The sequence below is a fragment of the Telopea speciosissima genome, chromosome 10 (genome assembly GCF_018873765.1).
Source record: "Telopea speciosissima isolate NSW1024214 ecotype Mountain lineage chromosome 10, Tspe_v1, whole genome shotgun sequence".
In the NCBI taxonomy this organism is placed as follows: domain Eukaryota; kingdom Viridiplantae; phylum Streptophyta; class Magnoliopsida; order Proteales; family Proteaceae; genus Telopea; species Telopea speciosissima.
The window spans coordinates 26,279,781-26,351,869 of NC_057925.1; the positions used below are offsets into that span (position 1 = coordinate 26,279,781).

The 72,089-nt window shown below is 43.2% G+C and overlaps 1 protein-coding gene across 2 annotated transcripts; it reads right to left on the reverse strand.

Annotated features, from left to right (window-relative positions):
• Positions 1-16,664: 16,664 nt before the first annotated feature.
• LOC122643120 (4-diphosphocytidyl-2-C-methyl-D-erythritol kinase, chloroplastic/chromoplastic) lies at positions 16,665-60,085 on the reverse strand. 2 transcript variants are annotated; one of them, XM_043836762.1, is made up of 11 exons: positions 59,852-60,084; positions 59,645-59,740; positions 59,479-59,547; positions 59,174-59,278; positions 58,990-59,046; positions 58,671-58,871; positions 31,961-32,053; positions 31,770-31,869; positions 31,562-31,661; positions 18,106-18,191; positions 16,665-16,780 (listed from the first exon to the last, which is right to left on the reverse strand). In XM_043836762.1, exons 1-11 carry the CDS (start codon positions 60,044-60,046, stop codon positions 16,674-16,676), a joined length of 1,209 nt encoding a protein of 402 aa, XP_043692697.1. In that variant the 5' UTR covers positions 60,047-60,084; the 3' UTR covers positions 16,665-16,673. The 2 variants fall into 2 exon arrangements, with proteins under 2 accessions (XP_043692697.1, XP_043692698.1); XM_043836763.1 differs by lacking the exon at positions 59,174-59,278 and having other exon boundaries at positions 59,852-60,085.
• Between the last annotated feature and the right edge of the window lie 12,004 nt (positions 60,086-72,089).

The window sequence follows — 72,089 nt, forward strand, 5'->3', positions numbered from 1 at the left end:
TGTTCAGGTAACCACTCCCAACCCATAACCATCTCTGTCCCTAGCTACATATTGGTTATGATCATAATAAATTTCCATTTCCTATAGTACGCCTATGATCTACCATGTTAGATTAATGTTATACTATGAGTTTTTGGTGTAGAAGACTAGGATCCTTACATGCATTATGGGATTTATCATTCTTGACCTATCATCTACCTCCCTTCTTGTCCTACATTCTGTAACCATTATTTCCAGCTTGTAGATGGTTAATTTCCTTACCCATAGTGAACTCAAGATATGTTTTATGGTGTAAGGCATGCCCATCTTTGTCTCCATGACAGTTCCATAACCATATGTACATAGCAGTACTGTTTTTAAGTCAATCAAACTCCTCTTTAACTGATCTTTGCAGATTCATGTGTTAAAACCCATGCATGTTGGCCATCTGGGCCATGGATCCCAAAACCCCCCATGCATGTTTGATTTTCCCTTTGAAACATGTTGTTTACCATAGTAGTAACCTAACCATGCTTCTTGATCATCCTTCCTAGCCATAGATCAGTAGAGCCAAGCCCAAACAATGAAGGCTTTTAAAATTCTTCGAGCTAAATAGTAACTGGTTGATTGGATGGACCAGTACCAATCGACCACTGCCAGAAACCTTAACCAAATGCAAACCTGGTCAACCCCAGGGCCTGCAATTCCATGTGGGATGTCATTTGTGTGAACCAGGTTGGAACCCATACCATTTTTGCTCTGTTGCCACCCCTTGGTGACAGTTGGGTTCCCGAGAAGTGTTTCGGGCAACCAACCCAAGTTGGGGATGATACCTTGACCCAAACCCTGTAGGAACCACTAACCTATCACCCTAAGACCCTTTAGTGTGAAACCATGTTCCGATCCATGAATCCTTTGCAGTTTTTGCTACTGCGCCACCACTGGTCGATTCACACAGGTCAATTGGATCGACCACTGCTGCTGTCTTTCCAGTTTTGGGTCTGGCCTTGGTTTGGAACCTAAACCAAGGGTACCCCTGGTCTCCTTAAGTAATTTAATACTCATTTATGTATAATTCTGATTTAATTACCTTAGGCTTTGACAACTTGTCCGACGACGCGTATCAAAGTGCCTTTAAGGACCGACAGCTTTTCGAGCAAGTGAATCATAGCCATGGTGAGTGGATACGAATCATTCTTGTAGATGTAATGCTGTTGAACATGATGAAGCTAATAAAATATAATTTCTTTCTTTGAATTTCCATGACATCATGAGATCTATGATATGAATGTGGAATTGGATTGATTATGATTGGAATGCTGCATCATGATGGAATGCATAATATCGAACTGCTAGATTAGATGTCGTAGTCAGCTTGGAAATGAATGGTATGGTGAGCCGTCATATGGGCTACGGGAGCACTGTACACTTCATACTTTGACATCAGGAGCATGGTAGCCCATAGAATGGGATACGGTTGACACCATTCAACTCATACTATCATGCAGATCATGTGGCAAGGATGAACATACCCTCATGCTACAACCCTTACCAACAGGGGTGCATGTGTTGGGTGATTGTTGCATCAGGAAATCATCAGGCTATCCTGCGAGTGTTGTCACCTGCAAGAGGACCAAGAAGTCACCAGAGAGAACCGGTGTGGTTCCAGCCTAGGGCTCTTTGATGCCAAAGTCAGATCTCCTGAGCAAATAGATGAATAGTGATTATTACAGATGGGTTGAGGGTGTGAGATACCTCTTTTTTTATAGCGGTCTGTGGCGGAGTGGAGAGTCCCTAGTTGATGTGAAGTCTTCTCCGTGGGTGGAGGAGTCCTGAGTAGCAGGGCTCCTTCCTGGTTGGTTGTCTTCTCTTGAGACTTAGTATCCCAGTAGGGTTGGCCTTCTTGGTGGATAGATCCTTCTACGTGGTAGATAAGGTCCCTGGTGCTTGAGTCCATCTGGGTTACGTTAGTAGTAGGTGATAGCCCGGAGTCATCGCGGTGGTGTATATCTTGTTGGCGACGTGGTGGTGGTGTCGTCCAGCTTGTACCTGCACCTTGTCGAGGTCTTAACACCTCAGTGGATGAGGCCTGAGAGGGAAAGATGTCCAGGTGGTCCTTGGCCCAAGGTGGGTGGTGCCCAGGGCGGCTGGAGCCCTGGTGAATGGCGCCCCAGGGGATGGCGCCCAAGTGCGGGTGATGGCGCCCAAGGTATAGCTGGTGTCCGGGTGGATCTCCTGCTGTTAGTGTCCTGGTGGATCTCCTGTTGTTGGTGTCCAGGTGGATCTCCTACTGTTGGTGTCTGGGTGGATCTCCTGTTGTTGGTGTCCGAGTGGATCTCCTATTGTTCAGGGACACGTGGCATCTTCTGATAGGTTGGGATGATTTGTGGTTCATCATTTGCCCCCCACTCTCTTGGAACAATGTGCTCAAGAGAGTTCTCTATACACTTGTATGTTACCCAGGGGGTTGGCGGCAAATAATCTCTCTCTGGGGGTGAGTTTGCAAATTGTTGGGCGAGGGAGAGGTTGTGGGTTCAAACCCCTCGTCTCACATCTTTTTACCTTTTTCTTTTCTTTTTTCTTTTTTGTAGAGATATATATTCTTCTTTTTCTCATTCACTTTCCATTTCCTCTCATTTCCTCTCCTTCTCTTGTCTTTTTCCTTCCACTTCTTTGTTTTTTGGCTCTTCTCCCCTACCTTGTTTTTTGTCCCTCTCTTGGTGTGCCCCCCAAGTGTTTGTCACATGTCCTCTCTCATGTCCTACCTTGCCTATTAGCCTTGGGACTTGGTGTCTTGTGGCTTGCCTTGAGCTTGCCTTTGTGGTGTCTTCTCTGCTAGAGGAGTGCCTACGGTCTTATCCCTAGGCTCGTGCTCTGACCACCACCCGTGCTTAGGCCTTGGCTTTGGCCTGCTCCGTCTACTCTTGGCCATGGCCACGCTTGCGCCATCGCACCTGCCTGTCATCATCGCGCCACGTTTGCTTGCCATCGTCGCGCCTGCCTTGGTGCATCATGCCTGCCCAGGTCGTCACGCCCGCCTTGGTGCATCATGCCCGCCTGCCTATCACGCCCGCCTGTTCGTCACTTCGCGCCCGCCTGTTCGTCGTGCCTGACCTATCTCGCCCGACCCATCGTGCCCGCCTATCGTTGTGCTCGTCTTCTCTCAGTCGTCATCACCATCTCGTCGTGCCTGACCACCTTCTCTTGGTCGCACCTGCCTTGGTCGTGTCCCTATCTTGGCGTTTGGTGCCTGTAGTCTGCAGTCCACGTTTGTGTAGTGGTCAGTGCTTGGCCTTGTTTCGATCAGTGCCTTTGGGACGGTTGGGGCCTGGTAAGAGCCTATACATTTTTTTTTTTTTAGATGACTTTCCCTGATCAGTTCACATGTTGGTGGTTGCAGGTTGACATCCCTCTTCGGGCGTTGGAGATTGTCACTCCGAGTAAGTAGCTTGATCCTTCCTTCTTTATTCATGTCATCTCCCGACGACTCCGATCCAGCCATGGCCCCGGCTGAGTATCCTGGGGAGTCTTTGTCTAGGTCATCCTCCCCGGCGGGTACCGCCTCGTCATTGCCCTCTCCCCCTGCTAGTGATGGGGAGGAGGAGGTTCCTAGAGGCTCCGCCTCTGGTGTCAGTAGGGGTCGCAGGGTTCCCTGGGTCTCGATTGGGAATCCTCGCAGTACGTTGGCCCAAACTGCTAGTGTCCTGACCGCCTCGGACTTATTTTCTATCCGTCGCGAGTTTCATATCCCTCCTGAGATCGTTCTTTGTGTCCCCGATCCTACCGACCGTGCCTACTCCCATCGAGTGGACGAGGACTTCCTCTATCGTGTTTTCTTCACCTACGATCTTCATCTTCCCGTCTCCCGCTTTGTGGAGTTGGTATTGGAGCATTGGTGCCTTACCCCTGGGCAGGTAGCGCCCAACTCTTGACGGATTATTTTAGGAGTATATGTGTTTTCTGCCCGGCGGGGCGTGCAGCCACTGTTCCCCTATTTTCGTGCTTCTACGTTCTGAGGAAGGGGGACGGCGGGTGCCACCACTTCACCCATCTTGCTCCCAAGGGGGCTCTTGCTGCATTTGATCCTATTGTGGGGATTACCGACTCGGTGAAGCGCTGGAGAGATCGCTTATTCTTTGCCACAGTCCCCCAATGTGCATTGCGGTCTACCTGGGAGGCCATTGATCTCAAAAGGGTAAACTGCCCTCTTGCGCTGAGTGACTCTGAGCTCGATACCCTCCGGCAGTGTCAGGGACGCAACCCGTTCGACGTTCATCAGTTGGATTCCGAGGCCTTCTTATGCCTCTGGAAGTTGAGTCCTGGTAAGATTTTTCCTTTTTTGCTTGCATCCATGTTTATCTTCTACTTTACTAGCTGCCTAACTTGTCCTGTGGTCTTGATTTGATGTTGTTATGCAGTGAGCATAGGCCGGACCTTAACGTTTACTGGTCCAGTATGCGGAGGAAGGGCCCTTCGATCGCTTCTCCTGCGAGTGGTTTTATTTTTGGAGCTGCTGGTGTCGACGTTCCCCCGGTCCCTGCCCTTCTTCTCTTGCGATCGCTGGGACCAAGCGGAAGTGTGGTCTGGATTCTTCCAGTGTGATGAGGTTCGGCATGCGTGTCATCCTCCCACGCTCTTCTCCCCCCGTCGTTGCTGCTTCAGGGTCTCCTGCTCTGCCTCCCTTTGTTGCCCCTATGGGGCCTTCTACTTTGCCCCCCTCTACGGGGAAGGGGGTGAGTTCTTCTTCGGTCGGCACGGCTGTCGATCCGAACGTCCCTTCGTCGCTGGTGCTTTCCTTGGATCTTGAGGAGGGTGCAACACTGTCTGGGCTCCCTGCTGAGAGTTCAGCTCTGCAGGGGCTTAGTGACGCGTTCTTGGCGTAGACCCTTTATCATGGCATGACCTCTATAAGTCTTACCTCTTCTTTCCCTTGATCTTTCATGCTTGTAGCTTTCCCTATATACTCAATGGCTGTGTTGCTTGCAGGTTCAACACCGTGCTACGGAGGCGGTACTCCGTCTTGAGAGATGCGCTTTTTGGGAGGTTCAGTTGTCCCACCGACTATAGGGTCTGGAGAGGGAGCTTCAGGGCAAAAGGCGGCTCAGGAGGAGGATGCGGCTCGTGAGAGGAGCATGGCTGAGGAGCTCAGGGTGGCATCCGAGGGACTCAGGGTGGTGTCCGAGGAGCTCCGAGTCTCGTCCGCTGTGGCGGCTGAGAGTTCGACCAGAGTCTGCACCTTGGAGGAGGAGGTTCATGCACTGAGGGAGAGTCGTGAGGTTAAGCTGTCAGCGGCTGGGGAGCGAGCTGTGGCTGAGTTTCGGGAGTCTCGGGCGATGTTAGACTTGTTCCATAAAAGTACCCAGGAGGTATATAAGGGGGGTGTCCGAGATTTGGCGGTTCGTGTCTTGGAGGAGACCCCTGGTTATGATTTCTCGAGATTCTCTGAGTTTGCCTCGGTACTATCTGCGTTGGTTCGAGTTCCTACTGGGGATGGTTTTGTGGCGTCCGGGGTGAGTGCGGTCTTGCCTGAGGAGAGCGCGGTCTTGCCCGTGGGGAGCACAGCCTTGCCTATAGAGAGCGAGGCTCTGCCTGAGAGCGGGGTCCTACTTGAGGAGAGTGTGGCTCATCCCCCTGAGGGTGACAAGATGTCTCCTACAGGGTCCGACGTGACTCCTCCCATCGATGCCCCATGATTTTATATGTATTCTAAATAGTGAACCTTGGGAGGCTGAACTTGGTTGTAGTTGTGACCTCAGTCATTTGTAGTTGATGTGTTTTCCTTCTATTTTTCTCCTTGCTACGTAGGACCTTGATGATCTTCGGTCCCTGGCGGTCTGGGGACCTGGGTGGCCTTGTGCCTTATTGGTCATTGGACCTTGGTGGCCTACGGGCTTTGGTGGTCATTAGACCTGGGTGGCCTTGTGCCTTATTGGTCATTGGACCTTGGTGGCCTACGGGCCTTGATGGTCATTAGACCTGGGTGACCTTGTGCCTTATTGGTCATCGGACCTTGGTGGCGTTACGCCTTAGTGGCCTACGGGCCTTAGTGGTAGTCAGACCTGGGTGGCCTTGTGCCTTAGTGGTCATCGGACCTTGGTGGCCTACGGGCCTTGGTGGTCATCGAACCTAGGTAGCCTACGGGCCTTGATGGTCATCGGACCTGGGTGGCCTTGCGCCTTGGTGGTCATCGGACCTTGGTGGCCTATGGGCCTTTGTGGTCATCGGACCTGGGTGGCCTTACGCCTTGGTGGTCATCGGACCTTGGTGGCCTACGGGCCTTGGTGGTCATCAGACCTGGGTGGCCTACGGGCCTTGATGGTCATCGGACCTGGGTGACCTTGGTGGTCATCGAACCTGGGTGGCCTACGAGCCTTGATGGTCATCGGACCCAGGTGGCCTTGCGCCTTGGTGGTCATCGGACCTTGGTGGCCTACGGGCCTTTGTAGTCATCGGACCTGGGTGGCCTTGCGCCTTGGTGGTCATTGAACCTTGGTGGCATTGCGCCTTGGTGGTCATCAGACCTTGGTGGCCTACGGGCCATGGTGGTAATCGAACCTGGGTGGCCTACGGGCCTTGATGGTCATCGGACCTGGGTGGCCTTGCGCCTTAGTGGTCATCGAACCTTGGTGGCCTATGGGCCTTATTGGTCATCGAACCTGGGTGGCCTTGCGCCTTGGTGGTCATCGGACCTTAGTGGTAGTCGGCCAACAGGCAGGAGTAGACAAGCGTATCCCAATTTCCAAATATAAATTTCAAGTTAAAATTTCAAATAACTCTTAAAAATCCAAATCTACTGTGTATCATGGTTGACTGCCGACTCTGCTACTGCTACTTGGCTGACTAGTGACTCTGCTACTCCTACTTGGTTGACTGGCGACTCTGCTACTGCTGCTAGTGTTTCTCTCACTGGTAGTACTTCTTCAGGTGTTCTGAGTTCCAAGTTCGCTCTATCTTCTTGCCCCCCTGAGTCTTCAAGCGGTAGGTCCCTTGACGTATCTGCTTGGAGACTATGTAAGGTCTTTCCCAGTTGGCTGATAGCTTGCTTTCTTTCCTTAGCTGGGAAGCACTGGCCCTTCTCAGGACCAGGTCTCCTTGGTGGAACAGCCTCTCTCTAACCCTGGTGTTGTAGTATTTGGCAGTTCGTTGCTGGTAGGCTACATTCCTTAGGAGTGTTTTCTCTTGGACTTCATCGATGAAGTCCAGGTTCGCCCGCAGTCCATCGACATAGGTGCGCTCGTTGAAGTGTAGGACTCAATGGGACATAGCGAGGACCTCGACTGGTGCCAGTGCCTCCGTGCCATATGCCAGGCAGAATGGGCTCCCCCCTGTGGGTGTCCTGACTATGGTCTGGTACGCCCACAGTACACTTGGTAGTTCCTCAACCCACTTCCCTTAGCTCCCTCTAGCCTCTTCTTTAACCCTTCTAATAATGTTCTGTTGGTCACCTCCACCTGACCATTGGCCTGTGGGTAAGCTACCGAGACAGGCCGATAGTCGATGTTGTAGCTCTGATAGAATGCCCTGAACTTGGGGTTATCGAACTGTTTACCGTTGTTTGAGACTAGGATCTTTGGTACCCCGAACCTATAGATGACGTCGTCGCGGATGAACTTCTCCATTTCTGCCTTTGTGATTTTAGCCAACGGCTTAGCCTCGACCCACTTGGTGAAGTAGTCGATAGCGATGACCAAGTACTTCCTGTTCCCCAATGCTGCAGTGAAGTCGCCCAGGATGTCCATCCCCCACATGGCAAAGGGTATGGGGTTGAGGATCGATGTCAGTTTGGTGGCGGGTAGATGGGGTACTGGGGCGAACAACTGACACTGCTCGCACTTCCTGACATACTGTATGGCCTCCTCTTGCATTCGTGGCCAGTAGAGTCCCTGGCGGAGGACCTTGTAGGCTGGGGCTCGTCCTCCCATATGGCATCCGCATATCCCCTCATGGACTTCAGCTAGGGCGTACTCAGCTCCCTTGGGTCCCAGGCACCGGAGTAGTAGTGTTGTGACCCCCCTCTTGTATAGTACTCCATCCAGGACGGTGTACTTTGCCGCTCTCATCCTGACCTTCCTCGCCTCAACCTTGTCCTCTGGTAAGATGTCATTCTGTATGTAGTCAAGTATAAGGTCCATCCAATTGGGCCCTTCCTCGATGGCATTGACCTGCTTCTCTTGGTATGTTGGTTCATGTAGTATTTCAATGTACACCGCCCCTGCCAAGTTTCGGAATTCAACATTGGCTAGCCTGGATAGAGCATCGACGGTGGTGTTCTCGATCCTGGGAACGCAAACCATCTCGAACTTCATGAACCCCTCGATCAATGACAGGGCACATGCTAGGTATGCCACCATTCGCTCATCCTTTGCCTCATATTCTCCATTCACCTGGTTCACCACAAGCTGGGAGTCACTCCGGATGGATAGGTGTGTGATTTGGCCGACCTTGGCCACCTGGAGTCAGGCTAGTAGTGCCTCGTACTCGGCTTCATTGTTGGATGCTGGAAGGTGAACCGGAGGGCATACTGGATCTGGAATCCCTCGGGGCTGGTGAGTATGAAGCCAACCCCACTTCCTGTTGCATTACTCGAACCATCCACAAACATCGTCCACGATCCACAGTCATGTTCCTCTAGTTCTTCTTCCTCTGGCTCTATCTCAGATAGGGTGCATTCGATGATAAAGTCCGCCAGAGCTTAACCTTTGATGGCAGTCCGGGGTTGGAACCTGATGTCATGCTCACTCAGTTCCACTGCCCAGGCTATGAGTCATCCGGATACGTCTGGCTTGTGGAATACCTTCTTCAGGGGTAGGTCAGTGAGGACTGTGACGGTGTGGGATTGGAAGTATGGTCGTAGCTTCCTAGTTGCGATTACTAGTGCATAGGCGATCTTCTCGATCCTTATGTACCTGGTCTCTGCATCGATCAGAACGTGGCTGACATAGTAGATGGGCCTCTGGACCCTGCCTTCTTCTTTTAGGAGTACTGCACTTACAGCGACCGGGGTGGCCGCCAAGTAGACCTGTAGGTCTTCATTGGGTTCTAGTCGCCTCAGTAGTGGTGGGCTTTCCAGGTACTCCTTCAGTTCTTCGAGCCTTCTGGCACTCCTCTATCTATGTGAAGTCCTTCGGGCTTCTGAGGTTCTTCAATGTTTTGAAGAACGGCAGGCACTTGTCACCCGACCGTGACACGAACCTCGAAAGGGCTGCGACCTTTCCATTCAACCTCTGCACCTCTCTGACCGTCTGGGGGGGTGCCATCTCTTGGATGGCTTTTATCTTGGACGGGTTGGCTTCTATTCCCCATACTGAGACCATGAACCCCAGAAATTTTCCTGACGTTACCCCGAAGGCGTACTTTGCAAGGTTCAGCTTCATCTGGTTCCTTCTTAGTACTGTGAAGGCTTCCTCCAGGTCGGTGAGGTGCTGTTGGGCTTGGATGCTTTTCACTAGCATGTCGTCCACGTACACCTCCATATTATGCCCAATTTATTCTTCGAACATTTTGTTGACCATTCTCTGGTAGGTGGCCCCTGCGTTCTTTAACCTAAACTGCATGACACGGTAGCAGTAGTTCTCCTGGTCTGTCCGGAATGCAGTGTAGGACTCGTCGCCCTCATACATTAGGATCCGGTTGTACCCTGAGTAGGCATCCATGAAGCTCAACATCTCATGGCCTGCTGTGGCATCAATCAACTGGTCGATCCTTGGCAGTGGATACTCATCTTTCGGGCAGGCCTTGTTCAGGTAGGTGTAATCAACACACATCCTCCACTTCCCGTTAGGCTTTGGCACCATGACTACGTTCGCCAGCCAGGTGGGGAATTTCTCCTTCCTAATGAACCCCGACTGGCTCAGTTTCTCGACCTCTTCCTTGATTGTTGCCTGTCGATCGAGGGCAAAGTTGCGCCTCTTCTGTTGGACGGGCTTCCTGGTCAGATCGATGTGCAACCGGTGCTCTGCTATGGAGCGTGGTATGCCTAGCATGTCAGAGGGCGACCATGCGAAGACATCCGTGTTGGCTTAGAGGAGGTGCCTGAGCTCATTCCTCTGGTTGCTGCTCAACAGTGAGCCTATTTGTACAACCTTGGAGGGGTCGTCCATACTAAGTGGCCATGGGACGAGGTCCTCCACCGGTCTACCTCTCCTCTCTGTCAGTTCATCTCTCTAGTTGCTGACCAGGGTCTCTAGGCAGAGTGCCATTCCTTTGGTGTTGCATTATTCTTCTTTATGAAGGTCGCATAGCACTCCCTTGCTTTCTTCTGATCTCCCCGGACCTCACCTACCCCATTATCGGTGGGGAACTTCATCTTCAGGTGGAGTGGCGATACGACTCCTCTAAGGGCTATCAGGGATGGTCGCCCTAGGAGGCCATTGAATGACACCACAGACTTGACAACCATGAAGTTCACCATGATCGTCACTTGTTGAGGGTGTACTCCGAAGGTGACTGGTAACTCTATGGTGCCTCTGATGGAGGCGATCGCGCCCGAGAATCCATGGAGGTAGGTAGGTTCTGGCTTGAGCTGATTGTCCCTGAACCCGAACTGTCGGTAGGCATCCAAGGAGAGCATGTCTACAGACGCTCCTGTGTCTATCAGTACCCTGTGTACAGGTCGGTTGGCTACCTCCACCTGTACCACCAGGGCATCCTCATGGGGGAAGCTTAGTCCTTCCAGGTCTTCATCTAAGAAGGTGATCACCATCTCAGTCTTGGCTATCTTGCTTGGCTTCTCTGTAACTCCCACGAACCGGGCATGGGCTTTGGCCTTCCTGGTGGACTCCTGCCCCAGTCCTCCTAGTATGGTGAGGATGGGGGCTCCCTTGGTGCCACTAGGCTCTGCTGCATCTCTCCGCTCTTCTGGGCGGTCTCTCTCTTGATCCGTCCTCCTCTCTTCTCTTCTTGATTCCTCTCTCTCCTGATCACGACCTCTATCTGCTTGACCTGAATGACCATCACGTCTTCCTTTCACGTATTTTTTCAAGCTCTCGGCCCTTACAAGGTTTTCTATCTCCCTCTTCAGCTAGTAACAGTCCTCTGTATCATGCCCATTCTCCTTGTGGAAGAGACAGTACTTGTTAGGGTTTCATTTCTCGGGTCCTGCCAGCATGGGTCGTGGCCAACGGATTAGGTCACAGTCCTGGATCTGCATAAGGATTTGTGACCTAGTTGTGTTCAACGGCATGAACTCAGGGCTGCTGGCTCTTTCACTTCTCTTAGGACGAAGATCAGTTCTTCCTGATGGGCGGTTGCTCTTCTCCTGTTGGCATTCGGTCCTTGACCGCTTGCCTTCCTTACGGTCGTCTAGCGCTGACCTCTTGTTGAACCTGCTGACATATTCCCTGAGAGATTCCCTAGGGTTCTATACCACGTTCAGTAGATTGACAGTGGTCTTCTTTTGCTTGATGCTGCTCTGGAAGCGGGTAACGAATTGTTCGCACAGCTCCTTGAACAAACCAATCTACCTCGGTCGTAGCCTGGAGAACCATGAAGTAGCTGCACCCTTGAGGGATGCAGGGAATGCTCGACAGGAGACCACGTCCGATCCGCCATACAGGGTCATCAACCCATTGAAAGAGTTGATGTGGTCATTAGGATTCGTGGTACCATTGTAGAGCTCAAAGGTAGGCAACTTGAACCTGGAGGGGAGTGTGGCGGACATGATCTTCGTGGAGAATGGATGCTGACCTAGTATGGAATGTGTCTCGCCCTTGGTCTGCTTCTTCAACCCTTCCAGCTTCTCTTCCAGGTCACGCAGTCTTCGATCTAGCTCCTCATCTCGTGTCTGTCCTTCATGCCTGGCAGGACATTCACTGCGACCTCGTTCCCGTCCTCTCCTTGAAGTTCCCTCCCGCCTTGAGTGCTAGCGGGATGGTGAGTGGTCACGCCGTAACGAACCCTGACGTGAAGGTGAGGGACTCTCCTCCCTGTAGGTCTGGCTATGTGGTGGTATGGGACTTCCTCCCAGTCGACCTTCGAACAGGGACCTCCAGATGGATCTCTCCGGGCTTGGCACCCTTGTCCTAGGTGTTGGTGTCCTCCCATGCTCTGACCTTACAGGGAGGTCTACCGTCCTTCTAGGATGCTGGGAAGGATCCCCATGCTGGTGTACAAGACTTGCTCGCCCTGCAGCTCTCCTCGATCTGTCACCCCTGGGAGAAGACCTCCTAGGGTTTGATTCTTGTCGTGGTACAGGTTCTGCTCTTAGTGATGACGATGTTTTACGGAGGTGGGACGTGGCCCGCTACCTCAGGTAGTCTCGAAAGAGTCGCTGTTCATCGAGGATTTATCTTTGCAGGTCGTTAATCTGACCTATGGTGGTTGGTACATTGGGGTCAGGTACCACCTCCACCACTACGTCGTTTGCAGGGTCGTTGTTGGGCTCGTCGACTGCTACTTGGTCATCATAAGGGATCTCTTCCTCCAGAGGGACATGGTCCTGGCCATTGGCTCTGCGACGAGAGCACTCTGGAAGGGGTGATCCATTCCTTGCAACATTGTTGGTGGAGGTAGTCTTCCTTCGTGGCAGCATTGTATGAATATGGAAGCGAGCTAGTAGGTATGATGGCTAGCGTCATTCCCACAGACGACGCCAATCTGTTGCGTCAGGAAATTGTCGGGCGGTCCTACGAGTGCCGTCACCTGCAAGAGGAGTCACCAGAGAGAACCGGTGTGGTTTCGGCCTAGGGCTCTTTGATGCCAAAGTCAGATCTCCTGAGCAAATAGATGAATAGTGATTATTCTAGATGGGTTGAGGGTGTGAGATACCTCTTTTTTTATAGTGGTCTGTGGCGGAGTGGAGAGTCCCTAGTTGATGTGGAGTCTTCTTCGTGGGTGGAGGAGTCCTGAGTAGCAGGGCTTGTTCCTGGTTGGTTGTCTTCCCGTGAGACTTAGTATCCCAGTAGGGTTGTCCTTCTTGGTGGATAGATCCTTCTACGTGGTAGATAAGGTCCCTGGTGCTTGAGTCCATCTGGGTTACGTAAGTGGTAGGTGATGGCCCGGAGTCCTCACGGTGGTGTATATCTTGTTGGCGACGTGGTGGTGGTGTCGTCCAGCTTATACCTGCACCCTGTCGAGGTCTCAATACCTCAGTGGATGAGGCCTAAGAGGGAAAGATGTTCAGGTGGTCCTTGGCCCAAGGTGGGTGGTGCCCAGGGCGGCTGGCGCCCTGGTGGATGGCGCCCAAGTACGGGTGATGGTGCCTAAGGTGTAGCTAGTGTCCGGGTGGATCTCCTGCTGTTAGTGTCCAGGTGGATCTCTTGCTGTTGGTGTCCGGGTGGATCTCCTGTTGTTCAGGGACACGTGGCATCTTCTGATAGGTTGGGATGATTTGTGGTTCATCAGTGACCCTGGCCTCCTATAAGTCGAGGAATTATAGAATCCGGGATAGGTTATCATAGTTATCTTGGGGTCTGTCAAGAGAGGGAATCGGTGGTCCTAGCCCAGCGTGGGTTTCATTCGCAGTAATTAAGGTTACAACCAAAGTAAGAAAGAGAAGGGACGGAGGTTGCTGCCTGAGTTATTACAAGTAGCATATACCTAGTGACTTGGTTGTGTTGCTAGGTGGACTAGACTAACAAAATTGAATCCAAGGATATAAAACCATGATGATGTGTTGCATCTGCATGCATGATTTATTATTCATTTGTTGGGCTCGGTGGAGCTCATCCCTCGGGAAATATTTTCTTTTAGATGATTTTGCAGGAGGATGTCTCCTTGAATGGGAGAATCATTTCGGATAGGATGGTGTTGGTGATTGTGACTTTTCTGATCCCTCTGATGCCGGTGCACAGAGTTAACTTGGAGAAGTTGATCTGAGGAGCGAGCGGCTGTCCTTATTTTGATGTTTCTTGAAGCATTCTTTTTGTGGATAGCCTGATGGCATTTCTTTTTATAAAGCTTATAGATGCATCTTTTGTTTTAACCTTATAACCTTAATGTAAAGCTTAGAAAATGTCATGAATGTAATATAAAGAATTGTGGGTTGGGACCTACTGGTGAACAATGTACTTTAAGGCTCCTTTATGTATATAATTTAGCTTCTGTTGCACTGTTTTACAATGCTTTATTGTGAATGGTGTGTGTGCTTGTAAGTGGTGTTAGCTTCTAGATCCTAGGGATGTAGCGGATGTGGTTTGACATATGGGTCACCCGCTCAATCCTCCTAGGGGGTGGTTTGGGGTGTGACAGGCTTTCCCATCTGTGGGTCAATGATCTTATGAGTTGGCTTTATGGTCAGCTTGAATAGCTCGCCGACGTAGGAAGCTTCCCAAGCTACGCTACAATACACACAAGTTTAAATTAGTACGGATTGGAGTATGGGTGTAACACTAGGAGAGTCCTTGTGAGGATATCGAGAACTCAAGCCGGAGAAAGACATAGGTCAAAATCCACTGGCACTGTAACACGCAAAAAGAAAGTTAGAAAAAATCAACACAAGAGAAAGAGGGAAAAGCCTATGGAAAGACCCCTGAATGAAGGAGAGATATGAGGATCCTATAAAGGAACCTCGAGCTAGGAAAACACAAATCGTCACAGATGCCAGATAAATTCAAGCACCTGTCACAAAAGAGAGCCCTAAAAGCCAGATCAAAGAACCCTGTAAGGGAACTTACAAATAGGGAAGAAGAGGTTAGAAGAGACGACGAAGAGCACAGTAGATGAACCCTAAAAGCCAAAGCATAAGAAAGAATAAAGAGAAGGAAGACAAATGCTGGGAAAAGAGTGAAAGAAAATAAAAGGCAAGCCAAAATATTAAAGGTAACGCTGTCCCCAACACTATCGGGAGGCTAAACGACTCCCGTCACTAGCCCCGAGAGGAAAACCACGTAATAAAGGGAGAGAGAAAGATAGCCAGGTGGCACGATTGGAGAGAAAAAAATTAATGCAGCGAAGAATAAAGATCTAAGATGACAAACATCATTATGTTGGATTTGCGGGAGAGGTACGTAAGCAAATGTTTTTGAAAGAAGGAAATGTTGGCCCGCGGGTGAATTTTCTTGTTACACTCAGGTAGTGTTTGGTAACGGCCTTCATAAAGAACACCCGTTCTTGACCAGAAACGTTCTTTTCCATTTCTGGCCTGGAACAACATTCTATGTATGATAATGATTGTTTGGCAAATCCGTTCTAGAACTTTCGGAACAATTATAGAACAAAAATGTCGTTTGGTAAAACCTATTCTTCCATGGTTGCTTTTTGGGTTTGTACTAGAGCTCTCTTTCCTTCCATCACATGACATTTCTGATTTCATTCGTATTTTCGAAGAATTCTCAATTGTTCTGCAACTTCATCCTCCAATCCTTCTCTGGGAATTATACAATATTGTTTTCTCTACAACTACTGCATCTGTCTTCCAATCTTACCCCTAGGGAGAAATCACACATAATTCTTCTTTGTTTCTTCTCCTAGATCTCTGGAATGAACACCTTACAAGAACTTTTTTTTTAATCTTTCTTTACCAAAAAAATAAGTTTACTTAAGAATGAAGAGAAACAGAGAATCCGTGAGTAAAATTTACTGGAGAATTGAAAGAAATGCAGCATTCTTGTTTGTAAATACGATTAGTGGGCTCTGGAATTCGAACTCGAGAGAGGTTCGATCTGAGCAGCTCCATTGGCGTCAACATTAACCAGCAAACGGATAGGGTTTAAACTGTAACGACTGCCGATGAGAAGGAGGAAGCAGATAGATTCGATTAGGTGAAGATGGAAAGAATGGATTATTAGGGCCTAAAGAAAGTGACAGTGAAAAGAGTTATGCAACGGAATCTGTTCTTTGCCCTATGCTTACTTCAACTATCTAGTGCCGACAGAAAGAAATGAAGTTTTTTCCTTTTCTAATCTCTATTGGGTATTGTGGATTTCAAAGAAATGAATCTTTTTCCTTATCCGTTAGCGAATCTAGAGTAGATAAAATCCCTACAGTTCAAGAACTTTGGGAGTGATTCAATCTGGCATGAACTGAATCTCTGCCCTTCTTTCATTGACCAAGTAAGCTTCAAATTAGAAGTCGAAGTTCCCCGAGGTCGTCGGAGGAACAACCGAGGAATGTGCCGCCGTATCTTGCTGCTTCCCTTGCGAGTTTTTGAACCTGTTAGGCTATGCAAGAAAACCTTGAAGAAGATGACGAAGGAGAAACAAAGATTGAAGAACGGACTTTTGATGCAAAGAAGATGTGAAGGTCGAGTTCTATCGGGTTCTCCCCCTTTTAAGGTTCCTATTGTGCTGTCTCAAGTTGCTCTTGAGGTCGAAAAAACTCCTCTAAGGTGTTGCTTTTCTCATTCTACAAACCAAAATAATGGCCGATTTGTTCTTAAAGAATGATAGAACAAATTGTTTTGCCAAACAAGAATTACATGTTTTTCCGTTCGCGGAGAACAAAGCGCCCAAGAATGTTCTACAGACCGTTACCAACTGCTGCCTTATCAACCACTAATCCATCATAAAACAACAAAACAAACTATTTTTTTCTCAGAGAAGCTATCAAGCCAAGATAAATTTTTCTTCCATTTTATTCTCGTTCTATATACATACACAAACCGAATCCCGATGTTTTTTAATTCATTTATTATTTTTTTCTTCATCCGGGCTTTTATTATCCTGCAACCAGATGGAATATGCAAGGAAAGATAACTTTTCTAAGCACCTATCAATTAAAAAACAAAAAACTTTTCTAAGCTGTTCACAAGATGGTGATCAATCCTCCTCGGTTGTTGAGAACTCCATGGATGAGTCACAAGACGATGTTGTCGAAGCAGGCTCTGTGTACCATTGGTTCTCTCCACGGGTAAGAAAGCGTGCCTCTGCAGTTGGAATAATGAAAATAAAAAATTATATTGAGGGGATTATGCTGGGAGACAGAAATGCGAAAAAAACATTAACGTATGTCAAGCGTTTTTTCCACCTATGAAAATCGATAGGTTAGAATATGTTTCCCTTTTTTTAGTTTTATTTTAAAGACTGATTTCCCCTGTTGCAAAATGCTCAAACGAGATATGAGAGACGTTAATCTTTGACACAGCTGAGAGCCTGAAACTTGGGTTTAATCCAATCTAGGGACTGCAATATGTTGGTTTCACCTATACCAGAACAAATCGTACAATAAACCTGCACCAAGAATTTGCATGGGGCCAGTTATTTCACAAGGTAATAGAGGCTGGATCCCCAATGGTGAGGTGGGGTAGGGCGGGTACCAGGATTTTTTCAGATTACAATACCATACCAACCCCCCCCCCCCCTTCCTCCCTCCCAAACAAGAAGGGCCATACCATACCGACACTATACAGGGCCGAGAAGAGCACCACTTTAACCAACCTCATTTACCATCCCTATCCCAATTGACTTCTAAGAACCTCTAAATGAAGGTTCCCTCAAAGAAACTTTGAAGGCGTCCATTCCTCTGGAAATGAGATTTACACAGAAAATCATATCCAACAAACACAAGATTAACCTTCTCCTACATCTACTCTTCCATGACTTTAGCATTTTTGCTTTTACATATATACATATTAAAAAAGAAAGAAAGGTTTATATATCTTCTGTTAGCTTCCCTTTCCATGGACGTACACAACTTTGGTTTCCACATATATGTAACTAAATAAAGGGGCATGTGTGGAAGGGTTGCCCCTCTTCCTCGCCTTACAACAAGTTGTGAGGCACCTATGGATGGAGACCTTCAAGCAGAATGATCATCACTACAGAATTTTCTAGGGGCCTTCTCTGTGAGATTAACTTAGGAGATTAAAGTAGAAAGTAATATACAGAATACCTTCTGAAAGAGTACCTGAGGGTGGACCTTGGTGCAACGGTTAGGTTGCTCCATTGTGACCAAGTGGTCACAAGTTCGAGTCTTTGGAAACAGCCTCTCTGCGAAACAGGGGTAAGGCTGCGTACATTATGACCCTCCCCAGACCCAGCAGTGGAGGGAGCCTCATGCACTGGGTAGGCCCTTTTTTTTACCTTCTGAAAGAGTACCTCTCCCAAAACACACCTAAATTTAACTCCATAAATGACTCGAGAAATCCCATGTCAAGAGCTGCCTGATGAAACTGTGAAGAAGCCTTGTAATTCTATAAACATATGACAGAGTTTTTTATTATTTCATAGACACTAAGTAACTTAAGTTTACCTGATAAAAATACATCCTGGTATTCATCATCGTCATATAAAAATTGTGGGAGATCTGGAGATCCAATTCCAACAATGGTGCTTCCGCTGCATGAAAATATTGAGAACCATAAAAAAAAATAGGGATGTTTGCAATGAACGAGGTAATATAGCACTGAAAGGTCAGACAAGATGGAGCAAAAAAATGGACTCAGTGCAGGTGAAGGATTTAGAATTATGAATGAGCTTTCTAATACTTCTTTTGACAAAAGTTGAGATCACCCAGGTGGGTGATCTTTCAAAATAACACCTGACAACCAATGCACCCTACTTCCAGGATGATGCTGGCAATTCCAACAGTTGGATAGACAGGTACTGATCAAGTATCAAATTCAGCCTCTAATCCAATCATTTACCATCCATGTAATGGAATATACCACTCTGTATGTCCATGCATCCCCTTCTTAGTCCTGGATTTTTTTAACGGTTAGTTTTGCCACCTGGGAACTCGGATTGAGCTGAAACTTGACAATGGCAGGGGACCTTGGGGTCAACTTGTCCACAAATTTTCTACAAGTTGAAACTTTTGAGGTATTTTTAGAATCAACATGTTTTACGCTAGGCCAGAGTCAAACAGAATATATATATAGTGCAATTTTAGAATATATAGAAGTTGGTACAAGAATGCAGTTCAAATTGCTGACCAAAAGGACCATTTCATTTTAATTTAATTTTTGATTTATTTGAAGAATGATGGGAGTTTTTAAACCCAGACGGCGTGCGCATCAACCGGTCATGGGGATCAGTTAAAAGGTTAACTGTCTTACATACAGCAAAATAGCAAATATAAGTTGTTATGTGTATATGAAACCATATACATAATTTACACCCAAACACTTCTCCAGGTATACATGACCTATTTCCAGTCCTTTTCACTTTTCTGTGTTCTCCTTTAACCTCTTCTTGTCTAACAAGCAATTACACCCACGACCACCTCTATCTTGTTTCCCGATTTTCCTTTTCTTTTTACTTTTTTACAGATCCCTAAAGAAGAACTATATCTCTACCAATTTTTAATGCAGCTCTGCGCATAGGACATGTGAGTTAATAGATGCAAAACAAAGTGCTTTCAATTTTCTTGAAGGAAATTGACACTGTGTTGATAAAGCAGGGTTCTTAGACCATCAACTCAGAGCTTAGGCACTGTCAGGCAGTTTGTAAGGGGAGAAAAAAGAATCCTCTCACACTTCCCAATCTCACTTGTTCTTTTATCATATTTTCAAATCAGAACATTTATATTCTACCGTTGTCTTTCTACTTTAACATCAATGAACAAATGGAAAACAAGTATTGAGAAAATGCAAACCATGGATAACCAGATATTTTGATCTGAAAGAGAAATAAAATTGCCTACTCTCCCTCCCCCATCTTCCATCATTATACATTTATTTTCAAGAGTCAATCAGGTCAGTACCCCTCTCGGCGGCAGGCCAAAAGTCATCCTGCAGCAAGAACCCTCAGTTTACCCATTTCTAAGCAGTTTTTCAGTGGGACAAGATCAAATTGCTTTGGGCAGCTTCAATGACCAGGCGACTGTATAATGGATCTGCCTATTTTGTCTGAAAGTCTGATAACTTAGGTACAGGTTCTGCTGTAGTATAAGTAGAGAGAAATCTATGGGTCTAATGAGGATCATCCATCTAATAGGCCCCAGCTCGGAAATGCAAAATGAAATGGAACACTGTCATAGGTTTCTAAAACCAACACACACTCACTGAGTTACCAAACCTTTCATATTTCTGCCTATCACTAATAACAAACTTTATTAAGAAGAAAGCAAAAGATATGACAAACAGAGCCCCACCAGATGCTCAAGAAAAGTCACAACAAACCCAATCCCGAGCGAAAATAAAGAGGGAGGGATGGAAGTGGAGAGGAAAACAGAGCCCCTTGCAAACCAATTCCCGGAAGATGACAAACACATCTCCCAAACTTGAAAATGACTAAAAGCTCCACCTAAATGCTCTTACAATTCCATTTTGTCAAAGACTGAACTTGTGAACATCAAAAGTAAATATGCTTATATAACCTAGTCCAACAAAAAAAGCTCTATTCCAAAAGTTGTCAGCAGCCCCAGTCCAACCAAAAAATGCTTTCAGGCCAAGGTGTCTATGGAAATCTAGTACATCTGCCTTTCTCACATGGTCAAGGTCACCATCAATGAGAAAGACATTTACTTTCAGCTTTTACCATGTGGCACAACGTTACGGATGTAATTAGTTCATTCTGAATTATCTAAAATGGTACCGATTCATGATTTTTGGAACATTATATGCTATTTCAAATTTTCTGATCTCATTTAAAGTTCTGAATCTCTTTCCCCACAGTACGCATCCTCCCTTATCCCATCAATTATGACCAGCATATTTTCTTACAAGACTCTCAGACATTCCAAAGAACAACAAAGGATTGCTTGGACAGGATGAAAATCAAAGATTGTAGATGAGATGGCACAAGACTTGAGTCAAAATGAGCCGCAAAAGGAAACTAGAGCCCTAGGGAGAATCTATGTAACTGATTTTTAGTGTATTTTTTATTTAGTTTTTGTTGAAAGTTGTATTCTAACTCCTTAGTGTATTTGCATCCATGTACGAGTCAAAAGCCATCTTAAATCTATTGACTCCCTGTGACATGCATTGGAACTCCAACCAAAATGTTTACCAGGATCCCTAGAGTGCTTCACACCCATAAAACCAGCATTAATAATGTCAGCTGAAAAGCACGGTTCGAGGTCTCGCCGCGATCTAGGCATTTGACTCGGTTTCGACAAAGCCCAAGACGAGATGGGGTATGAAATAGAAAACATACATTGTCTCAGCCGAAATTTCAGTATCTTGGACCGAAATATCGTCTCAGCCAAAACTGGTACAAAGCACCATATAATATTGAAATCTCGACCAGTCTCGATGAGTTTCGACTGTTCTCTCACAAACTCCCTCCCCTCCCCCCAACTGCTCAATTTTTTACCATATACAACCAAATCTTGCTTGCATCCACTAAACTTGTCACTGAACAACATTTGGTGGAGATTTTGCTGCACAAGAACATCATTTGGAGGAGATTTCAACTTGAAGGTCATACACTCTTCCACAGAAGTGTTTTTTGCAAAAAATATGATGTATACTTGCTTGTTGTTGTTCAATATTTTATATGTTGAACAAGCTTGCCGAAAATTAGCTATATGATAAGTCTTAGAGTTTGAAATGTTGTTGAATAGCTAATACAACAACAACAACAACAACAACAACCATAACCTTATCCCAACTAAATGGGGTCGGCTACATGGATCCGATAGAGGCTATGACAGTAAAAGAAATAAGAGAAGTACAAAGAAGTAAGAGAAGTAAAAGGAAGAAGAATAGAGAATAAGTAAGGGAAAAAGTCAAAGCATTAGACAAAGTCGCATCCCAGGAACATTCCCCTACAAGGGGTCGGCTACACGGGTCCTTGTCCTCCAAATAACTCTATCTGCGGTCATACTAGGATCGAGCCCTACCACATGCATACCCTTTCTTACCACTTCTCCAATAGTCATCTTAGGCCTGCCCCTACCTCTTTTAGCTTCGTCAAACTAAATCTGGTCACTCTTCCTTACCAATGCATCTATAGGTCTCCGTTGGACATGACCATACCACCTCAAGCGGTTCTCACGAAGCTTGTCCTGGATTGGTGCAACTCCCAATTCAGTTTTAATACAATCATTCCTTACTCTATCTCTCCTGGTCTTACCACACATCCTCCTCAACATCCTCATCTCCGTTACACTCATCTTATCTATATTACTCTTCTTAACTTTCCAACATTCCGCTCCATAAGTCATATCTGGTCTTATAACTGTCCTGCAGAATTTCCCCTTGAGCTTAACAGGCATGCATTTGTCACATAACACTCCCAATGCACCTCTCCACTTCATCCATCCTACTTTAATTCTATGGAAAACATCATCCTCTATATCACCCTCTTTGTTAATGGTTGACCCCAAGTATCTAAAGCATTCACTTTGTGGTAGCTCTCACTCCTCAAGTTTCACCACTTCATCATCTCTCCTGGTTTGACTGAAGTTACACATCATATACTTTGTCTTTGTTCTGCTAATAATGTATGCTTTTTTATATGTAATAGTGTAAAAAAGTGGAAGATTGCAACACAATGGCTGAGGGTGGACAGAGAGATATAGCATGGAACCATGGAGAGCCTATAGAAAATGACAAGAAAAAGTCAAGGTCTAGGTATTGTCAGATTGTGCTAACTTTTGGATGGGCCACTAGATTGAAGCAACATTTGGCTGGTGAGTACACTTATGTGGCCAAATGTACCCAAGTTCCTTATGAGGTGCAGCCGACCATGTCTAAGAACTCAAGGGGAGGAAAACTAAAGAGGGCAGATGAAGAGTTTGATGAGTCAGTCTTAGACAGACATCGAAGAAGTGGGGTTGACTTTGATGACTCTGGCAGTGATCTTAGATGGGAGGATTTTGAGACATAAGGAGAGTGGAGAGAGTTCCAGTGGGCAAAGGAAAGAGAGCCGACTCTCACATCAGATGGAGAGGGTTAGGGCTGTAGAGATGAGGAAAGGAACAGGTGGATCTAGTTCTAGAGCAGCTGGATCAGATGTGCAAAACCAACAAGGGAGAGGAGGAAGAAGCAGAGGCAAGAGGATTTGCCTTTCAAGAGATCCAGGAGTGTGAGGGCACCGATACCAATACACCCATCCCAGATAATGATCCTGTGGAATTCTGTGAATACTGGCTTGATCAATGTGATCATGCCCAGCCTTTATTTATAATATTGAAATCATATGACAAAACTATAACTAAGCAATGTGAGACTAAGACCCACATACAAGAATACCCCCATGGACAGATTTACCCTTGGACCCATATTACAACACTCCCCCTCAAGTTGGTGCATACATATCAAACATGCCCAACTTACTAATAATAGGAAAAAACAATTTTGTACCGATTCCTTTGGTGAGGATATCAACCAACTGTTCACTAGACTGAATAAATGGAATACAAATAATTCCTTGTTCCAGCTTCTCTTTGATGAAGTGCCGGTCAATCTCAACATGTTTGGTCCAATCATGTTGGACCGGGTTGTGAGCAATACTGATTGCTGACTTTCTGTCCTAGTAGAGTGGTATAGGAAGATCAACACTCATCCCCAAATCTTGAAGAAGCCCTTTGACCCAAAGAAGCTCACAAATACCCCGTGCCATAGCTCAAAATTCAGCTTCAGCACTAGATTGAGCCACAACAGCTTGTTTTTTGCTTCTCCAAGTAGTTAGGTTACCTCCAACAAATGTGCAATATCCAGATGTGGACTTCCTATCATCAGGACTGCCAGCCCAATCTGCATCAGTGTACGCTTCTATCCGGAGATGGCTGTGTGGAGAGAATAATACTCCTTTCCCCGGAGCTGACTTGAGGTAACGGAGAATTCTGTATGCTGCTCCCAAATGAGAAGAGTGAGGATCATGCATGTATTGGCTGACGAGGCTTTACAGCAAATGTGATGTCTGGCCGAGTATGTGAGAGGTAAATCAATCGACCCACTAATCTCTGATAGTTGCCTTTGTCTACTGGCTCACCTTCCTTCTCTTCAAATGTGTGTTGGGCTCTAGAGGGGTATCTGCTGGTTTACACCCAAGCATCGCTGTTTCTTTCAATAAATCTAAGGTATATTTCTTTTGAGAGAGAGATATGCCCTTAGCTGAATAGGCAACCTCAATCCCAAGGGAAGGACCTCAATTTGCCCTAATCATTGACTTTAAACTCCGTGCCCAAATAAGCTTTCAGCATCTGAATCTCATGTGCATCACTGCCTGTAATTACCATGCCATCAACATAGACAATCAAAAGGTTAACTTACTGTCCCACTCTCTTAACAAACAAAGTGTGGTCTGCATTACTCTGCTTATACCCATATACGATCATAGTCTTGTGGAATCGGCCAAACCAAGCCCTTGGGGACTGCTTCAGACTATACAAGGCCTTCTTGACTTGTAACTCCATCCTCTAGTTCAATAGAAACATCTTCAATGGTTGGTATCTCAACATCTAAAGGAGCAATCAGCGGGACCTCTTCATTACTTTGAGTCTCCCCCTGCAGAGGTACCAGCGGTGGAAAATAAGCCTCCGACTCCCGAAAGACAACATCCATAGTGACCAACACCTTTCTGGTACGAGGATGGTAGCATTTATAGCCCTTCTGAGTCCGTGAATAACCAAGAAAAAGGCACCGTAATCCTCTGGGATCAAGCTTACCACGGACGTGGTGATTTCATGCAAACACAACACAACCAAGCACTCTTGGGGGAACCACAAAGGTGGATTTGCCAACCAACATATCCAAGGGATAGTGGTCATCCAAGACACAAGATGGAAGTCGATTGATGAGGTAAGTAGTTATAAGTACGGCATCACCCTAGAAACGAGGAGGGACAGACATGGTGAACATAAGGGATCGAGCAACCTCCAGTAGAAGTCTGTTCTTGTGTTCAACCACTCCATTTTGAGTGAGAGTGTCAACACAAGAAGTCTGGTGTATGATCCCATGGCTGTCCAAATAGGAACAGAAAGCACCATCCATATATTCCTTGCCATTATCTGAGCTAAGAATCTTCACCTTGGCATTAAACTGCGTCTGGACCATCTTGTGGAATAACATAAAACAATTGAACACGTCACTCTTGCTATGCATCAAATAGACCCAAGTTGTCCAGCTAAAACAATCGATAAATGTGAAAAACCATCGAAACCCAGAGGTAGAAACACAACGGGCAAGGCCGCAAACATCAGAATGAATTAAACCAAAAGGACTCAAACTTCTATTATCTGAAATAGGAAAAATACTCCGAGTTTGCTTTGCCAAAGTGCAAGCATCACAAGAAAAATTTTGTTTATTACATTGTTTCACCAGACTAAGAAATAAAGCAGATAAAACCCCAATCGGGGGATGGCCCAAACAACGATGCCAATTATTTAACTCAAGCAATGCAGAATCAAAAGTAGAAGATGTCGGCTGTGATGTCAATGCTGTTCGGGAACTTTCAAGCACGTACAGACCACCAACCACCTTACCACATGCAATCGTACTGTTCGTTTCCAAATCCTGAAATAAACAATGAGTTGGATAAAAGATTACTTTGCAGTTTAAATCCTTAGTTAGACTACTAATGGACAGCAAGTTAGTAGTAAACTTAGGAACATGTAAAACAAAGGAAAGAGTGAGAGAGGAGGTGCACTGAACGGATCCCTTCCCAGAAATAGAAGAAAGAGACCCATCAGCAACCCGAACCTTTGATTGGCCTGAAAGAGGATTATATGTGGTAAAAAACAGAGGAAGAACCTATCATATGGTCGGTTGCCCCTGAGTCAATAACCCAAGAGTCAGGCATGACCGAGGTGCAATTCCCACTAAAAGAAATACCTGTGGAAGAAGGTGCATTGGAAGGAGCAGGTAGAGACAAAGCCGAAGCCGCCATGGAAGGAGATACAGATGCTAAAGAAGATGCGTCCAAACGATTCATCATATCCCGCAGATTTTGCAACTCAACCATCACAAAGGAAAGAGACTATTCAGATGGATCTTCAGTAGAAGCCTGATTAGCACGAGAAGTACTGGGCCGGTTGGAACCCCCCTTTCCACGCCCACGAGTATCCGCAGGACGACCATGAAGCTTCCAACATCGGTCCTTGATGTGCCAATCCTTCCCATAATGATCGCATTTAATAGGCAGGCGATCACTAGTTGGCCGATTAGTAGGAGGATGAGAGTAATTTCCACGGGAAGATTGAGAACCAGAAACAAGGGCTGATCATTCCTGAGTGGCAGGATGAACCATGGCAGTGCGCCTCGTGTCCTTAGCCGAAAGTATGGTGTAGGCTTGCTCCAAGAGGGAAGAGGATCCCGATTCAAAATATTGGACCTGATATTATCAAATTCAATGTTTAAGCCAGCCAAAAAATCAAACAGCTGTAAACCATCCTCCCACTTCCTGAAGGCTGTAGCGTCAACATTCATTGTAGCCGTAAAAGTGCCTAAAAAATCCAATTCCTGCCATAGTGTGCACATGGTATTGTAATATTGGGACAGAGACAACTTCAGCTGCTTGGTAGTATGGAGCTTCTGACGGAGTTCATAACATTGGGCTGCATTCCCAACCTGAGAGTATTTGTCATGAGCCGTCTTCCAAATTTTTGCAGCGATGTCAAGGAGCAGATAACAACCAGCAATGGTCTAGTCCACAGAATTAACCAGATAGGACATCACCAAAAAATTGAAATTCATCCATCGATCCTGAGCCGATCCAGCCTCTGTAGGCCTGACCTTAGTGCCCGTGATATAACCAGAGAGCCCATGGGAACCAATAGCAAATAAACAGGAGCGAGACCACAGAAGATAATTGCTGCCATTTAACTTTATGGGCTTCACCGAAAAGGGAACAAAGTCCCGCTGGTTGGAATCTTCAGAACCAGTCGAAGCAGTCGTGATCTCGGACTCGTCAGGCATGGTAGCTGGAGAAAAATTGGCAAAGAAATCCCCAAAAAAAATCAGAATATGTATAAGCGAAAAAACGAACCCTTGGTAGGAGTCAACTCACCACCAAGGGAGTTAAAATAATTCGAACAAGGTGGAAGCCCCCTCGAGGTGTGTAGAGGTGGCGGAAAAAGGAGGGAGGGACTTGCGAAGGTGGTGGGAGGAAGGGAGAGGGCCTGCGGTGGTCGGCGGTAGCTGGCGTAGGCGGTGGAGGGTTGGTGGTGGCTGGCGGTGGCTGGCTGAAGTGGTGGAGGGGTTGGTGATAGGTAGCGGAAGTGGTGGAGGGGTGGTTGGGGCAAGCGGAAGTGGTGGAGGGGCTGGCGGTGGGTGGTTTTAGGGCAGAATAACGAAAAAGAAAAAGAGAGAAAAAATTGAAAAAATTTTACTTCCAATATCCCCAGAATATTTTTGGCTTTGATACCATGTGGAATTCCATGAATACTGGCTTGATCTATGTGATCCTGCCCAGCCTTTATTTATAATATTGAAATCATATGACAAAACTATAACTAAGCAATGTGGGACTAAAATCCACATACAAGAATACCTCCACGGACAAATTTACCCTTGGACCCATATTACAACAAATCCCATTGAGGTTCTTCAACAGGATCCTACAGTATATAGGCAACAGGATACCAGCTAGAGAACTACAAAGCAAACATGGGGTAATAAGAAAGCAAAAGTTGGTGATGTTGTTCCCAAATTCTTATTCTACCACAGCATACCAACTAATGCTGCTCAAGGAACATACTACCAGGCCATGCTTGACACCACATGGAGGTTTGGCCCAAGGGTAAAGGAGTCCACTCCATGGGAATTGATGAATGTCAATTTGCCCCAACAAAAGGAGCTTGATGAGAATATAGACACATTGAAGCCTCAATGGAGGACATATGGAGTTACTGGTTCGCCAGGGGGTAGGGCAACATAGTCAACCATCTCCAATGACCGATTTTGGTAGGACCTAAAGAAGGTCCTTATATTGGAGCCAGTGGAAAAGGGTACTGAGGATGGTAGACTCAGAGAAGAAGCCAACCTTACCATATTTGTATGTTGCAGTGGAGTTGATGAAGGAGAAGGTGAGAGTTGCGATACCTTGAAATGGAAAGTCACATCTGAAAATCATTGATCGATGGGAGAAGCACTTACAGCATCCACTACATAAAGCTAGTGAGTTATATATGTTTAGTGAAATATACTTAAATAAATTTACACACCATCCACATATTCATAAATAATAAGTACTGACTAGGTATTTATGTAATTGTTAGCATACTATCTTAACCCTAGGTATCAATACAAATGTAATCTTAGGCTTGATAACTTACTGTTAGAAACAGTACAAAGTGTGGTGGCGATGTTGAAGACAAATGCTGATATACAGGCAAATTTGTTGATGTATACATTGATGCTGCCCTTCCCTAACAGTTCGAGCCTTTAGGTGAAACGGTAGCGAAAATGGTATTAGAGCAGGGAGGTCAACTGTTCGACTCTTGGGAAGTGCATCGGAAGAGTTTTCCCGACATTTCTTCTCCCTCGGTGCCTCGAAGGAAATGCCACATGAGCTCCACACGCTAGGACCATGGGATCTTGGCCTACACGTGCGGGGGAGTGTTGATGTATACATTGATGTTGTCCTTCCCTAAGAGTTCGAGCTTTTAGGTGAAACGGTAGAGAAAGAAAATGCAACAATGAGGTGAGACAAAGTAGTCACTAATTTATAAGGAATGTAATTACCTTATACTCTTTTTTTTTTTGGGTGAATAAAAATTTATTACCAAAGAGAGAGAATACAAGAAGCCCCCAGAATTCAGGGAGAGAAAAGAAAAGAAGAGAACATCCTACAATTATAGGGCTAACCGACCCCCTAGGGGGAAGGGGAGAGAAGAGAAGAAGGGAGACCCCAGGAAGCAACAATGAGCCTGTTCCTTGTGGAGTTCACACAAGGGGGAGGGGGGAAGAGGAGAAGGATTTAGAGCTGACGTCTAAAGAGATGGAATCCCAAATCTATCTGAAAGACTTAGAGTTGGTAGTCCATCTCCTAATGTTGCGCTCCATCCATATATGCGAGATGATAGCCCCACAAGCCAACAAGTCAATTCTATCACAGTGCGAGTTACCCCCAAAAGATTGGATGATCCACTTCCACTCTCTCCGAAAAGGCAGAGTCCTTCTTCTAGGCCAACATTTGATGAGGATTCCAGACCAAATGGTGGCCGAAAAAGAGCATTCAAAGAACAGATGATCAATAGTTTCTAAGCCGTTCCAACAGAAGCAGCAAGCTGAAGAGACACTTAGATGCCAGTGAATGAGGAAAGACTGAGTTGGGAGACAGTTTGTAAGAGTATGCCAAACACAAGCTAGGTCTTGGAATATGCCCTTTGAACCAAACAACCTTGAACCAAGCAGTAGAAGGACCTCATGAACTCATGAGATTCCAAGCTGATTTGGAGCTGAAAATACCTGAAGCTGATGGAGTCAAAGAAACCAAGTCTCTAGATCTCATTGCCCTTCTGATCAAAGGAGGGAGAATTCCAAATAAATTCAAGCTGAGGGGAAGGTGGAGGGACCCAAGATCCAGATGAGATGATGTCTGCAACTGAGGAAAGTCTACGAAGACCAGCCCTATAAATATCTCTTGAACTGACTAAGGGAAGGAGGATGCCCAAGGGATGCCAATGATCAAGCCAAAGTCTGGTGGAGGAACCATCAACAATCTTTGTAGTAACAGGCCCAAGGGCTAACTTTCTACATTTGAGAATGTTTTTCCAGACCCAAGAAGCATTTGGAGAGCTGGAAACGGTCCAAATTGAATCTCTTTGAAGGAGCCCCGAATAAATCCAATCGACCCAGATGTTGTTGTGCTTGGCTGCAATTTTCCAAATGAGTTTAAGAATCACAGCCATGTAATTACCCTATTCTATAGTGTACTGACACAAGGCATGTTTGACCTTTGAAATGAGCATAGATAAAGCACTTCAGAGATGCTGAGGGGAGATTCAATTGTGCGGCTGAAGTTCTAGAGATTCGGACCCTGGTAGGTCCACGTGCATTATTCATTTATTTGTCATCTTTTCTCCATTGAATTCATATACCGTTAAGTAATCCTAATATTCTAAATCTGTAATGCAGCTGAATGATGGGATCTCTAAGGGAAAGACTCACCTAACTTGAGAAATATAGCAATCAGGTGCTTTCTCAGACTTGTTCTGCCTCTGGATCCAAGCACAAATGGAGTACATTTTTATTGATCTACTCCAAGAGGTAGAATCGAATGGATCACAAACGACTGGAATAGTTGGTATATGTGCATTATAATATGAGACTCAGAATGCAGCACATACACCAAGCCAGGGAGGGTAATAACGATCCCTAGAATGAGACATGAGTCATTCAAGAGGCCAACGTCGTCGATTCGTACCACCACCTGAGCAGCAGGGTGATATACTGGAGTCCATGGACATCAGTGTCAGAGACTTGATTGATAGTCTCGGAGGCATGAGAATTGAGGGTGGTATGTATGTGGAGCAGTGGGGTACACCATCATATGGTTACTGGCCATATGGCACAGGGAGCACCGGTTCCGACTATAGTCAATTAGTCATTATACTGGGTATGATCAGTTTGGGCAGGTTGGCTCTTCATCATCAGTACCTTTGGTCTCTGAGTATGAGGGTCAATCACGCATCAGGTCAAGTTCTGTGGACAGGACCTTCGGGTACCGGCCCTCGAGCCATACATGTAAATTCCAGTTCCAGTTTCACATGCACCTCAGTTCCAGTAGCAGTGGCTCTCGCTCGAGTTCTACACAGTTCAGAGATATATACCCTAGGTTAGGGTACCTCGAGTACGTTGCCGATTCGAATCTATAGGGCTGTTGTGGATGACTTCGAGCGTTTCATCCGCCACATTATGACATGGCCAACTTTTGTGATTCAGTCGGACGAAAACTTGATTCAGCATCAGCAACATTCTAGTCGTTTTGATCCGGCTCGACACTCATTCCAATACTAGGTGACTCACTACTTGTTGCTTGTATTGTTCACTCTTATAGTCTTATATATGTCACTCTTTGATTCTTTGTAACAAATAATCTATGATGCATGATTTATTTAATCGTTTATAGTTTCATGTCTATTCATTCCTAATGCTTATTTAGGTTTTTTTACTTGAATTATGTGTTCTAGAACTGAAGATTGTATGAGAGGCCATATCACTGTATATATACAACGGAGACTACCAACCATAGGTCCAAAGTCTAACTACCATATTGAGTTAGTTTTATAAAAATTTAAGGGTTCCATTATGTTTATAGGGCCTAATATAGATTATTCTGCAAATTTCATAGCCTACTTAGGTCATATGGCCACGAAAACTAAGGGCCAAAAAAAAAACAACCAACTCGGCTGAGACAACTCGGTTTCGGGCCTGAGCAAAACCAGGTCTAAAACCGAGACCTCGAACCTTTCTGAAAAGAATAACATTACTAACTACCCACTTATTGAAATTGGAACCTTCCAATATTCACCAAAAACCTGTGAAGCTGCTAAGTCTAGCATACTCCTTGATTTGAAATTTCAGCATTTATCTTCAAGGACTTCATCTTTATGTCACCAGAATTTTCATGCATATCTTAAGTGAATAATTGATCCATAAATCAAACATATAACAAATCCCATAAGTTTCACTAGACTTCGACATGTATTTAATTGTTGCAAAGAAACTAAGTGGTCATAGTACCATAATGATGAAGTCATCATAAGAAAGAAGGATAGATTTTAAAATTTTTAATTCTATAAATCAATAGTACATCTTCATTAATATATTAAGGATATCTAAGTCACCAAATACATGCAGTAGTATGTATATCACCTTCCTGACATGAAAACAGCATCATACTGCCCGCGACTAGCTGCAAGGACACGTTGTTTCAACTTTTTAAGGGATGGAAGCACTTCAAACGCAGGCAGCTCTGTAAAGTAGATACCAACATAGGACTGATTAATTTTTGAGTTAATCAACAGAAGAGGAAAATATCAGAAAAAAAAATATGATTACAACTTTCCAGAACTACTCATACCTAGATCATTGACACAAACATCTTGAGATATTCCCTTCTCTGAGATCTTCTCCAGCAAAACCAAAGGGTCAACCTTGCTCGTCTGATCCATCCGAAGGCGCTACACAAATCAAATCTGGACTTGTAAAGAAGGCAGAGAGACAAAATAAAGAAATGTAATAAGTTATTTCCTGAGTTTAAATTTGCAGTGCCTTGTAAACTTCAGCTGTGGAGCATGCTTGTTGTGGCTTTACAAGAACCATTGGCATGTCCAAGGGTATCGGGAGAGGAAAATCTTGAACAACCTGGCAAAACAGATACAAATATCATTATTGTAACTAGTTAGAATCCAAAAACACCATAACCGAGAGTGATGGGAAGAGAGGAGATGAAGAAGAGGAAGGTGGACTGTCTAGATAATGGATCGAACTAGCAGTCCCCTCCCAAAGAGCCTTTATTTATATAAAATCAGAATACAATTGAAGACTCCTAACCCTACTAAGAATCACCAAATTAGAAACATAGACACAATAGCCCTAACCCTAGAGCCCGATACACTCTTAACAATTATATATACAGATATATAAAGAAACAAATGTTTGACAACAACAACAATAAACTCAGTCTTATCCCAACTTAATGGGGTTGGCTACATGGATCCAAAGAGAACAAAGTACAGAAACAGAATTATTTTAAAAAAGAAGAGCAGAGAGTAAGAGGAAGTAGGCACAGCCCAGCACGTAAAGAGAAACTCAGCTAAATGGGGTCTGCAACATGAATCCTTGCTCTCCAATAGGCTCTGTCCGAGGTCATACTTGGTAAAAGACCTAGGCCATTCATGTCCTTCCTCACCACTTCCCCTATGGTCATTTTAGGTCTGCCCCTAGCTCTTTTAACTCCTTCAATCGGAATCATATCCCTTCTCCTTACTGGGGCATCCCTAGGTCTCCCTTGAATATGGCCATACCACCTCAAACGACTCTCGCGGAGCTTGTCGTTGATTGGAGCAACTCCCAAATCCGCTCTTATACGTTCATTCCTAACTTTATCTTTCCTTGTTTTTCCACATCCATCTTAACATCCTCATCTCTGCTACACAAAGCTTAATATGACACTTCTTAACTGCCCAACATTCTGCCCCATACATCATGGCCAGGCTTATAACAGTTCTATAGAACTTACCTTCAAGCTTTAGAGGAATGTGCCGATCACACAGCACTCCGAATGCACCACTCCACTTTATCCAACTCACTTTAATTCTTTATGAAACATCATCCTCAATGTCACCTTCTTTATTTATGATTGACACTGGATATCTAAAATAGTCACTTTGCGGTACCTCTCTTTCCTCAATTCGCACCATATTAGTAGTTTAGTACCCATCATAGTGTGACTAAAATTACACATCATATACTCCGTCTTCATTCTACTAATCTTAAACCCTCTTGTTTCCAAGGTTGACCTCTAAAGCTCTAATTTAGAGTTAATCCCTTCTTTTGTCTCATCCACCAAAACAATATCATCGGCAAAGACCATACACCATGGGACCTCATCCTGAATCCTCTTGTTTAGTTCATCCATTATAAGCGCAAAAAGGTAAGGACTTAAAGTTGAACTCTGATGTAACCCAATTGTAATTGGGAATTCCTGGCCCTGGCCTCTCACAGATCTCAAATTAGTCACCATGCCCTCATACATAACCTTAATGACATCCACATATTTACATGACACCCCTCTCTTCATTAGGACATGTTGGATTAGATCTCTAGGGACTCGGTTATAGGCTTTTTCCAGGTCGATAAAGACCATATGGAGATCCTTCTTGCTATCTCTATATCTTTCAATGAGCCTCCTTAATAAGTAGATAGCTTCAGTCGTGGATCTACCTGGCATATAGCCAAATTGGTTCACCGAGATATGAGTCTCTCTTCTCAAACAGGCTTCAATAGCCCTCTCCCACAGTTTCATGGTGTGGCTCATTAGCTTTATGCTTCTATAGTTATTACAATTTTAAACATTGCCTTTATTTGTAGATCGGGACTACAATGCTTCTTCTCAATTCATTTGGCATCTTCCTTGTGTTCATAATCCAATTAAACAGATTGGGTAAGCAATAAACCCCACAACCTCCAAGGGTTTTCCAAATTTCAATTGGGATCTCATCCGGTCTTGGTGTTTTGTTTGCTTTCATCTTTCTTAAGGCTTCCGTAACTTTCGCCACAGTAACCTTTCGTACATAAGTATGACGTGTGGAATCATGTTGACTAATGTGATCATCCGGGTAATTTATGCTCGACCTATCTCCATTCAGTAGGTCACAAATATGCTCATCCCATCTCTTCACAATGTCCTCATCGTTTACCAGAACTCTTCCGTCCTCACCCTTTATACACCTCACCTGATCAAAATCTCTGCTCCTCTAGTCTCTCATAAACAAAATGTTTGACCAATGAGAAAAATTGCAAGGATTTTTTAATCACATTCAACAACCAAAGGTTTGAAGTAAATGATTTTTAATGATCCTTTCCTGCAGCTATGTTTACGTTTGGTAGTAACAAGTAGCAGAGACGGTTTCAAGATGTATGTGTGCTGCTTATGTTCAACCAAAGGTTTCTTAACGTGTCTGGCAGTGACTTGTTTAAGGGTGTTCCCACTGAGGTATTGTTAAGCAATTGGGGGGGGGGGGGGGGCTTTGATTGCATCTATAGACTTCATCAGTTGCCAGTATTCTATGTTTAGTCCCCTCCCCCTACAAGAATGAGAAGCTGATTTTTTATTGTGGTTGCTCTTTGAGTCTCTTGGCAAACCTATTTCCATCTAGGTTTGAGGCATCATGTCATCAGAGATTGGAGTATAGAGGAGGGCTGTTTATTCTGGTCCTATCTCCCTCCCCCCACTTCATGTTAATAGGGAAATATCAAGTCCCATAAAGATGTTTTGGTCATTTAGCAAGAACTGAGCTTTTCCTTTCTTTTTCTTTGTTGGATTTGGTGTGTCCATCACACCCAATTCACTAATTGTGTAATGAATTTGCATAACGTTATTGGGCGAGTGGTTGTCCTTAGGTTTGCAAATAAAATTGTTCACAAGGGGCAGAACTGTTAAGAATAGTTGTATCAGGGGTATATATGTACATAACCCCTCTTTTGTGTATTCTTTATGTCATTTGTATAAGGCCAAGGGCCTGTGTGTAATTACATATTCTTTTCAATATAAGCATGTTAGTCTCTTGTTTTGAGACATAACACACAAAACCAAAACCGTGGCTGCTCTCTATCTCTTTCTTCTCTTCTCCTTCTTCCACCCTAAATGTTAACATGGTATCAGAGCTGATTCTGCTGTTTGCAAGTGTTTGAAGGAAGTTTGGAGTGTGAAGAAGGTTTTCTTTCACTTGGTTGCTGCTGCTGTTTGAAGGTCTGGTTAGGTTATCTTCTCCAAGTTGTTTCTCTTTGGTTTGGAATCCAAATGGAGTGCTCTAGTTTCGTTTGGGAATCCTCTTTGATCTCCTTGGCTTCTCTCAAGCTTTTTCCAAGCATCCATTCATCCACAAGGAATCTCGTGGTGGCTGTTCTGCTCAGAATTTCCACCAGCTTGAGTCTAGATTGGCACCTTGGTCTTCAATAGGGCTTTGTTTGACCATTATTTATGGTCTATTTGCATCGTTTTTTGGTAAGGAACATTACTCATCCTTACTCCGCTGCTGTTTGAGTAATTTCTAAAGATCTACAAGTGTTTTTAAGCCCTTTTTGGCTATTGTTTGCTCTGTTTTGTGCCTACTGTTTTGGGAGATATCTGTTTGCTTGAAGTATTGCTGTTTCCCTATTCTAAGTGGTCGATTAAAGCTTCAATATGGGTGAGAAAAATGTTGAAACACCCCTGCCCCTTGTGGAAACAACTCCATCTCTCCCTTCTCCCTTTGAGAGCCCCAATATCCAACTTCCTATTGCCAAACTTGAGAACCACAACTATTTGGATTGGTCCCGCTCCATAAAATTGATTCTTCGGTGTAGGGGGAAGATGGGATACATCAATGGTAGCATCAAGGCCCCCCTTCCTACCGAACAAGGGTACTCCAAATGGGACACTGAGAATTCTCTTGTGATGGCCTGGCTTCTTTTCTCCATGAAGCCTGAGATTGGAAGAAGATTTATGGGCAAGGAGACTGCCAAAGACATTTGGGACAGTGTGGCCCGTATTTTTGATCGAGTTGGGGACTCTACAAAGGTGTACCAACTTCTCCAACAGATTGTTAGCCTGCGCCACGGTGATAGAAGCATCTCTGATTACTACAGTCTTGTTGTGGGCCTGTGGGAGGAGTATGATCACTATAGAGATCTTCAGTTGTGTCCTGATGATGAGGTCAAAGTGCACCGGTTGTTTGAGAAAGAGAGGGTCTTATTTCTCCTTGGAGGCCTTAATTCTGACTTTGAGCCTCTTAGGGTACAAATCCTTGGCCGCCCAAGTCTTCCCTCACTGGAGGAGGTGTGTAGATATCTACAGAGTGAGGAGACCCGTAGGGGTGCCATAGGGACTGCTCCCACTGTTGAGCACTCTGCTCTTGTTTCTTCCACCCCTCAGGACTCCACTAAGGGGGCTGCTAAGGGAGCTGCAAATGGTCGATTCTTATGTGACCATTGTAGCAAATCTGGGCATACGAAGGACTTTTGTTGGGATCTCCATAGGAAGCCCTCTGCTGGTTCATCTAGGGGACTGAAAGGGCAGCGGAAGAAGGGGCCCAAGGCTCATGTTGGAGTCATTGAATCTAATCCATCCTCTCTGTCTAAAGAAGACATTGCTGCATTTCGCCGGATTGTGGCCCATCTGGATGGTTCCTCTGCTACTCCTTCCACTGCAGTGTAAGCATCTTCCTCCTCCGGTACCACACCTTGGGTCATTGACTCAGGTGCCACGGATCATATGACTAGTAGGTCTCAGCTGTATAATTCCTATTCTGTTTGTTCTAGGAAAGATAAGGTAAAAATTGCTGATGGTTCCTTCTCCTCTATTTCTGGTAAGGGAGATATCCAAGTTGCACCATTTTTACCTTTGAAGTCTGTTTTTCATGTTCCCAACTTTGCCACTAACCTCCTTTCAGTTAGCCAATTGACTAAATCTTTGAACTGCTTTGTCACCTTCTTTCCTACCCATTGTCTTTTTCAGGATTTGGTGACGAGGAGGGTGATTGGCAGTGGTCGTGAGGCTAACGGCTTATATGTTTTGGAGACTGGTGCTTCCCCTGTTGTGCAAGCTCAGTCCTATGTTTGTGGGCAAGAAGGTGGACATACTCAGGAGGATATTTTGCTCTGGCATCGTCGTTTGGGACACCCTTCCTTTTCTGTTATGAGGAAACTGTTGCCACATTTATTTACTTCTTTTCCTGTCACTCATGTTTTTTATTGTGACCTTGTCTATTTGCCAAAAGTTGTAAAACAGTTTATCCATCTAATGGTAATAGATCTACTTCACCTTTCACCTTATCCATACTGATGTTTAGGGGCCTTCCCCTGTTAACTCTTTGCGTGGCTTCCGCTACTTTGTTTCTTTCATTGATGACTTTTCTCGGGTTACTTGGGTTTACCTTTTGAAACATAAGAGTGATGTCTATGTTGCATTTAAAAATTTTTATGAGTTAGTGTATACCCAATTTCACACTCGGATCCAAATTGTCCGCTCTAACAAAAGTGGGGAGTATATGTATAGTGGTTTGGAAACCTTTTTTTCTGACCATGGCATTATACATCAGGTGGCCTGTGTTGATACCCCCCACAAAATGGGGTGGCTGAAAGAAAAAATCGCCATCTCCTTGAAGTGGCTAGATCCCTTTTGTTTACCATGCATGTTCCAAAAACTTTTTGGTCTGATGCCCTACTCATTGCTGTCTTTCTTATTAATCACATGCCATCTAGTGTCCTAAACTTCAAGGTTCCACTTGATGTCCTACCCTCATGGTCTTCTTCCTTTTCTCTTCCTCCAAGGGTGTTTGGTTGTATTTGCTATGTACATATTAGCAAATCTGCCCGCACTAAATTGGATCCTAAGGCCCTAAAGTGCATCTTTCTTGGGTATTCCTCCACCTCCAAAGGGTATAAATGCTATCATCCTCCTACTCGTCGGTGGCTTCTCTCCAAAGATGTTCATTTCTTTGAAATCATTCTGTATTTTCAGTCACCTCTTCAGGGGGAGTGTTCCTCTCTTGGTGGTGGTGTTGAGGGTGAAGAGGTTCCCGAGTTTGTTTCATTTCCTTTCTCCTCTCTTGTCCATATTTCCCCTTTTCAGATTGACAAGGGAAAGAAAAATTCTGTGGATACTGTTGTTGATGGGGAACCTTCTGTGGATACTGTTGTTGAGGGGGGAGCCTCCTAGTGCACAGGAGAACAGAGAACAGGGGGAGCTACTGGTGTATACGAAGGATAGGAGAAATCCTTCTTCATGGCTTCCTATAAAGAAGACCTGCCAAAATCCTTCTTCGTCTCCTCATCCTAAGCCTCCATCCATCGAGACAGGTATACCTTCCTCTACTTCTACATTCTCAGACTTAGATCTTCCTATTGCTCACCACAAGGGAACTCAGGCATGCACTAATCCCATTGCCAAGTTTGTTTCCTATGATTCTATCTCCCTTATAGGTATAGCCTTCATTGTGGCTATCTCATCCATCTCTATTCCCAAGAATGTAGCAGAAGCCATGGCAGATCCAAAATGGAGAGAAGCAATGAACACAAAGATGTTGGCTCTTGAGAAGAATCACACTTGGGACCTAGTTGAACTCCCTAAAGGGAGAATCCCTGTTGGATGCAGATGGGTATTCACAGTCAAGTTCAAGTCTGATGGTACTGTGGAGAGGTATAAGGCAAGACTTGTCGCCAAAGGTTATACACAGGTGTATGGCATTGACTATCAGGAAACCTTTGCTCCGGTGGCCAAACATAACTCCATTCATGTACTTCTCTCAATGGCTGCAAATCTTGATTGGCCATTGTACCAACTTGATGTGAAGAATGCATTCTTACATGGTGACCTAGAAGAAGAAGTATATATGCACTCTCCTCCTAGGTTCAAGCATCCAGGTGACAATGGGAAAATGTGTCGACTTAGGAAGGCTCTCTATGGACTCAAACAGTCTCCTAAGGCTTGGTTTGAGAGGTTCAGACAAGCCCTCCTACAAAATGGATATACTCAAAGTCAAGCTGATCACACATTGTTTATACAAAGGAAGGGCAGCACTATTACGGCTCTCATTGTTTATGTTGATGACATTGTGGTCACGGGAAACAGTGAAGCTGAAATCTCTATGTTGATGACATTGTGGTCACGGGAAACAGTGAAGCTGAAATCTCAAAGCTTAAGCTTTATTTGGCTCGACAATTTGAGATCAAAGATCTCGGTCTATTGAAGTATTTTCTGGGGATTGAAGTTTCAAGATCCAAGCAAGGGATCAATGTTTGTCAAAGGAAGTTTGTTCTTGATCTACTTACAAAGACAGGCTACTTAGGATGCAAACCAATCTCCTCCCCTATTGAGCAGAACCACAAACTAGGGGAAGATTGTGGTGAACCTCTTGTGGATGCTGAAAAGTATCAGAGATTAGTAGGTAAGCTAATTTATCTCTCCCTCACCTGGCCTGACATCACCTATGCTGTTGGAGTGGTAAGTCAGTTTATGCATGCACCCAAGATGGGACATCTTGATGCAGTTTATAGGATCCTCAGGTATTTGAAGTCATGCCCCGGAAAAGGTCTTCTCTTCTCTAGGAATGGTCACTTGAGAATTGAAGTATATACAGATGCTGATTGGGCCGGGTCTATTTCTGATAGAAGATCCACCTCTGGATACTGTACCTTTGTTGGGGGAAATTTAGTCACCTGAAGAAGTAAGAAGCAACCTGTGGTAGCTAGGTCAAGTGCTGAAGCAGAATTTCGAGTCATGGCTCATGGTGTGTGTAAATCTTGTGGTTGAAGAAACTTGTTCAAGAATTGGGATTTGAGACGACTGAACCTATGAGTCTATATTGCGACAACAAGGCAGCCATCAGCATTGCTCACAACCCAGTTCAACATGACAGGACAAAGCATTTTGAGGTTGACAAACACTTTATCAAGGAGAAGATAGACTCTAAGACTATTTGTACTCCTTTTATGAAGACAAATGAACAAGTAGCAGACATCTTCACCCAAGGACTTAGCTCTCATCACTTTAGTTTTATGTTAGACAAGCTGGGTATGTATGACATATATCACCCAGCTTGAGGGGGAGTGTTAAGAATAGTTTATCAGGGGTATATATGTACATAACCCCTCTTTTGTGTATTCTTTATGTCATTTGTATAAGGCCAAGGGCCTGTGTGTACTTACATATTCTTTTCAATATAAGCATGTTAGTCTCTTGTTTTGAGACATAACACACAAAACCAAAACCGTGGCTGCTCTCTATCTCTTTCTTCTCTTCTCCTTCTTCTACCCTAAATGCTAACAAGAACTAGACATTCTATTCATATCTTTATCACATTGTGTGAGCTCAGGAATGGAGATTCCTAACACAAGTGTGAGTATAAATATGTGTTTATTGAACTGGATCATATGGGAATCTTGAATGGATTATTGTCAGATGTTTAAGAACAAAATTCTCAATAAGTTTGCGATTGGTCCTGAGACTTGCGATTGGTGTAATAACGATTGAAGCCTCCCTGGCAATATTGGATTCATGGTATTTACCGGTGAGTGAAAGAGATGCTTGGCAAGGAATCCACTTCCCATATAGGGAGAATATCAAGAGAGCATCTGTTTCTGCTTGGTCGAAATTCCAGATCAGGTGGCATGTTTTGTAAATTGTTCACAAAAAATTTTCAAACGTTATTATTTAATTAATAAGTATTTTTAAAGAGTTAGAAAGTTGTTAATGTCCAATCAACAGTTCAGATGCACTCATTATGATGTTTCGATCGACAAGGGTGGTGACAATAATGAAGTTTCATGCCCATATATTCATTATGCGATATTGTAAAGTGGAGGGACTTAAATGTAAGAAAACTATTGGGCTTAATTGTTATATCTAATTTTAAGGGTCCTTAAGAAAGAATATCTTTATTTTAGAACTAGAGAACTATTCATACAAGGAATCTTTGGCAAAATCACCCAATGGGATCCCAACTCGAGTTTTTTTTTTTTTCTTTTTTCAACACAGGGTAGTCTTCGATTATTGCATTTGATGTATGTCCATCAAACCCAATTTAATTTGATTAAATTAATTAATACATTTTCATATTCATATGCTTGCGATTATTTTGATAATGTGCAATTGCGTACTTTTACTGTCACTTGTTCACAACTATTGCCACATTGTATATTTCCGTAATAGGGATTAACATGCAAATATAAATGTGGGCACTTAATTGTGTTGAAAATTAATCCATTGGAATTCCTGATTTGGTCTACTGCCATTCTATTCACAAGGAAAATTTCCGGTAGTTACTTTTTCCCATACCTTAGAGGCGCTTACTGTTGCATTTATATTTCATGCAATAGTGGTATGATGTATATACGTGAATGGGGATATTCCTCAATAACCAATTAGGTAATCATGGGATCATCTCCATGGTTACCCATGGAAAACCAATAAGAAGAATTATGTGATTTAGTATAAAAATTTATCAAACCCAGCTCTTTCTTGTCCAATAAAAATTAGGTTAATCAAGAAGAGAAAAGAACATCTCTTTTCCATCCCATGGAAAGAGAAAACCATCTCACACCCGAATGCGCAGCGGAAAGAGATCTATTCGGGTGCTCTTTCACATCCCATGAATATCAAATAAAAGAAAAACTTAATGCACAAATAAAACATTAAGATTTGCTAACCTAGAGAGCCTCAAGTGTTGCTCCTCCTCCAGATTATGGTTCTTCTCCTAACAACCACTTCAAGAAACCCTTTCTTGAACCTTCATGATGCAGCTAAAGATTCCCAAGTCAAATAACCAGCTTCTCCAAGAACCAGAAAGATCCAATCTTCCAAGGAACTAGGGTTTTCAAAAACCTAAAATAGCTCTCCTCTCAAAGAGGACAAGAGCAAGAGAGAAGAGCGAGGAGAGAAAAATCGTGTGGAGGGGGAGGGCCGAAAAATTCAGCCAAGCATCCTTGGCCGAACCTCCCCCCTTAGGTTTAAATAGTTGGGGCTCTAAAGCCCCATGCCAATTCCCAGCAAGAGTCTAACACACTCTCCCCTCAAATTTGACTTGAAACTAATGGGCTTTCTTGATGGGCTTCTAATTGGTAAAGAAGCAGAATCTAAAAGGGAAATAAAATAATTAATAGATTTAATTTTTAAAGGGCTTTTATATATTTGCATCATACCCATTTAAAATTAAATAGATTAATTATTAATTAGCAAATCCAAGAAATACCCCGCAAAATAACAACTTATTACGCTCCAACCCACCACTAATCAACATCATCGTTATGGAATCTAGGGCATGTATCTCAATACTGCCAAACCCCATTCCATAGTACATGTCCATATTAGAATGTCCGTGTACGTGATTGGAAACCACAAAACACGATCAAATCCTTTAATCAAATATATAAATATAACTTGTCATTTTATGTGAAAATAAGTTTTGCAAACCATTTCTAAAACAGTATAGGATCCTAATTCTCATCCGACCATCCACAAACAAACTATCCTTGATGTTCCCTAATCGGGCAGTGGAGGCCATGTTGAGTAAATCTTTCACTCACAAAATGTTCCCACATTCCAAGAACACTAGCTTCAGTTCTCTTGAACTTTAGTCGTTGATGAACCAAAGAATGCGTCCACATTTTGCAATGACAAGGCCCTCTTAGGTACTGGGTCTCGGTGACACATATCTATCCCAAACCAACATCTGGTAGTGATACATGAGGAAATCTATACAAGTAGATTCTTCACCAATATACACTAGTGTGTGTACTCGCATTTGTACCCTGACATCACCATGTCTAGGCATACCTAATGCGATGATCATATGATAAGGGTGTCCAGCCCAAACCCTAGTCGTGACTGCCATTTTAAGTGTAAACTTACGGACATACATTGCTCAAAAAGTTTATATCGTATGTCATAATATTAAACCAAAATGTATGAAAAGTTCAATATAAAGTAAATCGGGTTGAACTGGAACGAACCGGGTTTGATGGACATACATATCGTCCATACATATCCAACAATCTTCCACTTGTACATTAGAGCCAATTACCCATACATTTTAAACCCATGCCCTCCATGTGTTTTTCAAACACTCCAGGAGACAAGCCCTTTGTCATGGCATTAGACACATTTTAGTTGTGTCCACTTTAGAGATACTCACGTCGCCCTGCTGAATAATCTCCCTAATAAGGTGATACTTCCACTACACGTGCCTGTTCCTCTGATGAGCGCTAGGCTCCTTAGCTTATGCAATTGCCCCTCTCTTGTCACATAACAGGGGAATAGGGCATTTGACAAGGTCAGGGACCACCTCCAGATCTGATAGAATTTCCTCAGCCAAACACCTTTTGCGACATCACAAGATGCAAGGTGTTCTGCTTCGGTAGTGGAATCGACTGTAGATTTCTGTTTTGCACTCTTCGAAACAATGATACCACCACCCATTAGATAAACCACCCAGACGTGGATTTTCTGTCGTGTCTATCAGTTTGGAAATCTGAGTCAGTATACCCCAAAATCAACAATTGATCACATCTATAAACTAAGAAATAATCCTTAGTCCTCCTCAAATACTTACGGATGTTTTTCACAACAGTCCAATGCTCTCATCCGGGATTTGACTGGTAACGGTTCACTATACCTATTGCATAGCAAATGTCTGGCCTTGTACATAACATAGCGTACATAAGACTCCCTACCGCAAAGGAATAGGGAATCCTCTTCATCTCTTCAATATCTGTCTGAAGACATTGAGATTTGGAAAGACTGACTCCATGCCCAAAAGGAACACTTCCTCTCTTGGAGTTCTTCATACTGAATCTGGCAAGGACTTCATCTATATAAGTTGTTTCTAATAAGCCTACATGCCTAACATCCGTCTTTGGCGATATCTTACGAGTTTAATCCCTAGGATGAAAAAATAGTGGACAACCACTGCTTAATCGATGAAAGAAACCCCACATCGTTTCCGATAAACAATATGTCATCTACGTACAAAACAAAAAAAATGCTACACTCCCACTAAATTTCTTGTAAACGCATGGTTCATCTATATTTTGATTAAAACCAAATGATTTGATTGATTAATTAAACCTGATGTTCCAACTTCTGGAAGCCTACTTTAGTCCATTGATGGACCTTTGCAACTTGCATACTATACTTTGCCTTCTTCCTCCAAGGAAGAGAACCCCTCTGGCTATTGCATAGATTTCCTCATTGAGGAATCCATTCAGAAATGCGATTTGCACATCCATCTACCAAATTTCATAATCAAAGTACGCTGCGATTACTAACAAAATCCTGATGGATTTCATTGTCGCCACTGGGGAAAAAGTCTCATCATAGTCTACACCCTCTTTCTGGGTATATCCTTTTGCCACCAGCCTTGCCTTGAATCTTTCAACTTTTCCATCAGGACCCTTCTTCTTGAAGATCCACTTACATCCAATGAATTTTACCCCACTGGTGGATCGACTAGAATCCAGACCTTATTGGAATGCATTGAATCCATTTCAGAGTGCATCGCTTCCAACCATTTAACAGCATCAACATCCTTAAGAGACTCAAAGTATGTTGTCGGATCATCATCCGACTCAACTGAAACAATGTGGAACTCTTCCATTGTTTTATCATCTTCTGTGAGTAAAGCAAACCTAGTGGGTGGTCTGGATATCCTCCCACTGCGTTAAGGTTCTTGAGATGTTGGGATTTCAGTAGGTACATTAGTTGGTCTCACTTCTGGAAGTGAAGTTTCTGAGTTATCCTGTAATTCCTCAATAACTCCAGGTTCTGACTTCTAGGTGAGTGTTTCTTCCTCAAGGAAAGTAGAATATTTACTTACAATGACCTTTTGGTCATTGGGGTCATAGAAGAAAAGTCTATCGTGCCTTTGGGGTATCCCAAGAAATAGCACCATGAAGTCCTAGATTCCATCTTATTTGTTTTTTTTTTGCTTACATACATGTGTAATGCAGCCCCACACCTTAAGATGTTGTATACTGGGCTTTTGCCCTCTCCATAACTCAAACGGTGTCTTAGCCAAAGATTCAGTTGGAACCCTATAGATATACATGGCTGTTTCTAATGGCAAATCCCCAAAAAGATAGACGGAGTTCACTATAAGTGAGCATAGTCTAAACCATATCCAATAGAGTCCGGTTGCACCGTTCGGATGCACCATTCTGTTGTGGTGTTCCAGGATTTGTTAGTTGACTAACAATCCCATGTGATGTGAGATACCCTATAAACTCATCCAACAAATACTTTCCTCTACAATCTGATCGTAAGGATTCAATGCGTTTATCCAACTGTCTTTCGACTTCGGCTTGGAATTCCTTGAATTTTTCAAAAGCTTCCATTTTTTTACGCACCAAGTAGACGTATCCATATCTAGAGTAATTGTCTGTAAAGGTTATAAAGTATTCATATTCATACATTGCTTGTATGTTTATGGGTCCACACACGTCAGTGTGTATCAATTCTAACAGATTTGTAGCTCTAGCACCTTTATTGCTAAAGGGTTTCTTGGTCATCTTGCCCTGAAGGCATGACTCACAGGTAGGAAACGGTTCGACCTTTAGACTATCCAAGGGTCCATCCTTTACTAACCTACTAATTTGGTCCATGTTACTGTGACCTAATCTTAGATGCCACATATACGTTAGATTCATTGGAGTTGCTTTCTGTTTCAGAACAACATTTGAAACAATATTCATTTTAACCGGACAATCTAGAAAATACAAATCATTTTGCAAATAACCAGATGCCACAAAAGAGTTATTTAAACAAATAACTAATTTAGAATTAAAGGAAAAACTATACCGTCCAAAACAGGTTTTGAAACTGAGAATATCTTCCTCTTAAAAGAGGGTACATAATAACAATCCCTTAAAACTAAATTAACAGAACCAAAATTTAAATAATAAGTTCTAACAATCATCGTCATGGCTTCAACTCCAGTGCCCATCCTCATGCACACCTCATTTATTTCCAACTTCCTTTGTTAGAGTTGTTAGAATATTTTGTATCAGGGTAGTTCTGTCATGAACAAAACATGACTAAGTTGTATTTTTTCCTTTCTTTTCTTATTTCCAATTACCACCCTAGGGAGGTCTATGTAATTCATAGAAGTGTATTAATGAAGTTATTATGTGTGTTGAGAATCACAAAATACACATAATCGATTCTCTCAACCTCTCTTCTCTTCTCTCCTTCTTCTCCTTCTTGCTACAAATCTCTTCTCTTACTAGACTCGATCCATCTTCAAGTTCTAACTTAGTATCAGAGCTGAGTCCTCTGGTTTGAGAGTCGACTAAGCTCGGTTGTCCTTTCTTTCACCTCTCTTTGAAACCCTAAGAGGATAAAGGGTTCCACTAGAGGCTGTACTATGTGAAGCAATACTCATACTACATTCTTTAGAGGTCTATTCTTCAAGCCAACATACAATGGAGGGAGTCTAGAAGCTGTTGAAGGAGATTAAAGCCGTAGCAGCTACCCAGAAATTTCCACTAGCCTTTGCTTCTCAGTTTTGTTTCTGTTTGCTTTTCTGCTTGGTTTGCTATGACACCAAGCCCATTTGGATCGCCCAAGGGTCCCTTTTAAGTCCACAAGAGCTCGGTTAGAAAGGGGGAATGGTTAGAGAGCATAGCTCTCTTCTATGCTACTGCACAGGTACCGCCAGCTGTGTTTTTTTTCTTCTCTGTTTGAAGTTTTTTGGATGTTATGTGGTGAATGGTTGCTATGAGTTGTGGAGTTGCACTACTTAAGTGACTTTCGTTGTTATGGAATGAAGTTGGGATGCACATGAAGTGTTGATGCTAGTGGTGGTGATGATGCTAGCAGGGAAAAGAGCACAAGGAAAAAAAGTTGCTTGTACTAAAAAGAGGTGAATGCTTAAAGGGAAGAGGGAAGTAGTCCTGCCTAAAGTCCTCTGTGGATCCTCATCCTCAGTCTCATCCTCCCCAGTTAGATAACATTTCTCCTCCTGAATTAGATCTTCCCATTGCTATGAGGAAGGGGAAGAGAGCCTGTACTAATCCCATAGACCAGTTTGTCTCCTATGACTCTATATCTCCTACAGGTATTGCCTTCTCCATTGCCCTCGAGTCTTCTTCCATTCCCAAAAATGTCACAAGGCCTTATCCGATCCAAAATGGATGCAAGCAATGTCTGAGGAAATGGTGGCTCTGGAGAAGAATAGTACTTGGACACTGGTTGATCTTCCAGGGGGAGAATTCCAGTTGGGTGTAGATGGGTTTATACCATCAAGTATATATCGGATGGTACAGTGGAAAAATATAAAGCTCAGCTAGTTGCAAAAGGGTACAGTCACCAAAAGACTTTTCCCCTGTAGCCAAGCATAACTCAATCAGGGTTCTTCTTTCAGTGGTAGCTAATAAAGATTAGCCAATGTACCAATTAGATGTGAGGAATGCATTTCTTCATGGAGATTTAGCAGAAGAAGTATACATGCAGCTCCCACCTGGTTTTAAGTGTCCCTCAGCTGAAGGGAAAGTGTGTCTCTTGAAGAAAGCTCTCTATGGACTCAAGCAGCTCCCACCTAGTTTCACATATACATTTATAGTTTGATAACAAGAATGTATACATATACAGTATGAATGCAGCAACTTATATCATAGTTAAGCTTCATCATACATTGAAATGTCTTAACGAAGACATTGGAGTATATCCACCCATCAATGGAGGATACTTTCGATGCGGATAATATGGAATTGAAGGTATTCCACCCTTCGATCAATAATATAATAGTCCCTGGTCATCAAGCTTCTACCGTTCCATAACACGGACTGAAGATACTTTTGATCATCGATGAGCAACTCAAGCTTATGATTTTAACTCATCGATATTTTCATCGTTGTAACTGTATTCTTCGATTGGCCTCAGCACATAACTCATTTTCTTGAGTTGTAAGGATGTTTTAGGCCGACATTTTCGAGTTCCTAAAGGAAAAACATCATATCATATAATACATGTTTTATTTTACAATTATTATATCAACATGTTATAAAAAGTGCATACATCAACATATAATAATACTCTAGTATATAATCGTAATTACTAATAAGGTACTAATACTTTTCTTCATAGTTATATGACAATATCATATTTATTTATTGATTTCTTTGGTATTATTATATATCCATATTCCTTTTTATTGATTTATTTGGTATTACTATATATCCATATTCCTTTTTATATAATTAGTATAAATCTTGTGTAGTCTTAGTATGTATTTTGCTCCATGACTATATACAAGTACATATATCTTTTTTATAGTATTATTATTAATAATTTTTTATTATGTGCACATTTTTAATATTACTACTGTTGTATTACGTTATACTATAATATATAGATGTTAGAAGTAAGGGAGAGAGGGGGAGTCGTGAATAGGGAATAGCGTCAGCCCCTATTCACGATTCCCCTATTGGGGGTATTTTTGTCTATGGGATTTGTTTAATGTTTACCCTATTAAATAATATGATTTGGGGGCAGTCAAACTTACGGCTGCAGCCCCTATTCTGCAGATTCGATTCTCCTCTTCCTCCTCTCTTCTTCTTCTTCTTCTTTCACTAATCTTACATGGTATCAGAGCTAGGACTGTAGAGGTCGATTTTTCATCCTCAATCCTCTCTCTGTTCCTGCGCTTTAATTTGTATAAGCTTGTGGATTTGAAGAATTAAGGTTTTGGAACTTCTCGTGGTCTCATCTTAAAGGGGATGCAGCACCCTTTGCTGCAGTTTTATGGTTTTATTTGAGCCTAGTTCATGACTGTATAAAGAACTAGGTCTCGGTGGTTTATGTTTTGAATTTGGATTGAGTTATTGGCTGGCGTAGGTTGGTTGTGATTGATTGGAGGTCGTAGAAGGTTGTATCACCTTGCTGCCCTACAGTTTCAGAATTGTTTGTAATTTCAGAGGTGTTTGACAGTAATAAGTGAGTGCTGTCCATCAGTTTGCAAGTTCAGAAGTGGTTGCTGCCCATTAATTTCTCTCTGTCCGTGACTTCTCTGTGAAGATTTAATTTGGTTTTAGTTCAGCATGGGTGATGCAACGACTACTGTGACAGAATTGTCCTCCTCTTCTCATCGCATTACCGAAAGGAAACTTGAAGGGATTTCTTATTTTCAGCAATGGAAGAAGGTGGTTCGATTGGCCTTGACGGGGCGTGATCAACAAGATCATCTCACCAAGCCAAAGCCTGAAGGAGACAAGACATGGGATACGGTGGATGCAAGAATATTGAGTCAGATGTTGAACTCAATGGATAATCAGATTGCAGACCTGGTTACTCACATTGACACAGTAAAAGACTTATGGGACTATCTGAATGTCCTCTATTCTGGGAAGGACAACTTGTCTCGGATTTATGACCTGTCCCAAGCTTTTTATAAGGTGGATCAGAAGACTCTGCCTGTAACCCAATATTTTGCTGAATTCAAGCAACTATATGAGGAGCTGAATTCCATTCTTCCTATCACGTCTGATGTGAAAGAGATGCAGCAACAGCGAGAGCAGCTGGCTGTTATGGTATTTTTGGGTGGACTTAGAAAAGAATTTGAGCCAGTACAGTCTCAAATCCTCGGTGGGGATAGAGTCACCACACTCTCAGAAGCTTTTTCAAGAATTTTACGGGTTTCTCGTGAGAACAGCCACGATTCCTCTCATGGTAATGAGAATTCTGCCCTTGCAGCCTTCTCCAACCGTGGGTCCAGTGGTGGGACAGGTACAGGTAGTGGTGGTGGTAGCCTTGGTCATAGGTCAGGGAACAGTAAAGCACCCACATCCGGTACTTCAGAGACTTCAGTACAGGTGCGCACTTGTCATCATTGTGGCAGAGCTGGTGACATTCAACGCTTTTGTTGGAAGCTTCATGGTAAACCACCTCAGTTTGCAAATTCAGCCAGCAGTGATCCGGTGGTTACCCCTCCTTCTAAGCCTGAGGGTAAAACAGTGACTATGTCTGATGAAGACTATGAGCGGTTTACGCAATTTCAGAATTCTCAGTCACCTCAGTTCTCCACTGCTACCCTAGTTCAGCCAGGTAATGCTATTGCATGCCTATCATCTACTTCTCGTCCCTGGATCATTGATTCAGGTGCTTCGGACCATATGACTGGAGCATCAGGTATTTTTTCTTCGTTTCGTGAATCTTCTTCTGATGTTGTGTTAGCCAATGGGTCTCTTGCTAAAGTTAGGGGTACAGGCACTATGCATGTTACCCTCTCTTTGTCGTTGTCTTCCGTTTCTTACTTGCCCAAATTTCCTTTCAATTTATTATCTGTTCGCAAATTTACCAAAGCTAACAATTGTTTGGTTACCTTTTTTCCTGATTATTGTGAGTTTCAGGATCTCCAGTCGAGGAAGACGATTGGTAGAGGTTGTGTATCTGGGGAACTGTATCTTCTTGACGACGCATCCACTATGGTGTGTTCGAGCGTGGCACTTCCTCATCAGATTCACTATAGTTTGGGTCATCCTTCATTGTAGAGTTTGAAGCTTTTAGATAGTCGGTTTCAATCCTTGTCTAGTTTGCAGTGTGAGTCTTGTCAGTTTGGGAAACTTCACTGTGTAAGTTATCCCCCTCGAGTCAGTAATAGGGCTGTCCAACCCTTTTCTTTAGTTCATTCGGATGTGTGGGGTCCGTGTCCTGTTTCGTCTATGTTGGGTTTTCGTTACTTTGTCACTTTTGTGGATGACTTTTCCAGAGTTACCTGGATTTATTTAATGAAGGATCGTTCTGAATTATATTCCATTTTCTGTACTTTTGTGCTTGAAATTCAGAATCAATTTACTACTTCTTTGAAAGTTCTTCGAAGTGACAATGCAAAAGAATATTTTTCTGCTCCTTTTATGAGTTTATGGTTCAACATGGGATCATTCATCAGTTCTCTTGTGCGGATACACCTCAACAAAATGGTGTAGCTGAGAGGAAGAACAGACATTTGATGGACGTTACTAGATCTATTTTATTTGAGATGAACGTGGCTAAAGTTTTTTGGGTTGATGCTGTTTTGACTGCATGTTATCTTATTAACCGCATGCCTTCTTCTGTTTTGGGTGGTGGCATTCCATATTCTTTGTTGTTCCCTTCCCATCCGTTGTTTGTCTTACCACCATGTGCTTTTGGGTGTATTTGTTTTATTCGGGATCATCGTCTTGGTCGCTCTAAGTTGGATCCTAGAGCTCTTAAATGTCTTTTCGTGGGATATTCTAAAACCCAAAAGGGTTACCGGTGTTATTCTTTTGATTTGCGAAAGTACTTTGTTACCGCTGATGTCTCCTTTTTTTAATCTACTCCATTTGTTGCATCCTCGCCGCCTGCTTCAGAGATGGCCGATGATCTCCCTCTTTATGTTGTCGATACTTCTTCTCCTGTGCAGGATCCTTTGCCTCCGGTGCCACCTCCTACCAAACCACTGGATGTTTTTCGTCGTCGCCCACCGGATGCACCGACACATCGCATTACTCCTATGGAGAGATACAGTACCCAGGTGGCACCATCTACCACGTTATCCTCGCCTTCAGATCCTACTTCAGGTACTTCCACCCCTGTTACTGTACCTCCTATTTCTGATCTTGATGTTCCTATTACTACCCGTAAGGGGGTTCGCAGTTGTACCCAGCACTCTATTGATCATTTTGTATCCTATGTTCGTTTGTCCTCTTCTTTTGTTGCTTGTTTATCTACTATTGACAGTTATCCTATTCCTAAGTCTGTGGTAGAGGCCTTGGCTCACCCTGGGTGGAGGGTTGCCATGACTGAGGAGTTCTCTGCTCTGAAGGACAATCAGGCATGGGAGCTTATTTCTTTACCCTCAGGTAAGTCTGCTATCGGTTGTCGCTGGATCTTTGTGGTGAAGGTTAATCCTGATGGGTCTGTGGCTCGGTTGAAGGCCCGTCTTGTTGCTAAAGGCTATGCCCAGGTGTATGGTGTGGACTATCTGGATACTTTCTCTCCAGTTGCAAAGCTTACTTCTATCCGCATTTTAATTTCCTTGGCTGCTATACATCACTGGCCATTATTTCAGCTTGACGTCAAGAATGCGTTCTTGCATGGGGACCTCCTTGAGGAGGTGTATATGGAGTAACCTCCTGGTTTTGTTGCTCAGGGGGAGTCTGGTAAGGTGTGTAAGCTGAGGAAATCTTTGTATGGGCTGAAGCAGTCACCGCGAGCTTGGTTTGGCCGCTTTACAGATGTTGTGCTGGAGTTTGGTTTGACTCGGTCTGAGAATGATCACTCAGTGTTTTTCAGGCAGTCAAATGCAGGGAAGATATTTTTGGTGGTTTATGTAGATGATATTGTTATTACAGGGGATGACTCTTCTGGTATTGAGAGTTTGAAGACATATTTGGGACAGCAATTCCAGACTAAGGACCTGGGATGACTAAAGTACTTCTTGGGTATTGAGGTAGCTCAATTAAGGAAAGGAATTTCGCTCTCATAGCGAAAATATGTGCTTGATTTACTTTCAGAGACAGGATTATTGGGCTCTAGGCCTTTGGATACTCCTATGGATCCAAATGTGAAACTCATGGCAGAGGATGGGGATGTTCTGGATGATCCAGAGAAGTATCAAAGGCTGGTAGGGAAACTAAACTATTTGACTGTGACTAGACCTGACATCTCTTTTCCTGCCAGTGTACTGAGTCAATTTATGTCCGCCCCTAGGACAACTCACTGGGAGGCAATTATAAGGGTGTTGAGATATATTAAGAAGGATCCAGGGCGTGGTCTCTTGTATTCTAATCATGGTCATGGAAGGATTGAAGGATTTACTGATGCGGATTAGGCAGGATCTCCTATTGACAGAAAGTCTACTTTGGGCTAGTGTGTCTTTGTTGGAGGTAACCTTGTTTTATGGAAGAGCAAGAAACAGACTGTAGTAGCACGGTCTAGTGCAGAGTCGGAGTATCGGGCTATGGCTCATGGCACTTGTGAACTATTGTGGATTAAACAGTTGATGACAGAACTTGGATTTGGTGATGATTCTCCTATGCTGTTGTGGTGTGACAGTCAGGCTGCTATTCATATTTCTGAGAATCCGATGTTTCATGAGAGAACGAAACACATTGAGGTCGATTGTCATTTTGTTCGTGAGAAGCTGCAGCAAGGGATTATTTCCCCTCGCCATATTCGCACTGGGGAGCAGCTTGCTGATTTGTTCACCAAATCTTTGGGAAGTATGAGAGTGAATTACATTTGTACCAAGCTGGGAATGATTAACATCTATGCTCCAGCTTGAGGGGGAGTGTTAGAAGTAAGGGAGAGAGGGGGAGTTGTGAATAGGGAATAGCGTCAGCCCCTATTGGGGGTATTTTTGTCTATGGGAATTGTTTAATGTTTACCCTATTAAATAATATGATTTGGGGGCAGTCAAAATTACGGCTGCAGCCCCTATTCTGCAGATTCGATTTTCTTCTTCCTCCTTCTCTCTTCTTCTTCTTCTTCTTTCACTAATCTTACAATAGATATATGTATTTATTACATATATCACTCTACCATGGTGGGGACCCCCCAGCTCAGGTATTACGCATCTGACGCCAACGAACCCCCAAATGTTAACCCTACTGTTTGTTCCCATTCCTACAGTACTCTTCGGATATGGGACAGTGAATGGCATCCCGGAATCATCCTTTCGAACCTACCACAAGTTATCCAACACCTCCCCTGTTGGTAAGGACCGTAGCATTAGGTTCATGCCAATCCTAACCATATGCATACTAACATGATGGCAAATGATTCAATATCGAATAAATAAGTAATTCTGTCCAGCAATATCAGTAACAATAACAACTTCAAAGATCAAGTAATATATGTTTATGCAACATGAAAATGCACCCTAACATCATACATCATTTAATGCAAATAAGAAAAAGCTAGAAAACTAGGTGATCAATATATTAACATGATGCATGATATGGCAAACAATAACAAACAGAAGTTAATACAACAAACACACTGAAATCAAGTCCAAAACTCCCTTACCTTAGATTGTAGAAAAACCTAGCCAAAATAACTCCCAAAGCACAAAATAACCTCACCAACAGCGTACTAACAGTTCTAATTAGTCAATAAAAGACATAAATCAGACTTAGAAGAAGCCCTAGGTCAAACCCCTAGCAATTAGGTTCAAAACCAAAATAATAGGGTGAACCGGATTCACAGCAGGGACCAACCGGTCGACCGTACGGTCCCTGCAACTCCATCTGATAGCCCATAACAGAATGGGGGTTTTGGCTGTTTAGCTTTGGATCTTGACATGCAAAGGCTGAAAACACCAAAAATGGGCTTGGCGGAAGAAGACATGACTACTTGGGTCTTAACCCAATTGCATGTCAAATTTGGGGATTATCCATTGATTGCCTAATTTTCTAAGTTCATGGCCAAATTGGGTTACAACCCAGCAGAATTGGAGGAGGAGAGAAATTGGAGCAAGTCAGAATTTGGAGTTGTGTAACCAACCTGAATTTAGTGTAGAGATGTTGAAGAACAGCTCCAAATCCAAGCTTGTAGTTGAAACTCCAAGTATTTAGCTCCCAATTGACAGCAATTCCAAGCCCTAGGTTCTTTCTCTCTTCTTCCTTCTTCTTTCTCTCCCTTTTCTCTCAAGCTGAATCGGTTTGGTTTTGGTAGAAATGAAGACTAAGGCTACGGATTTGTATATATACTATTGCCTTACTAAGGCATGTTTGCCTAGGCCTAGGCAGAATTAGTTTATAGAAACATTTCTCTAAACAGATTTTAAATAGATTAAACTACTAAAATACCTATATTTAAGTCATATTAGTGTTGTCATGTGACATATACGGGAATCCGGTTGGGGTCAACTATGGAAAGTTGGATTCCCGGTTCAGGATGTGGGTCCCACAAGAGGAAATTACCCTTCTGTCCCTATTATACTAATTAAGCAATTATACTATATATACATACAAGAAAAGATTCTTACCTATAATCCGGCCTAAGAAATTGAGAGCTTCCGCATGTGGTCGACCCATCACGTTTGACACATGTAGCTCAGATGCAGGGATCTGGCAGGATCTTCGGATTCAAGAATGGCTACTGTGTTGGCTCCCCAGAATCCTCCATAGGTGAGTCAATGGATTGGTCCGAATCCACCACTGATGCCGCCCACAGCATTAAGGCTAGCATAGGCACTGAACCAGGACCTAAAATCACACAAGTTCCAAAGTTCAAATTTATAGTGGATTTCACATCTCTTTTCTCCCATATAATCCACACTCTCCTAACTTAACCATAACATCTAACCCTAGATCCCATCAAACCCTAACCCTAATTTTACAATTTTTCACATATTTGACCTAGCCTAATTACCCATTCAAGAACAGATCCTGGTTATTGGCTTCTAGTTGGTCTTCTACCAAGTACCAACCTAGAACTATATTATATTGACTCCGCTAAAAATATGTCTGGGACAGTTGGTATCAAAGCTAGCTTTGTGCTAGTAAGGAAACACTTGTGGCTCTGATAGTTGATTTTGTTCAAAGCTACACATTGTCGTTGGTTGAACAGTAATGCTTTGACGATTGATTTAGTTGGGATGATCATGGCAGGGGTGGTAGGTCAACAAAGTTGGGTTTTTTCTCGTGCTCGGTGTGCTACATCGGGAGCTTGGCGACTGGATCGGTTTTGTCTCGTGCTTAATGATTGTGGCTTAAATAGTTAGCAGACTAATAAGATCACAAATGGCATGGAGAGACAGTTCGTACCTACAGAAGGAATCGATGTCTTTAACGAGGTGGTTATTACTGTGCCTTGATGCGGGGCGTAAGTTTACTAAGTTGCAGAGGTAGGGGAGTACAAACCTTGTCAACTTGGTGCAAAGGTCGCTGACACATGCAAGGAAAGACTCGAGCTCTGCAGGTGCTAGAGCAACAGGGGCGCCGCCAAGGTACAAAGAAGTCCTCTTCGGAGGCAAACAAGGAGTTCAGTAGGACAGGTGCTGAAGAAACCAGGGCGCAAGGAAAGGAAGACCCTCCGAAGGCAGATGATGACTCAAGTACAACGGGTGTTGGAGCAATCAGGGCACACTAGGGCGCAAAGAAGACCTCTGAAGGAAAAGGCAAAGAAGAAATGACTTAATGCGTGTATCCCACGGGAAGCCCGATACACAGGTTCGGGTGGACCGCAACTCGAATACATTTTATGAATTGTGCTCAGAGAACAACAACCTTGACTTGGAAGCAGTTGGATCCTTGGATCCATACCAACGTCTGACCGAAGAGAAGGGTTGGTGATTATTTGTCGGTGCATTGCGATATGAACCAAATGGGGTCAAAGGAGTTTGTTCACACGTGTAGGACAGGTAAGATGCGGTCGGTGGGCCCTCCTAAAGTGTGCTTTGGAGGCAAAATAAGACCTCAATCAGCGAGGCAGAGGAAGGCTGAGGAGTAGGCGTCAAAAGACCTCAAAAAGATGAGGCACGTTATTGAGTCGGGTAATCAGAACCTGTGCTCCCAACTAATAAGGCTTGACCAGGAAAGTTGGATCAGTTGTGGATCCATGCCGCGACACATGGTTGTTCACTTGAGGGGTGTATCACATGCAGAACTGAGTTAGGTCAACATTGTTGGAGTAAGACCTCCTTAGGGAGGCAAAACACGGCACAGCTGAGGCAGAATTGAAGACCTCAAGAATTGAGGCATTGTGACAAACAAGTCACGGAGTTGGGCTCAGGAGGCAGCTTGATTTAGGATGCAGGTGTGAGTGTTGGTATGGGACTTCATTGAAGCTTGTGTCTTGGAGATGGTGGTCGATTGGCCGTGGGCATGCAACAGAAGTGTGGCTCACACTTTGACACCATGTATGGTGCAGTGGAAAAGAACTCATGGGTCAGTTGGTTTGTGCCAAAATGGAGGTGTGGTTGTATGAAACAACATATCAAGCTTTGCTTATGGATACAGTGGTGGTCGGTTTGAGTATCAGCACAAGAGGCGCACAAGAGAGAACTTGGCACATAGGTGCATGAAGCGCATCCATTTATTAGTTACTATATTTATTAGTTTCTAATTTTGTTATTTGCATGTGGCTGAATTATAAAGCCAAGTAGTTAAGTTTAGTTGCTTTCTATTTTAGTTAGGATTTAGTAGTTTCTATTTTGCAAAGTTTCTATTTAGATTAGTTCTTATTTTTAGAAAGTTCTATTTCATTGTAAGCTTGCCTAAGCTATTAATAGGCATGATATCTTAATGAAAAGGCAGAATTTTAGTAAAAAGATTATCCTGGCCATATTAGCCATCAATTATGGGAGTCTGCTCCTATGTGCAGCAGCTGAGATAGCTGTGGGTGAGAGACCCCAGGGTGAGAAGCCCATTCCCCTACCCCCCCCCCCCCTTCTCTTCGAATTCCCTTTCTTCTTCTTCTATCCTCTATTTCCCTTTTCTCCCTACCCTGATCGATCCCTGGTTGTTGCTGTGTATTGTGATTGCTCCAACCATTGAGAAGACCATCTAAGTGCTACTGCTGTTTCCCCAGATCTGCTGTTGCTGCTGTTCTTTAGTTAAGGATCGAGTCACCTTGTTGCTGCCCAGTTTTTCCACTCAATCTCCATTCACATCCTCTTCCACTGCCTGCAACCTCCATAGCCTCCATACTTTCTATTTTCATACCCAGCCATCCATCTCTATATCCACCCTCTGAATTGATCCAAACCTGCAGATCAAGCTCCCTACACCAAGTCTTACACTCGGCTACTGCAGAGAGCACCATCAGCCTGTTTTGGAAGGTTTTCTTCTAACCTTCTATTTTGGTGAAACCTTGATAACTTCATATCAAGCCATCAGAAGTGACCCGAATTTTGAAGACAGCCTCTCCTTATCATTATCTAGCTTCGATCCAAAGGAGGTGTCCATCAGTTGGTTGGTTTGGCCTGAACCTTAAAATTTCTAATTCTGGTTATGTTCCTATTTGAGCTTTTGTGGATTTTTTTTGGACTGGTAATCCAGTCTTACATTAGATACTCCAGTATAAAAATATAAAGCTGAAACCGGAGGAACATATTCCCTATTACAAGCAGAGAAAGCACAATTGTTCTAGTATGGAACTAGTATAAACTCTATAGCAAGATCAATTTACAAGTTTAATAGGTTTAACTACAATAATACAAATTCAAGTGAAGCTATGGTTCAAGAAAAAGAAAGCATGACTAAATGTCTCACCCTTGTTTAAAAGAAAAAGCATGACTAAATGCCTCTCCCTTATTCAAAAGGAAAAAAAAAAAAAAGTATGACACCACTTGTTATAGTGCAAACAAAAAAAAGCCCTCACTGCTAGATACAGTATAGTCTCTCTTTTATTACAGAAGAGGAAAATGTTTTTGGCAGAAGATGCTTCACAGGAACTGAGATGAACAAAAGCTATGTTCTTCTTAACAGATATTTGTATGAATTATATACTGATTAAGATTCAGACTGAGCCTGAGAGGTCCTATCCAATGTTATCCCCAGACAAACTGAAAATATGACAGTTCTCAGAGGAAATTAAAGTTAAGATGAAGTCAAGTTATCAGAGAGTGCCAGAGTTGGCTGACCATATAGGCCTCCAATATTGGAGTTAAAAGTTGGATAACCTCTTTTATTCATGCATTTCAAACTAAAAAAAAAAGGGACTAGGAAAAATATACATTAATACCTAGTGTCACAGAGCATGTTATGAAATTAAGGAGCAAACAATTGTCTACTTACAGATGCATCTTAAATTGGTCATTACCTCCCCTCTACCTGTACAATAGGCTGCTCCATGGGAGAAAAAGAAAGGAACATCTGACCCAATTTCACTTGACCATTCTTGGAGTTCCTTCTCAGTGGCAACACAGCCACTCATCTGATTCGCTGCCCACAGTGCAGTTGCAGCATTGCTACTCCCACCACCAAGTCCAGCTCCCATAGGCACTCTTTTATCCAAGTGGATCTGCACAGTTTTGAAATGGTGAATGAAACCAAAAACAGTTAATAACTTTACCTAAATTAGACAGGTATTGCTCAAAAGGATAAAGAAATAATGTGAATCCACCATTTGTTGCATTTACCCAGAAGAAGTTGTCACTATCAGTCTTTTTCCTGTACAGGTTAAGGGCTTTAATGATCTGCAAGGGAGTTGCCCGACGCATAAGCTTCAAAGAATAACAGAACACAAAGGAGAAGAAGGACTAGAGACAGTAAACAGAGGTTGGGGGAAGAGGAATCAATTGCAGAGATTCAATTATAACTTACCAAATTTCGATCATCAAGGGGGACTCCAGTCACATTGGTCGAAAGACGATCTTTTCCTTTTGCTGGGGACAATGAGAACTTAATTCTATCTCCTAGACTAATTACCTAGAGATATAGAAAGGTACATATTGGAATTAGCCTGAAAAGAAAGGAGAGGAGAATGGGAGGGATCACGAAGCAAGAAGTAAACTAAAACAACAAACTTGTGAATGTGGTAAACCCAATATCTGCACCAAGTTTATGTAAATTATATATTACAGATCTTAAGCAAAGATACTCAAATACATGAAAAAACAAGCTCTTACATGAAATAGAGATGCCAAATCATGATATCCGTCTTCTCTTTTCCTAGTAATTCTCAAAAATACATTAATCTGAAACCGAAATATTACATATTAAACTTAAAGGAAGTATCAAAAAGAAAATTCAGCCATCAGAACCACCGGGGAAAAACAAAAAAGAAGGAACTACCTTGCAAGGTGAAAACAGATTGAGCCTTGAAAGGCCAGTGATATTATCCACTTCATCTGCCAACCTATTTAACCTTTCTTCAGGATCATACACTAACTAAAATCAACCAAACCGGAAAGAATTAAGTTTAGAATTCGCAATCCAAAGCATAACAGTCGCGGGGTCGGGAAACTGCAACTCAGAACCAGACACGTAGGGGGAACATACCTCCACTTGTTTTCTGCTCTTTTCTGAGTCAGAAGCCACAGCCTTGACAAATGGGTTTCTCTGAAATTGAAGTTTTTCACCGAAACTACGAGGCTCACGTTCCCGAAATGCGGGAAAACTGCTTTTTCTAATGAAATTACTGGTCTTCCTTCCGTTGAAAGAAGGGTGAGCACACAGGAATTGGGAAGCGGCCATTGATTACAAGTATCTTTTGCAGTTGATGAACATGGATAATTGTCAAACAGTCAAGCAATTACGGGAAGACCTGAATCCTTCCGCGTTTACCCAATTTTATAGGCGAATTTTATACTAGGGGTGTCTGTTGTGGACTTGTCGTGACGAATTGATCAAGAGTGTTACCAAAAATAAATAAAAGACGAATTGATTATGGGCTTATTAGTTTTCTATTTATTTTGATTAAATAACAGACATCATACGCCCCTAGTATTTCTTCCAGATCTGGATTTGAATCCCTCTATGATCTTTCTGTGAACCTTGGTAAGGGACTAGTGGACAACGGATTTGTGAGTGGCTCATGCATCCAGCCTAACATGGTGTCCGGATCTCCTGATTTTTATTTTCCAAAAAACAAAAAGATCTTCTGATTTTTCACCCTGTGGAATGCTGGTTTGACTATTCCAACCATAACATTGATGATGACCCCGAGTTTTCCACGTGATAAATGTGGTGTCCATTTCAATGGTTTTACTCCATGCCTTAGGCTCTCTTTATGTTTGTGTGTCAAATAAACATAAGGGGAAAGGTTCACACACGATCGTGTAAACCGTGTATATGAGAGGGTGAGAGTTTCAAAGCATTAATTAATGGGTGAGTATTTATGATTTTTCCAATTTTTTGTGAGAGACCCTCTCATGTACACGGTTTACACGACCGTGTACAAAACCTTTCTCCTAAACATAAATTTAAATAATACCAAAGAGAGCCTTATTTATTTTGATTTATTTTCCTCTGGATAATTTTTTAGCGGATCTTTCTCTCCTCCAGTTCCTTGTCCGGCCCAGTTCCCCAGTTCCTCTAACAAAGGGGGGCTGGAATGACCACCCTACCTCTGCCCGAACACGCTACACGGGTGAGGTCCACCACCCCCTATTAGAGGAACTGGGGAACTGAGCGAGGCAAGGAACTGGAGGAGATTATTTTCCTTTTTGAGCAAGCAGTATAGAGGAGCATACCAATGAAGTGAGATAAAACCGTTTTTGTACATAGAAAGGGCAGCAAAGTAATTTCATATGAGGAGAAAGAGGAAGAGATTTTCATGTCTTTTTCTATGATCCATGAATAGTGGTTTTGTCATTTACCAAGAAGAAAGAATAGTAGATTTCTCTCATATAAGAGAACACTTTGACTAGGCCTTTACGTTTTTGGTTTAGGATGTCAATTTGGCCCGGCTAACCCAAGCACACCCTGAGCTCGGACAGCGTTTGGGCTAAGGTCTTTAGCTGAGCCCAACCTGGCCAGCCCGACCCTATATGTAATATATACAAATAATTATAATTTTACACACACCCGGCCTCACACTCTTTATTTTTTAATGCACCAACACCACCCACACTCTATTTTTTAATCCATCCACGCAACTCACACTCTTTATGCGTGTACATTTTCTTGATTTATTATAGCAAGGTTAACAAGTATTTAAAAATGATTGGTGACGGTGATGTTTCATTTTCTCTTTTTTTAAGTGCATATAGGTACACAAATGGCGAAATACATGGGCAGCTATGGTCAATCAGGGCCAATTAGTGTTGGGTTGGCTTGGCTTGGCTTGAGCCCGACAAGATTGGGTATGGGCTGACTTAAGAGAACTAAGGGTTGGTCTGGGGTTTTCAAAAATCCGTCCCAACCCAGCCCACACGCATCCCTAGTTTGGCTCGATGAGCCTAAGTCTATTTGAAATCCACCTTACCTCAGCATGGTGTGGGTTGGACTATTCAACATGTTAACCGAACTTCGGCAGACCCGGTTTGGGTTTGGCACCCACCCATGAGGCAACCAATTGGATCAATTAGGTTGGCCACTTAAGGAGGTGGCCTCCCCTCTTTGGGTCTCTTCCCTCTGTGTGTGTCCTATTTAGAGTGGAACACTACGAGGAAGTGGGGACTGAATATATATAAATGTATTTAAGTCACCCCAAACCTAATTGCATTCTTGCATCATTGATATCTCTCTCTCACTTTCAATCTTGTTCACCAAGTTACTAATGTATTCTCTGTGGGATTTCATTTGTTCCCATGGTTTTATGGTGTGGAGTTCTCCGTGGAGAAGGCTTTCAAGATATCTAGAGATTGTAGAAGATCGTTCGAGTTCGTAAAGCTTGTAATCAAATCGGTATGAGATTCTTCCGCTATGTTCCCATCTTCGTTCAGGTAACACCCTAATAGGTGGTGATTTATTTACATTGGCATCAGAGCCATTAGGGTTTACCATTAGGCTTCTTTACAATGGTTGTTCTGGTTCCTTCCTCCTGCAATGAGGCAGATCACTGAAGAAGCAATTTCCTAACCAGAAAACAAGAAAGGGAACCTAATGTTCCACCCTAACACCAGATCTTGTTGAAGCTAGGACCTGAAAAAGATTAGTAAACCAACGCTTCCCTCTCTCTAGATTCAAGCCATGATCTGTCGCCCGAGCATGTAAACGTGGTCCTCTCCATCCCTCTCTCAATCCATAAAGAAGACCCCTTATTATTACTATTCATCCATTTACTTCTAGTACGAGCTTGAGCGCTAACTTGCTTTTCTGGCAGTAACCAATTCTGAAAAAGGGCTTCTTAAAGGACATCTTAGTTAGATAAGGAAGTCATTAACTAGATAAAGTAGCAGCTAGATAATGACTACTATATCTCCCCTACTGAAGTACCCCCAACCCCGAACCCCTAACTCCGAACCCCGAGGGCCGCCCCTCTGCTCTGTTTCACCTCCCTAGGGGATTGTTAAGGGGGGAAACAATTCCCTATTCCCTTAACTCCAGGTATGGAGCCAACATCGCTTTCAGGTATGGCATGCTAGCTTCCTAGAGCAGAAGCATTAATCACAAAAATAGCTAGTCAGTTAAGCTCTTCTGTGATGTCCCTATCATCTGTGCTTGCCGCCTTTTCACCATGGTTGGCTAACTCCGGCTTTCCAGTCTTCTCTTCTAAGGCTTTGGCTCCTTTAGTTTATTCTGAATAAATGTTGAAGGCCAACGGAACCTGTTGTTGTAGTCGTAGGTTCAGGAAAAAAACTGGTGCAGGAACTTTAGTAGGTCCATTTCTGGTAGTACATGTAGGGGCTGGTGTAGAAATCGTAACCGAGGTGAGCGGAGTGAGGGAAAACAAAACGCATTAGACCCAAAGGGAATGTCAATGGGTGTAAGAATCTTATTTAGCCTCTTAGTAAGGCCTTCCGCTCCACACCTAGCTTAGCTCACCTCAAGGCTTAAGATTTGCCCATGTTGCTTTCTGTTGTACTCTTTTCTATCTAACTCTTTCTTACCTTGGCCTTATTGGCGTTCAGGCTAATGCCATACCTTGCACGTGTGAATGGGTGTGATATATACCTCTTTGCCCAGCATGTGACTGTGTACCCCGATAATGGAAGTTGTATGTCTTCGCCCACCGACAATATATAGAAACATTTAGGGATTTGTTGAAGATCCGTGCTTATAAAGTTGATCAAGCCTCTGAAATCGGACTCTTTCTTCCCTCTCGATTCCATCCATATCCCGAACCCGAACTTGAAATCTTTGCTTCTTTTCTTTTTGGGAAGAGAGAGATTTGATTTTTTATGGGGTTTCTTGAGATCCGCAACCAATGGTGGTGTACGATGCCATAGTTGTATGCGTGCATCATAGCTAGCTATCGCCGCTGCACAGAGGCTAGCACGTGTGCGCATGCTTGCCCTACGCGCGCTCGTCATTGGTTGCTACCACTCCACACATCCATTGCCCACACATTGGCTTGGCCGTGCGCACCTGCAAAATCCCTGAATCTCCACAGTCATAGACAAGTATTAAAAGGTATGATGATTGAAAAGCATAATGATTACTTTTCGTTTGGAAAGCAATCATTATGTTTATATATTAAAAGGGAAAATTGGAAAAGAAATCATGATTGTTTTTCAAAAACTGATTGCATTCTAACCATTTAAGGTTGGGACCTGGGTTTTGTCGTGGCCTTAGCAGCACGGCTAGGAGCTGGCCTAGGTTCCCCCCCTCTCTCTCTCTCTCTGCCGCTGGGCTGCAAGCATGGTTGTAGCAGCAGTGGGCATTGACCTGTGGCTCGGCTGCTGCCACCCTGCACAACCACCATTACGGAAAAAAAGTGGGCATATTCATTTTTTTTTAACCTTGATTTTAGGGTTTTTGCGAAGGAGATGTCTGAAGTGGGAATCCCTTCATCCACACCCTTTCTTTTTCCCTAAATAGGCTATAATTGTAATTGTGTGTCCAAATTTTAATTGCCCTTGAGTGTTTTAATTTTGCTTTAATGTGTTTGACAATAATTCTTTTCTTGTTTGAGATTTCTTAAGAAATTTCTTGAATCAACACATTCAAGAAAAGAATATTTCTTGTTTGAAGATTCTTAAAACTATCCCATTCAAGAAAAGAGGTGGTGTTTTCTTATTATGGGTGCATTTTTTTAGTGGGATTTCTTGTTATGAGTGTATTATTTTTATGGGATATTCTCTTTTGTGATGTGATTGCCAGAAAGAAATCCATGGGAAGAAAATGGGAGAGAAGGAATTATCCCATATCATCCCATATTTTTTCCATGTGATATGGAGAATTACTTTGAGATATTTGCAATAATGTTGATACCTTCCCATGGAGGTATTAGTTTTATTTGACTCGTACCATTAAGGATACAATTGTAAATCTCATCCCATGCAACTCATGTTATGCATTTATATTGTATAGGATGAAAAGTTTATTGGTACTTGTGTAAGGGACACATTTTATGTATATGCGATAGAGTTGATATTTGGATGTGATGCAAAGTGCGATACTCCCTAGTAGTGATGTAGTAGGAATTTGGAATGTAAAGAGATGGTTGTAATTTTAAATTTTATTTTTGAAAAGCCATATCAAGGGAAGTCTCTACACTACATATCACTTTCTTTTATTTACTCAGCAAATCACTTCAAATACCAAATTGGGTCCCTTATGTAGGATCCTTGTGCACCTGATATATGGCACATTATTTTGAGGTATGGAATGTCTCATTCCTCCTTGACTTTATTTTGTTCAAAATCGGTTAAAATCATATGTTTCCAAATCCACACACCTGTGAGATTTGATTATGAGCTTAGCGAAATCTTTAGTCTCACCATGTGGAGAAAGGGAATCACTAATTTTAATTAGGGTTTCTTGGACAAAAATTTTGAATGTACTAAATGTCCTCCTTACTATTATTATGTAGTGATAACCACCAAGACCGTTGTTACTGACCTTTAACCAAGGCTATAAGTTGGATGGAACCAACTATAAAAGGTGGCATCGTAAGATTCAGTTCTTACTAAATGAATAAGAATGCCTTAAACACTAAACCACTCAAATGGCAAAATTCAATGAGGGTACTACTACCTGACACCATCAAGACAAAGAGACCTATGATGTTTGATTTAAAAGGATCGTAGTGCATGCTTTATTATGTTAAGCTGCATGCCCGATGATCTTATAGGCCAATATGAGAGATGTGAGACTACCAAGTCCATGTGGGACCAGGTTAAGTTAGATTGTGGCGGTACATCAACTACAAGGTTAAGGACCATAAACTTAAAGTTTGAGATGTACCGTACGGACCCCAAACACACCATGCCTGAACACCCTAGGGTTGTGAAGGACATGATTAGAAAATTAGAGGACATAGGGTGTAACCTTACAGATGAACAAGAAGTTCAAGCCATCATCAGGACACTACCTGATTCGTGGGCCCAAATAAAAATAGTTCTCACACATAATGACAATATCAAGACTTTTAATGACATCGCCACTCATGTGGAACTAGAGGTGGAGCGCCAAGAGGCGACCCACGCTCAATCCCTTATCACCCAAGCGAGGCAACATAAGAAATCTGGGTCTAAGCACAAAAGACAAAGGAGAGCAGGAAATTAGGGACTAGCACAGAACCAAGCACCAAGTGGAGGTAAGTCCGCTAAGGGTATACATGGCAAGCAAGGAGGGAAAAAAAATATTTTCAAGGTCAAATGCTATAACTTTCAGAAGATGGGACACTTCGCTCATGATTGCGCTAGAGTCTTTCTCATTGTTTTCCTTATTGGATAGTGTCCGGTAGAACCTCCTCATCTCATTTTCAACTACATTAGGTGCCTCAACCCCAAGCTCCTCCCTAGTGTAGGAATATAGTCATGGGATCATCTCTTGGGTTCACAAGTGTTGAAAATCTGGGTCACCCCATGGTTGTCCATGGGAACTCTATTGTAACCCAATACAAACCCACATGCGTACTCACATTCATACCCTAACATCAACATGACTTGGCATACCCAATGCGAAGACCATATGATAAGGGTTGCCCAGCCCAAACCCTAGTTGTGACTACTAATGTAAATTGAAACTTATGGACATACATTGTTCAAAAAGTTTATATCGCATGTGATCATATCAAACAAAAATGTATGAAATGTTTAATACATAATAAACTGGGTTTGATGGACACATATATCCAAATCGAAATGGGTGGAACCACTGCCTCTCATGCCCTCTCCTGTGATGTCTACCCCAAAATGCAAGAAGATGTGGGTGAGCATCCTACCATAGGGCAAATTCCCCTCTCTGGGGTTCACTGCCCTAACCACCATGTGCCGCATAAGTATGTACGGCAGGCTAATCGGGTATCCCATGTTCACATAAGCCTGAAAAGAGGAGACCTCGTGGTAATGGCCACCTACGGGGAGGATATAAATTTGAACCAACCTACAATACCTTGGTGGAGGGCGTCAAATCTCGGGCTTTGGAAGGCACCCCTTTTATTGCTTCATTTATGGAGACCTTACAAATAAATCTTCATGCATTGGTTTAGGTTAAGGAAATCGTTGATGTCCATTCTGGGTGCACAGTACACCCGTTGTCCTTCATTTAAATTGCCAAGAATGTTGGCCAATTCCACCATTATGAAGAAAATGTCAATCCCCTTCACCCGACTTGTAATTCGAAAGCCATCCCCCTCCAAATCAATATACATCAAATTGCAATAGACGAGTTGAACCAAGTATGGATAACATTCTTGATCTAACCTTAAGACTGGGAGCCAACCCAACTCATTGAATCACTCTTGCACCTTATAAGCCCTAAGATCATAAATCATCTCGAAATGCCCATTTTCGATCTTCGTCGAAGCACAGTCGGGCCAAACACGTTGTTTCTTGGCGATGCGGAACATCGTCACTTCGAAATGGTTGGCATAGATGGAAATATTCTGTCGAGGAGCCATTTTATGATGAAAACCTAGTTCATAAGAGAAAGACATGAAAACTTAGGGTTTTGGGAATGTAAACAAGCAAGAAATGAGCAAAAAGTTTATACACCGACCTAGGTTTAAGATTCGATGATGAATCAACATGTTCAAAGGCTCAATCAAAGCTTTGAAGCCTTGGAATGGATAGTTGATCATTCTTTGGTGCTTCTCCAAAAACCTAAAGCAAAAACAAAGTAGAGATTATGAGCTTCGGTAGGCCGATTTATACTATTTCTACCACAGTTGGCTAATCGGCTCGATGACTTTGATCTACTGGCTACAACCAACCGGCTAGATATTGCAAAAATTGTTGGATCTACCAGATCGACTGGCAGCCACCGGCGGTCGATCGATAGTGATTGACCGGAAATATATACTATTGTGTACAACTTTTATGCTATGCCCATCCTTCATGCATGAGCACACTTATTTGTATGCCCCTATTTTGTGCAATATATTCATGCTTTGAATGATATGAATTGATGATTTTAATAACTTGAACAAGGATTGAAATGTCATGAAGGGTGACCCATTCCCAAGGGAACCCGCTCTTTCCAAACCAAGGAGAAGAAGAGCCACCGCATCTAGCTGGAGCACCACCTGGTCTCACAACACGAGATGTCACAATTATGATGGGGGATATGATGTATACACTCCAAATGCAACAACAATATTTTATATCCATTGTGCCACCAACTCCTCCTGGAGCACCACCTGGTCTCACAACACGAGATGTTACAATTATGATGGGGGATATAATGCATACACTCCAAATGCAACAACAACATTTTATGGAGCAAATGAATGCTCAGTTTGCTGCTGCAACCCAAGCTAGAAATGTGCCACCAATCCCTCTTGTGTCGGCTGCACCTCAAGGCCAAAATGAGGCACAAGTATGGATAGACACAACTAGATTGATGGAGAAATTTCAGAAGTTGAGGCCACCGTATTTCTCCAGAATCAGCCAGGGCTCCCTCCTACCTGCCAAATGGATCCATGGCATGGAAAAGGCCTTAACCATGTTAGGATGTACTGATGCCCAAAAGTTGATACGTGTCGGCTACCAATTGCAAAATGTGGCCAATGCATGGTGGAGAGCCACCCAACTGACAACCACTCATCCCAACTCCACTTGGGAGAACTTTCAGGATGCCTTCTTTGAAATCTATTTCCCCGAGAGTGTGCATGACCGTAAAGAGACTGTGTTCATGGAGCTGGTGCAAGGATCAAATTCCGTATTGAGATACCAACAGAAGTTCAAAGATATGTTCTATTTTGCTCCGGATCATATGAGAGAGGATAAGATCAAAGTGAAGAGATTTGAGAAGGGCTTAAGGCCAGAGATCAACGCTGTACTTATGGCCCATTGGCTACAAACTTATGATGAGGTTGTTTAAGTGACAAAATCTATGCAAGACCGATAATGGGACAACTATTCGGCACAAAATGGATCAGGCAACAAGACAATGATGACCCAAGGATATAGAGGATTCATCAAGGTGCCTAGGGTGCCATATGTCAACCCTACACCTGTGCAATATAAGAGACTTAAATCAATCAAAGCTCCCCAAGCACCATAACCAATTATACTAGCTCGGTCGGTAGGGCCAAACATCCGTTGGTTCACTTGCAACCAAATGGGACATATGTCTAGGACCTGCCCACGGTGTAGGCCAGGGGATGCACCACCTATGCTCCCCCCTAGATAGTTGTAGAGCTGACCAACCATCCGTCCCCCATAGCCACAACAAGGCCAAAGGTCTTAGGGATGGTTGAGCATGCCGGGGCGAGCCCTAAAGTAGTTACAGGTATAACCACCTAACTATTCAATGCATGTGCATGCATCCATGTTTATTTGCATGCTAAGGAAATGTTTTGTGACAGGTACATTGTCCATTTCTTGTTTATTTGCTCGGGTATTATTTGATTCTAGGGCATCCCACTCTTTTGAGTGACTTAAGTTTGCTAGTAGGATGGGGATACCACCAAAGGTTTTGAATCATAGTTTATAGGTTAGCACTCCAACTAGGAGTGTTGTGGATGTGGATTTAGTTTAAGCCTTTTTCCATGCACATTGAGGGTAGAGAGATGATAGCCCACTTACTTGAGTTGGACATTATGGAATTTGATGTATCTTAGGCATGGATTGGTTGTCTGCCTATAGGGCTCAAGTAGATTATGCCAAGTGTGAGGATCCATTCTCACGAACGCATCACAATGCACATGGAAATCTCCCCTTTTCGAGAATGGGGGTGTAATATGGTGTCCTCTATTGGAAAGAGAAGGAATGCGTCTTGTCCAGGGGTTACGTATCGGGTAAAGGGGTTCATATAATAAAATGGAGTCGCCACCTTGGATTAAGGCCTAGGACCCGTCGGTGTATCCCTGTAAAGGGCTACGAGATTCCATTTTGGTTTGGTCAGAGATTCGAGGTAAGTGGTCAGGTTACGAGAGTGAGAAGGTTTTAGGCACCCACCTCACCCGGGTAAATCGGTCTTTCTACTAGATGCTGGTTTTCGAATATTCTCCCTTATGAATGTCCTATATCCACATGTATGGCTAAATAATAATGTACTAACTATTCAATTAAATTCAACTACATTATACTAACTATTGTACACTACACGAGAATATTTGAAAGTCTACATTGTACCAAAACCAAAAGTTAACAGAAGAAATGCATACCTGTACGCTTTAAAAAAATGCAGTTATGCAAGACAGGCAGCAGCCTACGCCATGGGAGACTTCCCCAAATCTAGGCGAAAAGGGTTGGGGAAGCCAGACTCGGATAGCTCGAACTTCGGACAAGTGAACAAGGCTCGAAGGCTCGCAATCGGGTTAAGGGAAGGCCCCAAAGGAAGGAAACTAGGGAAAATAGGAAAAATGGAGCTCTGGGTGTGCCCCCTCTCCCACAAACTTGGAATATGCATATGAGGGGAGGGACCCCCTTTTTATAGGCAAATTTTGGGTCTAATTGCTCTGCGAAAAAGTGTGCGAGGTTGCACGGCGGAGCTGTAAAAATTGGAAAAAAGAGGGTGGGCATCTATGGAGCTACCTGGCGGGGCCACACAAAGCCCATGATGCTGCCGTGGGGGGCCATGCAAGGCAGATGGCGCTGCCTCGCGAGGCCGCATAGGGCAAGCGGTCTCTGCCATGTGGGGCCACGCAGAGCAGGCGGTGCTGCCTTGCAAGGCCGCATAGGGCAACCCGTTGCTGCCTTGCAGGGCCACACAGGGCAAGCGGCGCTGCCTTATGGGGTTGTGCAGGGTAGGCAGCGTTGCCATGTAGGGCTGCGCAGGGCAGGCGGCACTGATCGTGTCGTTAACTGGTCAAAAATAAAACCCTAAATTAATATAGCAAGTAGCAAGTAAGGAGTCGATCAACGGGGGACTGGAAGGCTAAATTGCTAAGATGATTAGATGAAAGTGATGAAAATTAAATTACAATAAATCTGATTTTAAACTACGAACGAAAGAAACAAATCTAAGCTAACAGTGACATACGAATACGGGAGAAGACTATCTTTAGGGTTCGAATCCCCAATGGGTTGCCATTCAATTCGGTTGCATACTTCGGTTTATTATAACCACAGGCCTAATAATACCACAAAATATAGGGTTCCTCCTAGGTGTAGAGTATCTTGATGAGTACTATCGTCCTTCGCTTATAGGGCTTGGCACACTTAGTTCGTTCAGCTATAATCTATCATAGGTACAACCACATAAGAACAAAATACCATTGCTTGAATGAAAAATAATGAATCACAGAAGCAGAATTTTCCAACTAAATATATCTATTAAAATTATCCAAATAGGGATGGGGTCTCAACATCAAGCACTCCAGAATGCAAACCAGAATTTTCAATAGCAAACACCATTAGTTCATCTACACCTAAAGACAGAGGGAACTTAGCCAATCATGGTACTAAGAAACAAAGGGCAGCAATGGTGATGATGATCTATGGAGATGAAGCTGCTGGAACGGTGCTCACTCCCTCATCCCCTTGCCGAACCCAAGATCCAAAAACAAAAAAACAAAAGAAGAAAGAGGAAAAATAGAGAGAAGAAGAAGAGAAAGAGAGCACAATTGCTTTTTTTTCTTGAATCAATCTGTCCATGGGTTTTATAGTTGCTATTTTTAAAAAGAATTTAATAATAAAAAATAAAAAAAAAAGAGAACGTGAGAGATGGAAGAGAGGTAGAGATAGAGAATCCGTGAGGGAGATGAGGATTAGGTGGATAGAAATATGGGAATTAGAGGAGAGATAGGAATGTGAGATGGGGAGAAAAAGATATGGGCAGCAGATGGGAGTTAAGAGAGGTAGAAACGTTAGGAGATGGGAATGGATTTTTTAAAATTAGAAAGAGATAAAAAAAAAAAAAAGAGATAGAATAGGGTTTGGAAAAAAAAAAAAGAGATAGAATAGGGTTTGGAATAGGAAACTGAGAGAGAGAGAGAGAGAGAGGTAACATGTAAGATGGGGATGAGGGAGAGAGGGAATGTGTGAAATGGGGAATTAGGAGGATAAAATAAACTTAGGAAAGTGGAAACCGTGTGGGGTTTGAATAAAATAATAATAAAAAAGGAGAGTGAATGGGAGAAAGAAGAAAAAGAAAAACAAATAAAATTTATGGAAGAGAGAAAATAGGAGAGGATATAAAATAAGAGAATAAAATAGAAGAGAGAGAAAATAGGAGAGGAAATTCGTCCAACAATCAAGGAGGGTCCCACTTGTATTATGCCAGTCAATCTTCCTTGGTT

Excerpts from the sequence above, each read along its gene's own strand:
- LOC122643120 (XM_043836762.1), bottom strand. The coding sequence starts at position 60,046 with ATGGCCGCTTCCCAATTCCTGTGTGCTCACCCTTCTTTCAACGGAAGG. Across the intron at positions 31,870-31,960 it reads CCACAGCTGAAGTTTACAAG|CGCCTTCGGATGGATCAGAC; the intron begins GCACTGCAAATT and ends TGATTTGTGTAG. Across the intron at positions 18,192-31,561 it reads GCTGTTTTCATGTCAGGAAG|CGGAAGCACCATTGTTGGAA; the intron begins GTGATATACATA and ends ATTTTCATGCAG.